This window comes from Symphalangus syndactylus, chromosome Y (assembly GCF_028878055.3).
Source record: "Symphalangus syndactylus isolate Jambi chromosome Y, NHGRI_mSymSyn1-v2.1_pri, whole genome shotgun sequence".
NCBI lineage: Eukaryota > Metazoa > Chordata > Mammalia > Primates > Hylobatidae > Symphalangus > Symphalangus syndactylus.
The window spans coordinates 9102795-9174546 of NC_072448.2; the positions used below are offsets into that span (position 1 = coordinate 9102795).

A 71752-nucleotide genomic window follows, 5' to 3' on the forward strand; every position below is an offset into this window, starting at 1 on the left:
CATTACACTTTTTACTTACTTAAAACAAAATATTTGATTTAAGCTCATTATTAAACCAATTAATTAAAGCTCTTTGTAGTAATTAAAACATTACAGAGGAGAGAAACAGTGACTTTGGTTTGCACGGAGAGAAAGAGGCCAGAACTGTCAGACTGACTGGTAAGAAATTCTTAACTTCAAATTCTATTTACAAAAGTACATTCAACATGCTTAAAGTATCAAGAAGCCTAAAACCCAAAAAATTAGTTTAAGGTTAAAAGGCTAGTGTGATCCATTAATTCCTGTAAGCCTGACCAAGATAGCTTAGGAATTCCAGATAAATGTTATAAAGGGTGACTTGATAGAAATGCATAGGAAACAAAAATAACTATTCACAGAACCAAATAAGAGCCTTCCATTAGAACCTAAAAGAAAATCATGGTTATATATATATATATGTATGCATAAGCAAAATCCAAAGGAAACAGCAAACAAATGAAAACTAGAAGCAAAAACAAATAAACAGAAAATCAACCTGAAGTTTTTTGTATTTAATCTTCCCTAGAGGCTACAGTGTTACCCACAGCCCCCACAAAAAGCTATGCATAATATTTTATTCTTGATACATAATTCGATGTCCTTAAGTTTATTAATATCATCATCCATCCTGTGCAATTCAGAAATTCACTTTAGACACATTATTCAGAGTTAAAAAAAAGAGGAAAGAAACACGAAATGCAGTTTAACAGTCAAAGACAGGTTTGTTTTGTTTTGTTTTAGATAAAACCTGAGAGGGGCTTCTGGCTGATTTCGGTCAGGAGCACTTTCTCTTACAGACTATATGACTATATATTGGTTTTAGGCTGAGGGAGTTTATTACAAGTTTGGAATGTTTCTGTATGGGGAAGAAGTTTATGGCAGGTTTGGAATATCTCTGGGAGGAGGGGAGGTTTTCTTGGGGCTGACATCTTTCCGGCAGTAGGGGGTTATCTCTGGGCTAGCATGTCTCTGGATGGGGAGGAGTTTGTAATGTTTCTTATTGGAGATGTTATTTGTGGTTTAGGGTCATGCTGACCTTTGCCATTAAGCTGCTGTCCTTTGGATTTAGGCTGTTTTTTGATTAATTTGAATTTTAAAATGAGATGCTTGTTCATGATGGCGATACTGCTGTTCTGTCAACATGACCAATAAGGACTCCAGTACTGGCACTATCCACATAAAATAGTAAACATAGTGTGAAGCAATGCAAGCATGTATGTTGAAACTTGGCTCCACACTAAATCCAGCTTCAGGCTTAACTGTATGTAAAAAAAAAAAAAAGAACCGTCAAACTGCCAATGCATTTTATACAATACTTCTTACTTTAATCAAGACTAAGAGCTTTACTATGAAAATGTTAATTAGCCAAATGTGTCCAATTCTTTATCAGATTTTAAAGAATATTTTATAATATAATTTTTCCACATTTTTCTCACCTACTGAATGGTTCATTACCACATTGTTTCAAGAATAACCTTTTCAAATCTGTAGTTTGAACTACCTTTTGGATAATTACTGAATTAGACAATTTTTTTTTGTCTCTTTGGAGTCTGGAGAGTTACTAATAACATAATCCTAATAACATAACCTTTCTGGCACATTTTGTATACAGAATTACATGTTAACTAGAATTCTTATCCTAACACTTAATGAAACCCTAAAATGTAACAAATTCTGAAATATCAGATATGAACACTTACAGATAAGAACAATTCCACAATTTTAGAACATATTTCTCTACATTACAACCCTTTCTTAATTGGAAATGACCCAGATATGAAATGAGCATCAAAAATAACTTTTAAGATTTTAATTTACACAAAGAGTTTACCTAAAACATTTATTCTGTTCATTGTACTCAGTTGTTACACTTTATTAATTATTATTATTATTATTTTTTGAGAGCCTCGCTCTGTCTCCCAGGCTGCAGCTCAGTGGTGCGATCTTGGCTCACTACAACTTCTGCTTCCCAGGTTCAAGTGATTCCACTGCCTCAGCCATCCAAGTAGCTGGGATTACAGGTGCGTGCCACCATGCCAGGCTAATTTTTTGTATTTTTAGTAGAGATGGGATTTCACCTTATTAGCCAAGATGGTCTCAATCTCCTGACCTTGTGATCTGCCCGCCTTGGCCTCCCAAATGTTACACTTTGAACAAGAGAGACATGAGACATCAATTAAGACATGTAAAATGAAATTGGTTCCATGTGGAAAGGTAGGACAACTCAAAGTGGGGAGGAGGGTTGGGAACTTCCAGGTCACAGATAGGTGGGAAACAAACGCTTGCATTTTGTCAAGTTTCTGATTAGCCTTTCTGAGGGAGGCAATCAGATATGCATTTATCTTAATGAGCAGAGGGGTGAGTTTGAATACAATAGAAGGCAGGTTGGCCCTAAACATTCGCAGCTTGAATTTTCTCTTCAGCTTAGTGATTTTGGGGAGCCCAAAATATTTTCCTTTCATAAGTTACTCTCATTCATCAACAGAAAGCATGCAAACCAAGATCATTTTGTTTTGGCTGAGTTTATAGTTTTATAACCTTCTGTGCCAAACACCGACATGTTACAATATCTAGCAAAGACAAACATAAAATTCAGACAAAATGTATGCTGACAATTCAGAAGGCATTTCTATTTTTATTCTACCAATAATTTTAAAGCCACCTTGTTCAGTAAAGTTATATTTGAGTCACATGAGCTTGAAAATTGCTTATACTTATTTACTTAATTTATGAGCACTCTTACTTAGGAGCCAGTTTGGTAGACACACCATATGACAATAAGAGTACATACAAATTAACACATTAGACCTGTATACACACACATAAACAAAGATCCAACAGCCTGGAACATCAGCTATGAGATAGCAACATAAGCTTGCTGATTTTACTCTGTTTGCCCAAACAGATAATTCAGTGAAGTCTGTGAACCAAAATTTCTGGTAAAGGAGTCTCCATGGCAGATTTTTAAAGGCCAAATCTTCCCAGACTCCAAAGAGTACTGGGGCCAAACAGCACTAAATGAGAGTGTCAGACATTAACCAGGTCCCTTGCTTAAGACAGCAGTACAAAAGCCTGGATACATGCAATGTCATCCCACTTTCCCATTCAACCACAAACTCCAGGTTCCAAACAATATTGGAGACGAGCAGTATTGCAACTCAGAGAAAATTCTAAGGAGGGTTTAGTGCTAGACCTCAGAACCTCTGCCAAGGGCTGCTCCTTTGGAGAGGGTGAGGTCTGAAGAATTCCCCTACCTGTGCATCCCCCAATCTTAGAGTCGGATGTCTCTGACCTTAGGAGTGTACCAGTGCCAGTTGCATGTTTTCCCTCCAGAGGGAGGGAGGAAGAGTTTTTATTTCTACAACCGGTTACAGGGAGAAGGCCTGGAAATTATTGCCAGGCCAACTCAAAATTACAAAGTTTTCTAGAGCTTCTATAGCTTCCAAGCTCCATATCTACATGTAAGTGTGCATTCATCTAAAGACATACGCATTTACTTCTTTTAATCTATAAGCAAGGTATGAATCCTGAAGACCTTCCTCTGGAGTCTCAGTAAATTTGCTTAATCTCAGTGGGTGCAGGTGCTGGGATGATTACCCTTGTCTCCTGCTAAATCATAAAGGTTTGAGAAGTTCCTTCAGATCCCCTAACAAACTTTTTTAATGGAGGCCTGAAGAGTTTCTTCAGACCCCCAATAAAACTTGTTTAATCATGCTTTTAAGGTTTAGCAAAGGCCTGGGAAAAACTCTTGGTGGACTTTTGTTGAATTCCAGCCTTTGTATAAGGACACTGGCTTTTTCAGCTTTTAATATTTAACTTAACCCCTCAGTCAGTGCTGAAACAGTTGTTATAGAGGCCTGTGTTAGTGAGACCTGGCCTGCCACATCACCACATCCCTTAGCCTGTTTGGCTAAGGCTCTTTCAACACAGAGGCCATGTGAAAAGTGAAAATGTATGCCTGGCACAGAATAAGTGCTCAGTAAACACATCAATTTGCTTACTGTTTGGAAGGAAGCTTTATCACCCAACCCTGATTTAAGGTAAGAGTGTATATTGCCAAGTAGTTTGTTATTTTTCTTACACCTTGATCATTTTGCAATTATGCATATGGCATTACTCAACTAAGAGAGTGTGAAAGGAAAAATAAATGTTGGAACCCCCAAATCACTAGGCCAAACAGAAAAGTCAAGCTGGGAACTGTGGCAGGCAAACCTGAGATGAGAGTTAGACAGTTACAAAGCTAAAAAAAAGCTACATAGGGCCGGGTGCAGTGGCTCACGCCTGTAATCCCAGCGCTTTCGGAGGCTGAGATGGGTGGATCACAAGGTCAGGAGATCGAGACCATCCTGGCTAACACGGTGAAACCCTGTCTCTACTAAAAATACAAAAAAAAAAAAAAAAAAAAAATTAGCTGGGCATGGTGGTGGGCACCTGTAGTAACAGCAACTTGGGAGGCAGAGGCAGGAGAATGGCGTGAACCCGGTAGGCAGAGCTTGCAGTGAGCCGAGATCGCGCCACTGCACTCCAGCCTGGGTGACAGAGAAAGACTCTGTCTCAAAAAAAAAAAAAAAAAAAAAAAAAAAAAAAATTAGCTACATAGATTCCTCACAATTGCTCCAAAAGAGAAGTTCATTGTGGACCTCAAGGTCTTTTTTTTTTTGAGACAGAGTCTGGCTCTGTTACCCAGGCTGGAGCGGAGTGTCGCGATCTCGGCTCACTGAAACTTCTGCCTCACATGTTCAAGCGATTCTCCTGCCTCAGCCTCCCGAGTAGCTGGGACTACTGGCACATGCCACCATGCCTGGCTACTTTTTTGTATTTTCAGTAGAGAGAGAGTTTCACCGTGTTAGCCAGGATCGTCTTGATCTCCTGAGCTCGTGATCTGCCCGCCTCTACTATGAGCTTTCATTTTTGTCACTGCATGAAGGCCTTGACTGCTGGCATCCTTATAATTTGATAAGGCCATGATTTCCCATGCTTCCCATTCCATGAACGTTAATGACAGGAACTGGAAGCTGGGTTGGTTTTTTGTTCTTAGCCAGTTGATTAGGATAACGGGAGAATAAGAAAAGAAGGTTTACGTCTCCTGCAACATTTGCAAGTCTGCTCTGAGCTGCATCACACATAGGAATCAGGGACCACACCTGGTACAGATTAAAAAAAAAAAGGTCCTTCCCCCTTCCGGGCAGGACAATTATTCCTATTCACTCCTTGGCATTCAGGTAACACCAGAGAGTGATCCTAGCCAATTGCCCTCAATTTCCAAGGAGCTACTGGGAAACAGCCACTGAAAGACCGAAAAAGAAAAGGAAAAAAAAAAATTAGAAAAGACCCAGATACCTTAAACGAACTGAGCAGTGGTGATTTGGTGCCTCCACATGGAAACTCCTAGATTCACTGCCCACAGCCAGAAACCTGCAGCTGCCTCTGTGTTTAGGCGCTGCCCACCAAGGGTCTCAAACTGGAAACGGCAGAGGTTCTACGCCCAGCCATGCACCTCAAGATCTTTACTCCAAAGCAGTTCTGTTTAATTTCACCCTGGCGATGTACATTGATAGCTCATCTTCACAGGTGAAAGACAGAAAGTCCTCCATCTGCACATCTGCAACAAATGCCTATCTCATTGTTTCCTCTGCTTTCCTCATTGTTTATGTAAAAATGCAGACTCACTGAGCCAGACTATGAAAGTAACTGACTATTTTTCTACCCTTCCTTTTTTTTTGACAGAGTTTCCCAAGCGATTCTCCTGCTTCAGCCTCCTGAGTAGCTGGGATTACAGGCATGTGCCACCACGCCCGGCTAATTTTTGCATTTTTAGTAGAAACAGGGTTTCTCCATGTTGGTCAGGCTGGTCTTGAACTCCCGACCTCAGGTGATCCATCTGCCTCAGCTTCCCAAAGTGCTGAGATTACAGGTGTGAGCCACCGCACCCGGCCTCTATCCCTCCTGTTACAGTTAAATTGTGTATTTAGTGAAAGGCTGATCAGAGACCCAAAATAATGCAACCATTTGTCTCTTATGACATCAAACTCTACATTTCCAGTGCCCCAGTCCCGCATCAAGCCACCCCAATGTCCTGCACCATGTACATCTTACATCTTGCCTTCCTAAAATGTATGAAACCAACTTGTGCATTGGCCACGAAAGAGAGAGAGAGAGAGAGAGAGAGAGAGAATGAACAACCAGAAAGGAACACAAGGAAACTTTTGGAGGTGATGGAGATGTTCATTACCTCGATTTGTGATGGTGGTATCGTGGGTTTACGCCTATGTCCAAACTCATCCAATTGTACACATTAAGGAAGTGCAGCTTCATTTGACTTGTTGTTTTTCTATGTTTATTTTATTTATTTTGAGATGGAGTCTCTCTCTGTCGCCCAGGCTGGAGTGCAGGGGCGCGATCTCTGCTCAGTGCAAGCTCCGCCTCCCGGGTTCACGCCATTCTCCTGCCTCAGCCTCCCGAGTAGCTGGGACTACAGGCGCCCGCCACCATGCCCGGCTAATTTTTTTATTTTTATTTTTTAGAGACGGGGTTTCACCGTGTTAGCCAGGATGGTCTCGATCTCCTGACCTCTTGATCTGCCCACTTTGGCCTCCCAAAGTGCTGGGATTGCAGGCGTGAGCCACCGCGCCCAGCCTGGTTGGTTGTTTTTTGTATATCAATTCTGTTAGGCGGACGCGCATGAAAAATTCCATCTCAATAGAAGCTGCGCGGTACAACTTCCATAGCCGACTTCACTCTCTTAAAAGTGAATTGTTTTGCAGGTTTTACGACATGCACAGAGCTGTGCAGCCATCATCATGAGCTAATCCAAAGCAAGGTATTCGACTTAAAATTCAAATGCCACAAAACCTATCCTTTCAATGTTTACAATACAGACGATTTTAGTACGTTCCCAAACCTATGAAATTGGCCCCAATCCTGAACAAGGAATGATTTGTCTCTGAAACAAATCATGATTTTGCAATCACAGCATGTCACAGTCACAAGGAATCATTTAGGTTATTTCTTACGATTGGCATTTTTTTAAAGGCTCCTAAATCGTGCTCTTTCAGGACTTTTGCTAAATATTTCGAAGGTCGGCGAAAGATAAGTTTAAGAGTGTAAACTGCATCCTCCCAGCTCAGCCGACCTGACGGGGGTAGGCACAACAAGAAGTCCTGCCGCATAACTTACACCTGTAAATCAGTATCAGAAACTGAAAATGCTAACAAATTCAGTGCCAGGCTGCGAACTCTACAGCGGAAGAATAAGAAACCGGAACTGAAATTCTCACTCATCTGACTTCCTGCGGTTTACGACCACAGAGTTTCGTTGCACCGGAAAAGAACAAGTTCTCTTCCGTCGCAGAGTTTCGCTATGGTAAGGCCGATACTTCCTAACTCCTAGTATATCTACCTCCATCATTTGAAAAAGGGCCGTTCCACCTTCGCGATGTTTAACTTTTCGGTCACCCCTACTTGGTGGGTGGGAATGCTGCTGGTGCTGCTTTAGGAAACCCGATTTGGAGAGCGAGGTCTGAGAAGAGTGCGTCTCGTTGTGCTCGGCCTGGGGGCCGTCGCATGAGTCCATCCTTGACGCAGTCCGGCAGTGGCTTTTTACCCGGATTAGCTTATTTTCACACATTGAAGCAGTCTCAGATTCGCTTTGAGAGTACTGTGGACGCTCTCTTGACGGATGCTAGGGAGACATGCGAAGTTTTAAAGGTCTGTGCTTTGCATGGTCTCTTCTGGGGTCTGGCAGGAAGTAATATTTGTTCAAAACGGGGCGTGAGTATGGGCTGGGCGACCTTTTCTCCTTGGATCAGGTATTACCCGTTAGCAGTTCCTACAGCTGAAGATGAGGACATTTCACTGTTAGCGGAGACGAATTTCTCTGAGTTTGGTGTCCTTTTCAGGCCCGGGGCCCCAAGAAGCACTTGAAGCGCGTTGCAGCGCCGAAGCATTGGATGCTTGACAAACTAACGGGTGTATTTGTGAGTATAACTTCAATTTTTTCTTCGTCAGTCAAGAGTATATGCTAAGTACCTGTGGCGTGGTATTTCTTGGGGACGGTGTTTGCTTGTTTGTTATGTGGGATTTTCGTTGGTAAAGACTTCCCGCACCCTGAGCTTGTCCTTGCACTCTTCTGTGCGACAGAGGGCCAGGATGTCACGTCCTGATGGTTTCCTTTGCTGTTTTAGCTCCCCACTTTAGAGGGCACTTCTGAGCCCAGAGCTGAGTGGGTTAATAAATGTGTCCAATTCCACATAAGAAAGGAGTTCAATGACAGTCCGCTGAGTCCCCATTAATAATCAAATGCGTTTAATTTAAAGTTACCCTTTGTTTTAGAGGGTGGAGTAGCTGCTTTTTACGTTGAGCCCGAGTTACTGGTTTAATAGTAAAGGCTACAGGAACCCATGAAACAAGGGCAAGGAGTTGTGTGAGAAACTCTGGAGACTCTTGAACCGAACCTTGAAGACCTGGCAGAATGAGGGCAGTATACTCAGAGGCACGGGAGGCAAGCATCTCACAAGGAGACTAGGCAATTTCCACATTGATAGTGTGGTCACACTGGGAGAGAGTGGTTGAAGCTGTAAAGTCTTGGTCTTCTGAGACAGAGGAGCCAGTGTGAAGAAGACAGAATCGAGGAGCTTAAGATGCCAAGGGTTTTTTTGAGAAGGAATAAATGTGGTAAGAGACTGTATCTAGCCCTGAGGGTCTCCATTTAGGAGGCACTTAGTAACTAACTGATTTGGCCTCTTCTTGGTACAGTTTGAACTCTGAATACTGAGTAGTAGAAACTTGTTTTCCTTGTCCTGATATTTTCAGAGAGAACATAGATGGTGTGTTGGCTGGGGACCTGGATTTGCAACCTGTCCCTGTCAGTTTCTGCTTCCAAGTGCTACCTCTGCTACTGCCCCCTATTATCTGACTTCCCTGGATGGGCCATTGTTTTCTCTATTGTTAAGTGGATGAGCAAGGTACTCTTTTCAAGAAGACTTGCTGGGAACTTGGTCCCTTAATCTTGTGGGCTCCTCTCCTTTTCCCTGTGGCATTGATGAAAGTGTGTGGTTAATGATTAATGATTGTGAGTCCGTTTTAAGAGGGACAAAGCTAAAGAGGGATCTTTAGAAGCAGCTTGAAGAACAGTCTCCATTAGAAGGGATTCTTCTGTGATCCAAACTTAAAAGGTAATTGGGGAGTGGTGTTCAAGACAGACCTTGAGACTTTTATAGGTACCAGTAGCAGATATCCAAAGGACAGTATAACACTGAAACTGCAAGAGTATAGGGTACAGGATTTGTTGCAATGTGAATTTGATGACACTTAAGCCGGCAAGCAGCCAAGAGAGGAAGAATGCACATTGAGTGTTATGGGGTGGTCCAGCAACATCGGCAGGGCTTGTATGGAACTTTGAAGCCTGGAATGGTGAGAGAGCAGTAGAATATGTCTTCATAGGGTTTTGGGTAAAGTGTAAGCTACACTTGAGATACATGGGATATAGTGTTGTGTTGAAGGGAAGTTTGAAGAAGCAGTACGAGTGGCAGTGGTGCTTGGGGCAGGGCAAAATGGGCAGATTGTTGTGAGGCTGGATTTGGGGAAGGAAGGGGCCCAAAATGGGATTTCCATGGTTGGGGATATGACCTTCCTAACAAGACAGACCTCTAAACTGATGAAATAATTGCCCCCTTGTGTTCCTCTTCCCCAAAAGAAGTTAAGTTCAGCTGAACTTATGCAGAACTAAGGTACATCATCTGCTCAATCTGGTTACATAAGGAGTGGATCTTCTCATAGATCAGGTTATCTGCCCTTGTATTCTACAGGCACCTCGTCCATCGACAGGTCCCCACAAGCTGAGGGAATGTCTTCCCCTGATCGTCTTCCTCAGGAATAGACTCAAGTATGCGTTGACTGGAGATGAAGTAAAGAAGATATGTATGCAGCGTTTCATCAAAATTGATGGCAGGGTTCGAGTGGACGTCACATACCCTGCTGGATTCATGGGTAAGGAAAGAGTTCTTTGTTTTGAAGAAGGAACGGGTTGAGAGAAGGACAAGCTATAGGGCTCTCATGTTTCCAGTGATAAAACCGGACACTGAACTTCTGATTTCTGCGGAAGTTACTGCTGGTCCTTTCAGAAGGAGAATGAGGGATAGGGAGAGGAGTGGCAAGGCTCAAGTGAAAAGCTGGAAAGGGGTTGGTAATGTAAATGGGATGAGGCCAGCAGTGGCTGCATGCTGGCGGGTTATCAAAGTTAGGCTCCTACCCTCCCATCAGAGACTGGGAGACAGAGGAGCTGTCCTTAGGTGTTGGCTGCAACAAACAGTAAATTCTTTTGGCAGCCTTGAGCTTTCTCAGGCAGGCACTTTGAGGGGACTGGGCTCATCTTGAGCTTTTTTTTTTTTTTTTTTTTTTTTTTTTTTTTTTTTTTTTTTTTTTTTTTGAGACGGAGTCTCGCTCTGTCGCCCAGGCTGGAGTGCAGTGGCGCGATCTCGGCTCACTGCAAGCTCCGCCTCCCGGGTTCACGCCATTCTCCTGCCTCAGCCTCTCCGAGTAGCTGAGACTACAGGCGCCCGCCACCACGCCCGGCTAATTTTTTGTATTTTTTAGTAGAGACGGGGTTTCACCGTGGTCTCGATCTCCTGACCTCGTGATCCGCCCGCCTCTCTCCTGACCTCGTGATCCGCCCGCCTCGGCCTCCCAAAGTGCTGGGATTACAAGCGTGAGCCACCGCGCCCGGCTCATCTTGAGCTTTTAGAAGCTTTGTTAGTGTTGAGGTCTTCATAGGTCAAGGTTGAAGCTTAGTCAAGAGGAGGGCTCAGAGGAAACTGACTAATGATTGGTCGAGGAGAGAATCTTTGTCAGTGAACAGGGTTTTGGCTCTGTCTTCCCACTTTATTGATGACTTAACTATTCTGGATCTCCAAGGATGGATTTACAGCTTGGTCGGGGCGGGGGAGGGTAGAGGAGGGGCAGAAGGGTCACACACCTCTAGGGAAAAAGTGTACTGAGAGGGGAGATAGGGAAAGGTAAGGAATTCTGACCTAGTGCTTTGTTCACCCTTTTCGTGGTGAAAGGCTCAATATAGCTTTTTGTCTAGTATTGTCCAGAAAGCTGGGGGATGATTACTTTATCAGGTGTGGATGCTACCGAGTGGCTGGGGTTCCAGGCCAGACATTCCTAGGATCCAGCCACTGAGTTAGAAAAGACAGACGTTCCTTTTCTTACTTTCCTTCCTCTTTTTTTTTTTTTTTTTTTTTTGCATTTTGCTTTCTTTCTCAAAACCCCAAATCCCAAGTGAGGCAGGACTCCTGATAAGTGAAGTCATGGAGGGCATAAAGGGGGCCAAGACATTGATTGGGCAGCCTGCTGAGCCTTGGGTCTTGCTTGCTTAAATGTGAGGTCTGCTTGTTCATTTGGTTTCCTGGTATGTGTGGGTGTGCTCATATGTGTTTTCTCCTGAGGATCCTGAGGGCATTAACAAGAACACAGTCCCAAGCAGCCATTGCCCAAGAATGTAGGAAGCGGTGGAGCAGCCATAAATGTATTCACTTTCTTTTGCTGGACGACATGTATTGGGACAGGAGTAGGGGTTGGTTGGTTTTATTCAAGCACCCCCCATCAAGTGCTGGGGACTCTTAGGCTGCTAAAACATTCTCAGGTTCAACCTGGCATAGAGTGTTCCTGCTGTGCAGGCAAAAGAAACTTTGTGTTAATGATGTTCCTTATACCCTTTTGTGATCAGATGTCATCAGCATCGAGAAGACAGGTGAACATTTCCGCCTGGTCTATGACGCCAAGGGCCGTTTTGCTGTTCACCGCATCACAGTGGAAGAGGCAAAGGTACGTTGCACGAGTCAAGTGAGCTTTGTAGTTTCCAGACAGATAGGTCTGTTGCTGAGGTTGTCAGAGGGTATTTTAGCCAGATTCCGGAAATATTTCCTGTCTCTGCTTGTTCATCTGGTTGTTTAATCCAGGTCTGTAGGTGCACACTGATAGAAAGTAATGGATTTTCCACATGAGACTGTTTTAGAAACAGGATATGAGTAAGCAGTTCTCTGAAGGACAAGATGTTTCTGTACAGGAAAGGTCTGTGATATTGGAACCAGGAAGACCTGGGTAGAAATCCAGATGTCTTGTCATTCATTAATTATGTAACTGCAGGCAACAGTACATAGAACCTTTTTTGAGTCTTTGTTTTCTTTGTAAATGGTGATAATAGGCTTTCCTGCCAGGTTTCTATGACTGTTAGTAGTAGTGCTGCCTTGCACTTTCTAGACATAGAAGATGATTGACTTCCTGATGTCTGCCTCAGCCCTTAAAGCTCCATCTTCCTTCCCCAGATTTAATGGCCGAAGTTTCAAGGAAACTTTCAAAGGAGTTCCTTTCTGTATGGACAGCAACTTCCATTTTTCTGTGTAGAGAAGACCTCTTTGGAAACCAGGATCACCCCTCAGTCATCCATTACTCTTTTCCCTGGATTTAGGGTCATGGGGTGACTTTGTTTTTCACTAACCCAATCACTGTTACAGTGACCAGATGCCATCTGAATATGAGATGCATTCTGTAAGTGAATCACAATGTGTTACATTGGATGTTGTTTCCACTTAGTTTAACCGGTTTGTCTTTTTCTCTGTTATTTCTCTGGGGGGAACACATTAGAGTCCCTGTAGGAATTGACAAGTGTTTTCATGTCTGGATAGTTACTTAATTGATTGGTTGTTTGGTTGTTTCTGACTTATTTGGTCGTGTCCCTTGATGCAGGGTCTATTCTGCTTTTGTGGATTGCTCCTACAGGAGGTGCTTTGTTTTAGATGGTAGGAACTAGGCCTTGAATCATGCAGCATGTTCAGTCACACAGGGTGTTGGGTGCTCTTGTACTTAAAAGGTAGAAAGCACAGGGGAAATCTTAAATCTGATGACTGGTTTCTGCTTTTGTATGGAATTTGGATCTCAAGAGACAACGCAGATTGGTAGTCCCTGTGAATTTTTAAGTTGGGGGAGATGGAGTGGGACAAGGAGATACTGGAGTGTTGTTAGTACCTAGTGCTGGCCCTACCAGATTGGCCAGGCAGGATGTGAAAAGCTTGTGTCCAGGAAAGTATCACATAGTAGCGAGAAGTGCCAAATGGTTACCCTGGGTTAGGGTATGGGCCTTATCCTTGTGTAACAGGTGAGAGACTTGGGGAAGTTTTGATTGAGCTGGTTTGCTGGTTGTTTCTTTGGGCAGCTGGAAGGGAGCATTCCCTGTCACAAACCCCACTGAGTTTAGCTTGGCTTGAGCCAAGGACACAGCGAGTTCACAGTGGAGAATCACAGGCTCCTGGGATGTCAGTTATGTCGGGGACACACCAGGGATTCTTTTCATAGTTTATTAGTCTACCAGGTAGCATAGGTTAGTGGAGAGACAGAACATCCAAACAGCCCTCCACCTTTGAAAATAAGACTAGAAAAGTGGTATTTTATGGGTCTTGGGAAAACAGCCTGATGGATTTCAAACATAATTTCTCCCCTGAACAACTTGGTATTAGTTGTTGAAGACCAAGGAAATGGAAGTCACTAGATTTAAGAATGGGAGATTAGGTCTATTTTTGTGGGTGATTGCCATTACAGTGGATGGGAGAAAAAGAAAGACTTTGGATGAGCCCATCATGAGCCTGCACACGAGTAATGGGAACTAAGGCAGTGCCTGTTCCCATTGTGAGTGGGGGTAGAGAGCACAAGTATCACCTGGAAGACTGCAAAGAAGACAGGGGTTTAGAATATACATCCCCTGCTGTGGTATGCAGGAAGCACATGTGGAACAGGGTGATTGAATATTTGGTGGTAGGATAAGGAGATGGGAGCTGCAGATCTTGGTGAAATACATGGATGCTTGAGAGAGTTGTGGATGGAAGGACAGTATCTTAATGCTTTCGGTTCAGCTTGCCTTGCAACTTGCAAGTAGATGATAAGACAGAAAGAAGTAAGTGCTGACTGAAATAGAGGACTGAAACACTGCTCAAAGGAGTTGCAGTAGATGCTGTCTGAATAGTTGGCACAGAAACCTCATTGATATTGGGCAGCTTGTGTTCAGTGATAGGTGTGCATGGGGAGAGGGAGATTTCATATTGCAGAAGGTTTATGAACAAGATCTTGGTGGTGCAGTTCTGTTTCCTGAAAAGTAGAAAACACTGGTTAAAGAAATCAAAAAGAGGAAATCAGAGAGTAACCAACCAACCAGAGACTTGGGTTTATGGATTCATTCTTGAAGGTTGAGAAGACTGAATCTCATAAAAGTGACAGTTATTCTCAAAGTAGAAGATACGGGACAGTGGCTAGAAAGAGGCAGAAAGAGGGAGTTTCTTTTAAGATAGTGGGTGATGTTTGCCATTTGTTTTAGAGAATTGGAGACTGGTGCAAAAGGAGATGATCAAGACCATGAGTGGGGAGACTAGTGCCTTTTTGGTGGGCAAGGAAGAAGACAGGTGGAGGGAATAGGCAGTTCAAGTTTAAGTTTCAGAAAAGATGGAACCTGAGCAGTTAGATTTGTTTCTGAGGGAGGCCAGCTGGGAAAGATTTCATATTAGTTTGTGTAGGTGTTGTACAAAGGGCAGTGGAAACTTGAAGCGAAGAGTTAATCTGTGGTTTGAGAGGGACAGCGTAGAATGCTCTCAGTGGAGCCTCACATTTGACATTCATTTTGGAGAATGATGGGAGGCCTCATCTTGCAGTCAAGATTGTATGGAAAGGGTGTCAGTGGGGCAGGCATGTTGTAGTAGGTGGTGATGTGATTACAAATTATGACTGGTCAAGACTGCTGAGCAGACAGATGGCAGAGTTGAGGTTTTCTTGAGGTAGAGTGCTATTCAATAGTTCTTCTATTAAACAAAATAAATTTGAAAAAATTCAGTAACTTTTTGGATACAAGTGTTTTTTGGGTTACATGGATGAATTATCCAGTGGTGAGTTCAGAGATTGTAGTGCACCCATCACCTTAGTAGCGTACGTTGAACCTAATGTGTAGTTATTTTTATCCCTGGCCCCCTCCCAACCTCCCTCGTCTGAGTCTCTGGCCTCCTCCTAACCTCCCTCATCAGACTCTCTGAAGCCCGTTATATCACTTTGTATGCCTTTGCATACTCATAGCCTAGTTTCCACTTATACGTGAGAACATAGGGGTTTTCGTTTTCCACTCCTGTGTTATTTCACTTTGAATAATGGCTTCCAGGTCCATCCATGTTGTTGCAAAAGGCATTATTTTGTTCCTTTCAATGGCTGTTTTTCTCCAAACTTCTGTCTCTGAGAGTGCTCAGAAACTGATACGTTCTGGAGGCTACCCTGTCTAAGCATTTTGCTTAGATATGCATGGCTTACATAATACCGAGGCTCAGCAACCTTTTATTTCCGTGGCTCCCAACCCTCTTCTTTTCTCTCAGACGTTTCCTTTTGTCTCAGACATTTTATTATAAGCAGTTGGTTTGGGGTCCTCCAGCTTATACTGTTTTGTTTTCATCCATTGTATCCTTGCCTTCATGGCTTTGAGCCTGCCTACTTGCAGGACTCAATCTGAACTCTGATTCCTCTACCACATAGAGGCTGAGCCCCATACTAGGAACTAAGGATTGAACTCAGAGCAGTCTCCTGTTTGCTGTCATTGTCGTGCCTTTCTCACTTGCCGTTGGTGACCCAGAGGGCCCTACAGTCTTTGGGAGTCTTGGGGCTGGAGGACAGAAGGTGATGGAGTGTCACATCTTTAAAATCTGAAGACAGTGTTTTCAGCTGTGGGACAAAGGAAAAATAATTGATTTTCTGCAGATGTTGAGGCTACCCTTGCGGTAAGAGGTTTAGCTCAACTGGAAGTTCCCCTCGTGATATGGCCAGCCTTACCTTTAGTGAACCTCTAGTTTCCTAGCAGGATGGGCCTCTACTAAGCGAGAGGACCTAAGATGTAAATCCTGAGCTGTTCTGGCTACATGAAGGTGCATAGGTAATAAAGTCATTTGAGGTGGGTGTGAGGAAAGCCTGCTAAGGTTGGCTGTTGTAGGAGCACTCCCGCTAATAAAAGTGTTCAAAAGTTTTTAGCCTGCCTTAGTCCTGGTCTTGAAGCACTGCAAACCTGGTCAGTCAGCTCTGTATAGAGATTAGACACAGAACTTTTACCTGTTAATGTGCTAGCATGCTTACAGGCATTTCACTCACTTGTAGATAGTTGCTAAGTGTAATCTGTATTTCACAGTCATCTGTGGATGCTTGAAGGACAGACATGCATCGTGATGCTTGGGTTAACAGTTCCAGAGGGAACCATCTCATAGGATGGAGGGGGGTCACTTGGAACTGGAGGCACCTTTAAAGAGAGAGGCCATCTTTTTTCAGAGGGTGTTTCACATGTGCAGTTAAAGGCAAAGGACCTTTGGGCCCAAGGCTTCAAGTTTCATGCTGTGATATAGCAGTGAACAGCATGGTGCTGTTGCTATACATGCAGAAACTGTTAGTTAGTGAAAGGGTCTGTGGAGGATATAGGAGAAGAAAATATTTTTACTTGTTTTGTTTTTGCTATCTCTCTCCTGACTGTCAGCAGTACCTGCTAACTATTGTGACTCCCTTAGCACTGTTCTCAGCTTAGCTGAGACAGTACACTGGACAGGATGTATGTGAAAAGTGGAGGGCAGCAGGTAGGCTTTGAGGTGTGAATAGGCCTTCTGTGAGTTCACAGTCATAGAAATTGCTTGGACCTGTCTTACCTGGGATATTTGGAGCTAATGAGCCAAGGTGGAAAAGGGACAGGATTAGCTTTCAATGGAAACGTTTTAGAATCACCCAAGTAGGTTCAGGATGTCACATACAAAAAAATGTGGAGGACAGTTGGGTGACAGGAATGCATTCAGCAGGCCGTGATGCAAAGACTTGCTTGATGAAGTTGGAGGGGCAGAGGTAGAGAGGGCCAGATTTTATTCTGAACACAGAGCAGTGATTGTAATAGGGATATCAGTAATAGTGACCTCAGTAACTGTGTGTAGAGCCATTTCAGAACTAGAGCTTGCCTTTCAGAGTTCTTTCTCTGGTTATCAGGGACAGAGGGTTTCTTAAATCTAGCATGGAGTAGAGCTGGAGAGATTGAAAATGCCCACTAGTAGCCCTAGCTTGGTTAAAGTAACACTGCATTAGTAAGTGGTCACTGGATTGGTACTGATGATTGGATACTACATTTTAAAGGTAAAGTGCAAGTTGCTCTTCTAAATGAGGATGGAAGAGTGAAGTTGACAGATTGTGTTTAAGTCTGGCTGCACTGGTTGCAGAATGTATACTGAGTAGTGTAATCTTTCTTATGGTTTGGTCCCAGGACTTTTGGAGGTATAAGGGGAAAATGTGTTTTCTCTGTCTGATTACTCAGCACCTTTAGCCTTACTTGCCCTAGACTCAAACAAACCTGGATTCTTAGCCCACTGCTTTGGTACTTATGGACTGTAGCTTGATAATTTTCCACTTGGAGTGGAGGGCAAAGAGAAGAATGGGCTTTGATAGTCGTAGCTCATCCACATGTATTCACCCTGAAGTTGGGCAGGTTAGTAACCCTCTGTGCCCTTGGTATACCATTTATTGTCTGAGGCAGTTCTGCTTGGCTGCTCAGTGAACCTCAAAGACCTCCTTTCAGTACCCTGGACACTCTGTGTCTGTGTCCATATTCTCCCTCTGCCTCATCACACGTAAGTATTTTGCTTACTGTAGCACCATAGCTTGATGATTTTTTGTTCTGGTACATAATCTTATCTGCTGAATTTGGTTGTATATTGGATCTGTCTTCTCTTATGGGGATATTTATACCTGGTTGAAATGAATATGCCAAGTTGTATTCAGTATCTTAATGACAGCAACCCCTCCCTGCCTCTGCACACATTCACATTACCTTCATTACATTTGTTTACGGATGGCCAAATACTTACCTCCCTGGGTGGTGGGACCATTCCTGTAGTCACCTTGGTTTGCACTGTGTTTGGTTTGCTCTCCTGCTGCCCACCATTCACTCCCTCCAAGTTCCATCCAAACTTTCAAAGGGCTTCTGTCTTGCTGTGCCTTACTATGACGGGCAGTAGAACAAAAGTTTTACACATTGTGGCCTTTTTGTATGCAAGCAGGTTTCTGATGTATTGTCCTTAGGGCCAAGTTCTGGACCCAAAGGCATTCCTAAGGTTAATTTGGGGGTGGTACACACAGTGGCAGGGCAGCCAGAAAGGAGGATGTGGTTTTCCTTTTCCTTTTGAAAGAAAAGGGCTCAGTCAGCCTAATTGTCCCTTGAAGTGCTTCCAACTTTTCTTTAAGAGCTTTAATTGGTATGTTTGCATGCAGCATCTGGGTGTTTCTTCAATTTCTACATTTATGTTTGACTTCTGAATTATAGTCTCTAAAGTTTTCAGTTGGTTGGTCCAGTAGGCAGTTCTGATCAGGGAAGCTAGGCACCTTTCAATTCTTTGCTTAACTCACTGGCCAGGAAAGCTGGAAATGATCTTGAGTTTCTATTTGTAGTGGTGGTAAATGTGAGGTGGTGTGGCAAACAAACTGAACACTCACTGGAGAATGCCTGGAGGGGTGTGTCAACTGTGAAGTTTCGATTTGAAGAGAGTGCTCTCATTAGATTGACTGCATAGGATCCAGGCCTTAACATGGATGAGTGGGCTTGGATATGCCAGGCTGATGAATTCCAGATTTACCTTAACTGGTAGAGTTAATGTGGCCTAAGTTCCACATGTGGAATAGAGTCTTTTGTCACCTTTTTGGACTGCTGGCTTACATTAAATGGCCTCACATCTCCATAGCACCTTGAGTGGTGTTGAATCTATAGTAGCAGCAGAAATAATATTAGCTGACATTTACTGCTTTGCCAGGTCCTTTATGTTCCATTATCTCATAAACTTATTAGATGTAGTAGTGTGCAATAATTATTCCCATCTTGCACCTCTGAAGCTTAAGGGGACAGTATTTCAACTTGGGCCTTTTTTATAGGAGAGTGAGCCCAAGCTCTGGTTACTTTACTTACCATGTCTGTTTCCACACCTCCTAGGCAGGTTAAAAGCAGTGATAAGAGAGAAGCTGGCAAACCTAGTTAGTCCTGAGAGCCCAAACATAGGGGAGAGAGTGAAATATCTATAGAGGAAATGCAGCAGTGGATTTAAAAAAAAAAGTGGCTCGTCGAGTTTATTTATTGTACAGTTTTTGGAGTACTTCTGTCATCTTTTCAGGGGGTTTTTCTGTCATCTGGCACTGTGTGTTTGTCCTTGTCGTTTTCACATTTACCCAGAATTTGTCCTGAGACTTCAGAGGACCGTACTCAGTTTAAATGTGGAGTTTTTAATATCTTTTAACTTTTATAAGCTTTTTCTCCCAACAAAGCTGAAAGAAAACCCACTTTGTCACTTCTGAGCAGTGACACTCCATGGGGAGCCTGTGCTATGTAGGATGGGCATTGGCAACCATAAATGGATAATGTTTGTTTGAGATTACATAGTGTACCACTGGGGCTTGGATAACTCTTGGACTGATACATGTACTTGGTATGAGACATTTTGAACTGCTCCTGCTGGTAGATGTCATGAGCAACACCAGAGTAGTAAGTGTTAAACAAGGAAATAAAGCAAGTAGATAATGGGTTGTGCCATTTAAAAATGAGATGAGGAACAGCAGCATTGTGTACAGAAAGCCTGTAGCTGGCCGAGACAGCTGTTTTTACCTAACCTGGTCATAAAATCCTCATGATTTTTTTTTTTTTTTTTTTTTTTTTGAGACAGAGTTTCACTCTTGTTGCCCAGGCTGGAGTGCAGGGGCGCAATCTCGGCCCACTGCAACCTGCAACTGCCGGGTTCAAGCAACTTTCCTGCCTCAGCCTCCCAAGTAGCTGGGATTACAGGCATGCACCACCCCCCTGGCTAATTTTGTATTTTTAGTAGAGATGGGGTTTCTCCATGTTGGTCAGGCTGGTCTTGAACTCCCGACCTCAGGTGATCTGCCTGTCTTGGCCTCCCAAAGTGTTGAGATTACAGGCGTGAGCCGCCGCGCCTGGCAAAAGCCACATGTGCTTAGCAGTTCTTAGTAGTGGTAGAGTTAAATTTGTCTCTGGGGCTCTTTGTTACCACTGCTCCAGAGTTGCCGGTTGAGGACTATCAATCAGAAATATGTCCCTGAAGAAAAAATGATATACCAGTTGATTGTATGTTACTTCTGAGATACACAGGCAACAAGCTTTTAGCCTGTGATAAAGGACCAGAGGTTAGTTCAGCTGAGCACTCTTCTAGCAGCCACCAGAGGGTTCTGAAACAGATTCCCCCTTGGCAAGGTTTCCCAGATGTCTAAATTACTAAATCAGTATGGGAGGTCATCAGCTCTGTGACTGATTAATGTAGTTTTTCCCAGGAGCACTCTTTCTCTGACTGAGGAAATGCTGGAAATCGATGGGATAAGTAATGTCTGGGTGAATGCTTTAGTCTGGCTTTATGTTTACATATTGAATTGGTTTTCCTTGCTGTGTTTATAGTATAAGTTGTGCAAAGTGAGGAAGATTACTGTGGGAGTGAAGGGAATCTCTCACCTGGTGACTCATGATGCTCGAACCATCCGCTACCCAGATCCTCTCATCAAGGTGAACGATACTGTGCAGATTGATTTAGGGACTGGCAAGATAATCAACTTTATAAAATTTGATACAGGTAAGTTTTTTTTTCCCTTGTGTTGTCTGCCACCTCCCTCTTTGTCTTCTCTTTTTCTGTCTTTCTATTCTTCTATTTTGTCTGTATACCCATTATGATTAGAGAGAACTAAAACACATTTGGTTTTCCCTAAGAGAGAGCATATCGCATCATGGTCTCTTGGGTTTGCAGTGGGTTCTTGATGTTGAGTAGAGGTGTGATGTCCCTTTGGGCTATCTCCAATAGCCCAGCCTCATTCAAGAATGTAAACCATAGCTATGTAAACTCTGTGTCCATTCTGTTTGTCACGAGAGGGGAACTTTGTTTTAAATGCGATAAACTTTAGCTGTGTTCCTTGAGGTGAAGGGCTGAAGTTGTCCAGATAACCTTAAGCTAGTGATGAGGAAAAGATGTGTCTACAGCTTTGTTTCTCCTCCCTAAACCTCAGGCTCTGACTCCTGACAGGTTTACACCCAAGTGCTTGCTAATACCTGGTCAGCTAAGGAAGTAAATTTTTTTGCCTGACTTGTTTTAAGAGAAATTTCTAGAAATGCAGAAACACTGAAAGAATAGGTCAGGGACAACAAACAATGGCAACTCCTTTTGTGCCATTCTTCAGTGACTTTTGTTCTGTTGCTTTTTGTTGATTTTGTTCTGTTGCTTATCTGCCCTCCCTGTTTACCTGCTTATGGCACCCCCACAGTCCTCAGTTGGACCCTGATTTAAGACCTAGCCAAAGTCCTCAGTTGCCTTGGTGTTTGAGCCCAGGCTGGCTGTCTTGAATTCAGTACTCCACAGGCTAGGGTTGTCTGATTGTTGTTTGACCACTATGACCTTGTACCTGTGCTGTCTGCACTTCTGTTATTTACTGTTGACCTGAAAATTTTAGCCAAGAATGTTTGTTTCTTGGCTGTGAAAGTTGAGAGGACTTCCCATTAGGGGAAAACATTGAGAGAGGGGATATTAAACAGGATGTGTCATGCTTGTGATACCTAAACCTGTTGTTTGATTTCAGTGTGACCACAGAGATAAACAGACATCATGCACCTCCTAGTAATAGCAGGAAGTAATAGCAAGAATACTTACATTCAGGAAGTATTCTTGTCAAAGAGTCAAGACAAACTTGGATAAAGGGACAAAGGAAAGCATGTATATGTTGGAACACACTTAAGAAACATTGCAGAGTTACTTAGATTTTCGAGTGGCTTGCCAGAATATTTCAGGTTCAAATGATTTGATACTGACCATTTCTTTCTAAGTGATCCAGCACAGGACTGCATGGGTAAAGATGAATCAAAACTGGCCAAGAGTTTAAAAATGTTACGAAGCTGGAGAGTGGGTAGGTAGGAGCATCTTATGCTTGTCTCTCAAACTTTTGCATAACTTTGAGAATAATTTTTTATTTTTATTTTTTGAGATAGAGTCTTGCTCTGTCGCCCAGGCTGGAGTGCAGTGGCACAATCTCAGCTCACTGTAAGCTCCACCTCCCAGGTTCATGCCGTTTTCCTGCCTCAGCCTCCTGAGTAGCTGGGACTACAGGTGCCTGCCACCATGCCCGGCTAATTTTTTATATTTTTAGTACAGATGGGGTTTCACCATGTTAGCCAGGATGGTCTCGATCTCCTGACCTCGTGATCCGCCCGCCTTGGCCTCCCAAAGTGCTGGGATTACAGGCATGAGCCACCGTGCCTGGGCAAGAATAATTTTTAAAATGAACATGGACTTCTTATCTCCAATTAAATGATATGTTGTTTCTCATTGGTTTATTAAATCAAATTCCCAGTTAAAATTCAACAGATTTTATTTTCTCCCCCACCTGTTTGTTTTTGTTTTGTTTTTTTTGGGGGGGGGATTTTGTTTCGTTTTGCTTTGAGATAGTCTTGCTCCGTTGACCAGGCTGGTGTGCAATGGTGCAGTCTCGGCTCACTGCAACCTCCGCTTCCTGGGTTCAAGTGATTCTCCTGCCTCAGCCTCCCAAGTAGAGACAGGGTTTCACCATGTTGGTCAGGCTGGTTTCAAACTTCTGACCTCAGGTGATCCACCTGCCTCGGCCTCCCACAGTGCTGGGATTATAGGCGTGAGCCACTGCCCCAGCCCTAACTTTATTTGAAATATATATCCCTTTGTCTTACACAAACATGCTTGGTATTAAATTTTTTGCTTATTTGCTTATTACTTATTTATTAGTTTACTTCATTTACTCCTGGGAGTTTACATAAAATAATCTCAGAATGACAAAGCCAACATTCCTAGTGACAAGAAACCCACTGAGTGCGGGCAAAGGTTTCTTTGTAGTTCTTGGTTTGTTTAGTTTCAAATGCTTAAATAATTTTTAACTGTGGTTTCAAAAAAGACATCAGAAATTTACCACCTTAACCATTTTTAAGTGTACAGTTCATTAGTGTTGTTAACTATATTCACATTCTTATGTGGCAGAGCTCCAGAACTCTTTCATCTTGTTAAACTGACACTATGTGCTTTAACCAACTCTGCCACTTTGTCCTTTCTACAGCCTCTGACAACCACCATGCCACTCTGCTTCTGTGAATTTGACTCTTTCGGGTGGTGTCTTAATAAGTGGAAATGATAGTGTTTGTCCTTTTCGACTAGTTAACTTTGCTTGGCATGATATCCTCAGGGTTCATCCATGTTGTGGCATGTGAAAGTATTTCTTTCCTCCTTTTTTGAGACAGTTTCACTCTTGTCGCCCAGGCTGGAGTGCAGTGACTCTATCTCTGTTCACTGCAACCTCCATCTCCTGGTTTCGAATGATTCTCCTACCTCAGCCTCCTGAGTAGCTGAGATTTCTCGCACCCATCACCACACCCAGCTAATTTTTGTATTTTTAGTAGAGATGGGGTTTTGGCCTCCCAAAGTGCTGGGATTACAGGCGTGAGCCACTGCACTTGGCCAGTATTTCCTTCCTCTTTCTAAGGCAGAATAATACTCAGTTGTGTGTGTATACCACATTTTGTTTATCCATTCCTCTGTGGATGGACATTTGGGTTGTCTCCACCTCTTGGCTATTGTGAGTAATGCTGCTGGGGACACAGCTGTGCAGACAGCTCTCCCAGATCCTGCTGGATGTTTTTGTATACATACTCAGAAGTGGCATTTCTGGATGATATGTGATAGTTTTGAAATTTTTAAGAAACCTTTGTGCTGTTTTTTGTAGCAGCCTTGCCATTTTACATTCTTACCAACAGTGTAGAAGAATTTCAGTTTCTTCACATTCCTTCCCACACTTTGCTGTTGTTTGCTTTTTATATATTTTCTTTTTTTCTTCTCCTGGCTATCCTGGTAGGTATGAGGTCATATCCCATTATTATTTTTTTAAATTTGGAGTTCTGTGATGAGTAGAGATGTTGAGCATCTTTTGAGTGTTTGTATGTCTTTGCAGAAAGGTCTTATTCATGTCCTTTGTCCAGTATTTAGCTAGGTTGTTTCTGCTATTGTGGAGTTGTAGGACATCTTTAGATAGTATCGCATGTAAGATTTGTGGATGTTTTTTCCCATTCCATAGGTTGCCTTTTTGCCCTTACCGATTGTTTCAGGCATCATTGTTACTTTGGTTGGCAGGCATTTTAAAATTTGTCAGGTTTTGCTTTTGGTGTCATGTCCAGGAAATTATATCTCTTATGTCATGAAGCTTGTGGTCTCTGTGTTTGTCTTTGGAGCTTTACAGTTTAAGGCCTTACGTTTAATCTGTTTAGAGCTGGTTTTTGTATATGGTGTAACGTGAGGTATTCTCCATGTTGTTTCTTTACATGGGGACCTAGTTTTACCAGCACCACTTGTTGAAGTGACTGTCTTTTCTCCGTTGAGAGATCCAGGCACCCTTGTTGAAGATCATTTGTCCATATACGCTTGGGTTTATTTCTGGGCTCTATTTTCTTCCTTCGGTCTGTTTGCCCATCTTTTATTCCAGTATCACACTGTTGGATTACTGTCATTTTGTATTTTGTTTTCAAATTAGGAAGTGTGTTATCCAAGTGAGTCAACCACGTTCAACTTCAGTTTTGTCAGTTTTTGTTATTCTGTTTTAAAAAATCAACCCTTAGCTTTTTTCTTTTATCTTACTGTTTTTTTCTTTTATGTCTGCTCCGGTCTTTAATTTCCTTCCTTCTGCCAACCTTGGGTTTATTCTGTTCTTTTTCTAGTTCCTTGTAATGTAGTTAGGCTATTCATTTGAGGTCTTTCTTCTTTTTTAACTAAGCATTTTTGAGCTGCCCTGTCTTGTGTGACAATTTTTGACTTATAGTCTATTTTTTCTGACCCAAGTTTGGTCAGCCCTGCTTTCTTTTGCTTACTATTTGCCTGGAACTTCAACTTCAGCACTTCACTTTCAGCCTGTGTGTGTCCTTAAATCTGAAACTGGTCTTTTGTTAACAGCGTATAGTTGTAACTTGATTGGTTGGTTGGCTGGTTTTATTCATTTAGCTAGTCTGTGTCCTTAGATTGGGGTGAGGAGTTAATCTATTTTACAGTCAAAATAGTTACTGTTAAGGAAGGCATTAATTAGTATAGCTCTTTTGTTAATTGTTTTCAATATGTTCTGTAGCTATTTTATACCTATTTTTTCTCACTTATTACCTGCCTTTTTGTGTTTTGCTGCTCTCTACTTTTTGTAGTGACAAAAAATGAAAGAATGCTTTGAATCCTTTCTGATTTTATTTTGTGTCTTCCATGGTTATTTTCTTTGTAGTTACCAAGGGGATTACATAAATTATCTTAAAGTGAAAACAGTCTGTTTTCAACTGTTACCTTCAGTAGCATCTCCATATCCCCTCAGACCAATTTTGTTATTGATGGCACACATGAATGTTTTTCTATTGTGTATCCTTTTACCATTGGTTTATGGTTGTTGATGTGCTTTTGTGTTTCAAGTTCTGTACCAGACTTAAAAGTGATTTATACACCTTTGTGATCTAGGATTCTCTATTTGTCTGTATATTTACCTTTATCAGAAAGCTTTATATTTTCTTTCTTTTTTTTTTTTTTTTTTGGAGAAGTCGTCTCGTGGTGTTGCCCAGGCTGGAGTACAGTGGTGCCATCTCAGCTCACTGCAACCTCCGCCTCCTGGGTTCCAGCAATTTTCCTGCCTCAGCCTCCCAAGTGGCTGGGACTACAGGCACATGCCGCCACACCTGGCTAATTTTTTTGTATTTTAATAGAGACAGGGGTTTCACCGTGTTGCCCAGGCTGGTCTCGAACTCCTGAGCTCAGGCAGTCCACTCACCTCAGCCTCTCAAAATGCTAGAATTATGGGCATAAGCCACCGCGTCCAGCCAAACTTTGTATTTTCATATGGTTTTGTGTCTGACATCCTTTTGTTGCATCCTGAAGGGCTTTTCTTCGGCATTTCTCGTAGGGCAAGCCTAGTGGCTTTTGCTTACCTCGGAAAGTCTTATTTTTTTCTTTCATTTTGAAAGTTATGGTATTCTTGTGAGGACTAAACCCCGATTATTATCTTGCCCGAATCCCTATCTAAGGGATCTGGAGAGTTATGCCCTACAAATGAGCATGACTCATCATCAGATGGGTTTTATTTAACCCTATTATTTCATGACTTACGTTCCAGTGTGACTCTGGGATAACATTATAAGACAGTGAAGAAAATAAAAATATTTTACCCCAAAACATGTTTCTTTGCCATATTTTGAAATGGCCCTGCAAAGCTGTTCTTTGTGGGAGTGGAGTAAAAATCTGCATCTGTAAAGAATCTCCATTAAAATAGATAAATCTTTTTCTTCCAGACCCTCCCAATCCTAAAGAGATAAACTAAAATCCGAATAAGAAACATTTGTCATCTATTGTCTCTAAGGGCAACCACTTTAAGACTTCAGAAGAACTTCAGTCTCCATCATCTTTTATCTTAACCTGAGCATTCCGTTTCCCTTCTTAACAATCCCAGGCAAACTCAACCGGCAACCAGAAAATGTTTAAATTCACCAATAGACTGGACCTGATAACCCCCCAACCCCGCCCTTTCTTGACCAAACCAGTGTATTTCTTAAATGTATTTGATTGATGCCTCATGCCTCTCTAAAATGTATAAAACCAAGCTGTGCCCTGACCACCTTGGTTACATGTTTTCAGGGCCTCCTCCTGAGGGTTGTGTCATGGGCCATGGTCACTCATATTTGGCTCTTTTATAGTTAGACTCTTTTCATTGTCACTTGATTGACAGTTTGTTCCTTTAAGCACTTTGAATATGTCATCCCACTGTCTTCTGGATTGCAGAGTTATAGCTTATCTAGCAGGAGCTACCTTGTAAATGATGAGTCACTTTTTACTTGCTGCTTCCAAGATTCTTTCTTTGTGACTCTTGACAGTTTGATTATATTGTCTCTTGATGCTTTGGGCTTATCCTAGTTGGAGTTCAGCTTCTTGAATTTGTATGTCCATCTTCTTTCTCACAATTGAGAGTTTATTCTTTTCTAGTAGGCTTTTTGCCCCTCCTTGTCTTTCCCCCAAATCCTGTTCTCATTTTCTCTGTTTCTGTCTTTTCTCCTTCTAGGACTCTTGTAGTTTGTATATTGTTCCTCTTGATGGTGTCTCCTACTCCCTCTCTTAGGCTTACCTTTTTTTTTTTTTTCCTTTTTGTGCCTCTGCCTTGTTAATTTCAGTGGCCTGTCTTCAAGTTTGCAGATTCTTTCTGGATCTGTGATTTTTAAATTCAGTTCAGTTGTATTCAGTTCCAGAGTTTGATCCTTTTTTGTGGGTTTCCTTTACATTGTTGATGATTCTCATGTTGTTTATGGATTGTTTTTCTGATTTTGTTTGTATCTGTTTCCTTAGTTTGATGTGCATCTTTAAGATGGCTAGTTTGAATTCTTTGTCAGTAACTCATACATCATCATTTCTTTAGGCTCATTTTTCTAAAAAAAAAAAAAAACAGCCACCTCTTCCAGTCTTCACCAAGTATCTTCATACAGAGAGTATGACCTTCACCAGTCAGCCAGGCTAGAGGTTTTGGGGATATCAACTCAGGGCTTGCGTGTGTACTTTCTTGGCTGTGCTTCTCTGAAGCCCCTAACCTCTTGCTTTGCCTGATGCCTGTCTTTGGTACTATGGCCTCTCTGCTGTTGTAATAACTGTCACGTATACCCTGTTCCACCCTTATCCCTGTATGTCTTTTTTTTTTTTTTTTTTGAGGTGGGGTTTCATTCTTGTTGCCTAGGCTGGACTGCAGTGGTGCCATCTCTGCTCACTGCAACCTCCGCCTTTTGGGTTGAAGCGATTCTCTTGCCTCAGCCTCCAAGTAGCTGGGATTACAGGCATGTGTCACCATGCCCGGCTAATTTTGTACTTTTAGTAGAGATGGGATTTCTCCATGTTGGTCAGGCTGGTCTTGAACTCCCAACCTCAGGTGATCCGCCCACCTCAGCCTCCCAAAGTGCTGGGATTACAGGCATGAGCCACAGTGCCCGGCAATTTTTGTAATTTGTAGTAGAGACAGGGTTTCTCATCATGTTAACCAGGCTAGTGTCGAACTCCTGACCTCAAGTGATCGGCCTGCCTTGGCCTCCCAAAATGCTAGGATTACAGGCATAAGCCACTGTGCCTGGCATTTTTTTTTTTTTTTCAAGACAAGAGTCTTGCTCTGTCACCCAGGCTGGAGTGCAGTGGCATGATTTCGGCCCACTGCAACCCCGGCCTCTGAGGTTCAAGCATTCTCCTGCTCCAGCCTCCCAAGTAGCTGGGATTACAGGTGTGTGCCACCATACCTAGCTGTGATCCACTGCAGTAGAAAATTTTGTTTTCACATACTGCTTTGTCCATAACCTTCCTCTGACTTCAGTTTTTGGGACTTGGATTTAACTTGTATTAGAGCTTTTCACAGTAGACTCACTCATTCAGTCTTCTCCATTTTTCATCCTTTTGTCTTTCCATGGTGCATCATGAGCAGTTGTTCTCAGCACCTTCTGTTTTTCTGATTCTCTCTTCAACCAACTGTAGACACGTTTCATTAAACCCATTCCTTTCCATTCTTTATTTTGGTAACCACATTTTTCATTATTTGTTTGATTTTCAAATCCACTAGGTTACTCTGCAAAGGTGGGCTTCTTGTTGATTTACGTTAGTTTTGTTATGTTTTGTTTTTGCTTTTATCCTTATATACCCTTTCAAGGCAGTTCCAAGTTCTGCATTTGGTTTGTGCTATGTTGAGGGTGATGTTCTTTATCACGGTGTCTTAGTTCCTTCCATGCTAGACACTACATGTACAGTACTGTTAGTAAGAATACTGTGCAATCAAGATGATTCTGCCTTCCTTATATCTGGCCTCTGGGCAGTCTTAGCAGCATGAGATCACCTTGATCAAGACTTTAGATTCCCTTGCTGGCTGTCCAGACAGGGTGAATTCCAGATTTTAAGTTATTGGGAAGACGGGATCGTTTTGGGCTCAGGTGTTTGTGAGGGTTTTGCCTTTGGGGTCCAGCTAATTATGGGAAGCGTCTGCTGTTTTCACCTGGAGACTGAACCCGGGGCTTTGATTTCTATTCTATTGTCCCTGTGAGACCATCAAAAAGAAAGGAGCATCTCACAACAAAAGTCAACATTAGTTTGCACTCAGTCTGTTTTCCTGGGAGTTGTCTGATGACATAAAGAATAGAGCTGACACATTCAAGGATTATAAAATAGTGATTCATGTGAAGGGTCTCAGCTCGCAACCTCCATTTACTAATGTGCCCTAGTAGGTATGATTCTAAATGTCAGGGGCTTTTTACGGGAACTTAACACACCTTGAAAGAATCAATGTTTTCATCAATTTGTAGCCTTTCTTCACTTTCAGAAGCAGTGACAAACAAACGAAGTGAAGGAACTATTATTAACAATTTGAATTTGACCATAATTACTTAACTCTGTTTTTTTCCCTATGCATACTAAATCCATAGTGTTCCTACATGAGGGCTGTGGAGAATGAACTAAAAAAAAACTTTGTGCACCTTTTAATTGACATAAGCATTGCAAGGCATTTCTGCTACTCTTCCCTAAGTACTGATTTTCTCTTAAAGAAGGCTCTGCGATTCAGTCTTGAGCAAAATAGTAAGTTTTAATTGACATTTCATCTGACCCCTTTTTTGGGATTATCTTCTGCTTACCAGCTAACTCAAACCCTGCATTTTGTTACTGGGCAAGTGCTTTTATCTAAATCTTCCTTAACTCTACACCAAAGCATAGTATAAAAAAGTTCTTTGTAACTGAGGTTGTTAGGTGCTACTTGTTTACCGTCTTCTCAGTAGTTGCCACAAGGACCCTAAGGACTGGCCAAGTACACTGACCTAAGAAACAAAATCTTGGGCCTTTTATGTGATTTTGTTATCTTTCAGATAGGGGTCTGTGGGTACTTTTCTGTGACTTTAGTGGGTATCCATACCATCTTACACAAAATTACTTTCAAATAATTTCTCTAACTCTTCAGTACACTTGCTAATGTTGAGGCAAAACCTTTGGTCCTTTTAATTCCTGTGGCTTCTCACCATGTCAAAACACATATATGCAGCTGGCCGTGGGTTTCTGTTAAAAATCTGCATGTTGGATCAACCAGTGTGTTTGTGGTAGAGAGGGTCAAACTGCAGAAATCTGTTGGATCATTGTCAGACTGAGCAATTTTTACCTTAGAGATAATTGTAATTTTCTTGCATCCTATAGTCTCATCTTTAAGATGCTCAGACTGAGTTGGGTTCTTCTGTTTCCCATCAGTTTTTGAGACATCAATAAGTGTAATATGTTTGTGCCCTTGATTCATAGATTATAATTTCAAATTTATCCTGGAGTTTTTTAGGCTAGGTTACTAGTTTGTGTTTTGTTTTGTTAGTATTAAGACAGGGCTTTATTCTCTGGCTTTGGTGGTGTGTCTTCTTTAAAAAAAGAGGATGTGTCCTTTTTTCTTTTTTTTTAAAGTGTTTTCACATAAAAAAAGAGGACTTGTGGCTGAGTCTTTATTAGCAGTGGTTTGAGGGAAAGTTTTTCTTAAAACATGCTTATTCTGTGATAGGTAAAACTTCCTTGACAAGGTAGCCTGTGTCCTAGATAGTATACTTATACTAGATGGTTATGTCCCGCAAAAATAACTCTAGATATCTGAAACAAATGTATTCCTCCCAGGGCCCCCTGAGAGCCCTCGGAACATTGGAAGATTCCCCATCGAAAGACTGGATTAGCTAGCTGTCCAGTTGAAGGCCTTTCATTATTGTCTAGTCTTTCTCATAGCCTGAATTTCTGCAGTTCTCTCTCCCTCTCAGTCATCCTCCTTATCTCTCTACCCATCCACCCTACCCAGTGCTGTTCCTTGCCATCTTTGTCAACCCCAAAATGATTATTTATTCAACCTTTGAAGAATTATTGTTGGACAAACAATGCAGGGAAAGCTTATGATTTGAAAAATCCTTAGAGGCCTGCCTTTAAATGCTGACTGCAATCTAATTCAGAAATAGCATTCGTTTACAGTGACAAGAGTTCTTGAAATTACAATTTTGGGATGATGCTCCTTGAGCCCGTGTGTGTTAATTGGTTTTAAAGGCAGCAGGCCCCTGTCTGGTTTTAAAATGACTCCTCTCCTGTTTGTTTTCCTTTCCCTCTAGGCAATTTGTGTATGGTGATTGGTGGAGCCAACCTCGGTCGTGTTGGTGTGATCACCAACAGGGAAAGACATCCTGGTTCTTTTGATGTGGTGCATGTGAAGGATGCCAATGGCAACAGCTTTGCCACGAGGCTTTCCAACATTTTTGTCATTGGCAATGTAAGTCTTACACTCTCTTTACTTCTTTCTAAGAAGACTCATCCTAAAAAGCATAAAGACCTGCATCCACTACTGGCGTTTGTCTGTTCTTCTTCCTGTGTTAAGGTTCACAGAGTGCAGCAAGCTCTGTATTTAGAACCTCTGAGAAGAAACAAGATTAGATCTAGAGCCTTGCACCTGCCTCTTCAGGTGGTCTGTGTGAGATGCCAGCAGTGTCATGCAGTAAATTAAGTTAAACTCAGCCTTGCAACTTTTGCAGGGCTACACCACTGGTATGGGCTGGATTAAGGTCACTGGCTCCAATCCTGGTAGTGCTATGCCCCCTTATTTTTTGTAAGTGAGTCTGCTAAAACCCTCTGAGACTCCGTCTTATAGTTCATCAGTGAACATGTAGTTGATGGAGATTGATGCAAGGGGGCTATGAGTGAGTTGCTAATCTGAGAATAAGGGCATTTACGAGGCCCGTAACACTTGTTAGTTTCCTTTACTTGTTCAAGATGATCTTGCTCTGGGCTCTTTTGAGACCTTTTCAATGAAGGAGCACCTCTGAAATCATGCAGTATCCTTACATGGGAGTCAGTTGCCCCAAGACTTAAGGAAAGGGCAAGGGACATAATTGAAAAGCCTTTTTTTTTTTTTTTTCCAAGACAGAGTCTCGCTCTGTCGCCCAGGCTGGAGTGTAGTGGCGCAATCTCAGCTCACTGCAAGCTCCACCTCCTGGGTTCACGCCATTCTGCTGCCTCAGCCTCCCAAGTAGCTGGGACTACAGGTGCCCGCCACCACACCTGGCTAATTTCTTTTTGTATTTTTAGTAGAGACGGGGTTTCACCATGTTAGCCAGGATGGTCTTGATCTCCTGACCTGGTGATCCACCCACCTTGGCCTCCCAAAGTGCAGGGATTACAGGCATGAGCCACCATGCCCGGCCAGTTGAAAAGCTTTTCATTAAGCTGTTCAGCCCTGGGAGCAGCATCTTTGACTTGTACCCTGGCAGTCCTTAGGATATTTGAGAGAAGTGGTACAGAGGCGAAGCCTGCTGTTGTTTTTTTGGCTGTGCCATTCAGAAGCTCTATAGTTGGGCCATTCCTCTTCTCAGTATTGAATTATGAAACCTCAGTTTATACCTTTGAAAGCAGAGGATCAGGGAAGTGAGTAAATGCATGTAAAAGTTCTGTAAAGCTGATGATAGGGTGCTGACAGGTCACAGCTTCAAAACTATGAGAACCTGAAGTCAGTGGCCTTGCCTTTAAAAATGCTTATGGAAAAGCTTGTTGGCTGGTTGCTTCACATAAAATAGAAGCAGGAAGGCCTTTATTTAGCAGCTAAGCAGTGAGGAGTGGGATGGACTGTGAGAGGCAGATAACTTCTCAGGAGACATGTATAAGGAAGTGTTTATTTTGTTTTAAATTTTGTTGGGTGGTGTTCTGTTAGCTGGCTATTAATGTAAAGGAAGGTATGAGGCGTGTGTGTTGGTGGAATGTTTTTCTCTCCTCCCTTTCTTTCTCTACTTATTTTTATCTCCTTCTCTATTGCAGGGCAGTAAACCTTGGATTTCCCTGCCCAGGGGAAAGGGCATTCGACTTGCTATTGCTGAAGAGAGAGACAAGAGGCTCGCCACCAAACAGAGCAGTGGCTAAATTGCAGTAGCAGCATATCTTTTTTTCTTTGCACAAATAAACAGTGAATTCTCGTTTCCTAATGTATTTTTCCCCCTTGTGGATAATAGTAGGGTTTGAATTTGCTCATGAGTTTGGCACTGTCTTAAGATGTCTAGGAATATCACCTATACTTCCTCTGACTCTCCAGTAAATAAACCTTTGCTTCCCTCATACATGTTACCCACACCATCTCTGTGGACAGAGTGATGGAGTAGCATTACAAAAGGAAGTACAAAAAGCATATGACATTTCGGAAAGGATGGCATTCTTTTGTGGAAGCTATCGGGGACGGTGTTAGTTTCCTTGCTTGTTTACATTATTGGCAGAAATTAAATCCTGTGGCTGTAGGACTGAGATCCCTTTCTCCTTGCTGACTGGCAATCTGAGATCTTTTCTTAGCTTCTGGAGGCCATGTGGCTTCTTTGCCTAAATGTCCCATTTCTCCATCTTGTTCAAAGCCAGCAGTGGCAGGTCAGGTCCCTCACATACAGAGTCTTTGGTCTTTCTTTGACCCAGTCAGGAATGGTTCTCCACTTAAGGGCCCATTAGAATAACCTCTTATTCTCATGGATTGTCACTTTAATGTCATATTTATAGGATCTTTGGATATTGCTTTTCTTACAGAAACTTCTATGGCTGGTGGTGCCTTTGCCTGAGTTTTGCTTGCCTGCTGGGCTCGTTCTGCCCACTTCGCATCACAGGCTGTGCTTGGTGTATAACACTAGCCCGGATCCCACGCCTGCCAAGGGCAAGCCAGGCATGGAGCAGTGAGGGGTGTGTGAACGAGCATGGGGTCTGGCCACTGTGCAGTCACACATGCTGGCTGCTGCAGCCGGACCAGGTGTACCACAACAGCTTCCACAGCTGGCTCTGGGGAACACGATAGCACTCAGAAGCTTGGAGATACCAGGAACTGCACGGTCTCAAATGGAGAGCCCACATCCCTGGCTCAGGGAGCTCCCAGGTCTTGGCTCCCCAGAGTACTGCAGGGCTTCTTTCCTCATTGCCTGGAATGTGGCAACCAAGGGGAATGTATCAGCTCTTTTGTGTTACAGGTATATTAGGATTGACATTTGGTGGGTCCTTAGTTCTTCTCCTGCGTCCAGGAAGAATGAGGTACGTGGAAGAGTGGAGGGTGAGCAAGACAAGGAGGAGCTTTATTGAGCTACAGCACAGCTCAGAGGAGACCCATGGGGCAGCTCCACTCCTCAGCCAGGATTGGAGCAGGCTCTGGGAGCCAGGAGTGCTCAGTGGGAGCAGACAGCCTGATCCTGGGGGACAAGGGGTGCCTTCCCAGGTCCCCAAGGTTGCAGAGTGCAGAGATGGTATTGGGAGCAGGGGTGACATCTGGCAAGTTGTTCTGTGGCCCCAGTGCCGGCCTCTGACAGGTTCCTGACCCTGGAGGGGAGTGGGGGTATGGGGGGGCCAGGGTGCCTCCAGGAGCGTATCACCATTGCTTGGTGGTCACCCCATGGGCCCCAGAGACATAGCCTTAGGAGGCTCTGGCAGAGCCAGGTGTATGTGTGCATGCACCTGTGATAATCAGATTTTTTTTTTTAATTGAGGCAGAGTCTCACTCTTGTCCAGATTAAGGTGCAGTAGTGTGATCTTGGCTGACTGCAACCTCTCCCTCTTGGGTTCAAGGAATTCTTGTGCTTCTCAACCTCCCAGGTAGCTGGGACTAGAGGCACATACCACCATGCCTGGCTGATTTTTGTATTTTTAGTATACAAAATTGGCCAGTCTGGTTTCAAACTCCTGACCTCAAGTGATCTACCCATTTTGGCCTGACCAAGTACTGGGATTACAGGCATGAGCCATTGTGCCTAGCTGATAATCAAAATTTTGACTCAAGTGCAGCAAAGATACTACACTGGAAAGAAATGGGATAAGAATTATCTTGAGTACTGTGTTTATTGTAGTCTCATAGACACCTCTATTTCAATGTCCCTTCATCTCCTTATCACTGACAAATCCAAAACTGAATATGTTGCTCAAAAATGTTTTCTCTTACCATCCCTTCCTCCCTGATGTAAGGACAGGATGTAAGGACATCCCTTTCCTCATAATGCTTGAGAACCTAGGGTTATTGTTACCTTATTCCTCACCTTCATGTCATCATCTCCCTCAAATCCTTTCTGTAAGTGGGTGAATTTTAAATCATATGTAAGTAAACTAATCAGCCACCAAACATTGCCAGCTGGGTAAATTTCTTCCTATCCATTGCCACTGTCACTCCTCTGTTGGAGGATTTTATCCCAGAAATACTTATCTGACCTATCCTCCTCCATCCAGTGCCTATTATTTGAGTTTGGTCTTCCTGTATTTTAACTAGCTGGTGAGCTCAAAGAGCTACACTGTGAATCCACGACTTTGTTTCCGAGTCTCTTTCAGGTTTGCCCTGGGGCTCAAAGGCAGCAAGTTTTGCCCTCACAAAATACCACTCCTTCATTGTTTGATATCTTAAACTCTTAAGTATGTGTCTGCACATTGGTCCTACTCTTTGCCCTACAGAGGCCCAGGACCTGACAGCCTTTTTCTGTCAGAGATCGAGCCCTCAGGCCTTTGTGCTCAGGCTTTGAAGGTCTAATTTTCCTCCCAGCTCCCTTTCCTACCGGGAGGGGTGGCAGAGCAGGACTAAGAACTCACCTTCTATCGGCTACTGAGAAACTGGTAACAAAAACACACTCATGCGAAGGCAAATAACTCAGGCCCATGACTTTTCATGGCAGCAAGTCCAAATACTTAATCCCAGCCCTAAGAGACAGATGGAAGAAGGGAGGGAAAGCGGAATAAGAAAGGAATGAGCACCATCAGTGTCAACAATACTTGACCATAGGAAAAAATCTATTCCTGAATTAAATATTACTTTCTCATCTCTATTCTTGAGACACATTTTTTGAGTACATACTGTTTGACATGCACTGAACAGAACAGATAGAAAACATTAAAGCTTGAGCTCAGGTATGGGAAATTGATTTAGAAAGCAAAAAACCTAAGCAAGGTTGTGTCAGTGACAACTCTGAATAAATAAAATGGAACTGGGATAGAGACCTCTTTAGGCAGTCCACAAGCCTCTCTGAGCATTGACATTTGTGAGTCAGAATAAAGAGTTGACCAAGAATGCAAGTTAATGGCATGTTGATAGATTTCCTCTATAAAAAAGGGGTAGATGCATGCTTCCCGTTTGTATTAGTTTGCTGAGCCACAAAATGGGTAAGACAAATGAAGTCCCGGCTCTGTGAACGCCTGTCATCCCAGCACTTTGGGAGGCCAAGGTGGGTGTGTCATGAGGTCAGGAGTTCGAGACCAGTCTGGTCAACATGGTGAAACTCCATCTCTATTAAAAATCAAAAAATGGAGCCAGGCATGGTGGCAGGCACCTGTAATCCCAGCTACTTGGGAGGCTGAGGCAGGAAAATCGCTTTAACCTGTGAGGGAAAGGTTGCAGTGAGCTGAGATCATGCCACTGTGTTCTAGCCTGAGCAACAGAGCAAGACAACATTTCAAAAATAAATACAGAAATTAGTTGTCTCCTAATACTGAGTGCCAAAAGTCCAATATCAAGGTCTTGACAGCACCAGGCTCCCTCAGTGGATAGGAGGCATCTGTTTTAGGCCTCTCATAGTTCTGGTAGTTCCTTGGCTTGTGGCAGCATAACTAGCCTTCACATGGCATTTTCCGAGTGAAACTTTGCAATTTACTTTTTTGTTTAATTTTTGTTTTTTGAGACAGAGTCTCACTCTGTTGCCCAGGCTGGAGTGCAGTGGCGCTCTCAGCTCACTGCAAGCTCTGCCTCCCGGGTTCACGCCATTCTCTTGCCTCAGCCTCTGAGTAGTTGGGACTACAGGCACCCGCCACCACGCCTGCTAATTTTTTGTATTTTTAGTAGAGATGGGGTTTCACCGTGTCAGCCAGGATTGTTTCAATCTACCGACCTCATGATCTGCCCACCTTGGCCTGCCAAAGTGCTAGGATTACAGGCGAGAGCTACCACGCCCGGCGCTATTTACTTTTGGGGTTACAGGTATGAGCCAGCATGCCTGGCACTATTGACTTTTAGGGGAGCTTGCATGATCTTGAAAATTCCAAATGACTTCTGTTTGGTGCTACTGCCTTGATCCTTTTGTGGTAGGAAGCCAGGAGTCTCAACCGCCAGTGCCTTTGCACCTTCAGTGCAAACATCAGCATGGTGAAAAGGGCACATAATGTTTGCATGTGAAAATAATTGTGACTTTTTATGTATTCCTGGACAGAGTCCCAGGACCTTGATTTTAGGGATGGCTGTGTTGAAACAGGCATTGGAAACTCCTAGAAATTGACCATCTTCAATAGTTCCTTTTCTAGTAAGAAAAGTCAACCAAATACCATACACCTACCAGTGCACAATGTCACTTGTGAAGAATTAGTGTGTATCCGTGTAGTTACATATATGGATATGTTCTGAATACAATCAGGCAGATCTAACAGTGTATGCAAGAAAATCAGGAGAGGTGGTTTAAAGGATATGATATGGCATAAACAAACCACACAAGCAATAAAAAGGAAAGCACTTCTAAAACATTGAGCAACATGAAAGAGTATCACTGAAGTGGTTTAGAGGAAAGAAAGCTAAACTCAAAACAGGTTCTAATTGATATGTTGCCCAAGAACATAACACTTACCTGTGGTACTCAGGTGTGAGCCACTGCACCCAGCCTTCCTCGTCTTTTGATGTACATGTTCATTGCTATGGAATTCTCTCTTAGGAATGTGTTTGCTGTAACTCTTGTTTTCTCAGAGATTATGTAGAATTATGTTCTTAAAGGCATATGGTAGATTATCTTATATTTTTCATAGGATTAGGTAGAATTGATGTTATTTCTTTAGATGGTATCTTTTGAGTTTTTTTTTTTAGGAGTCTCAGCATTTTATACATTTAATTCTGTGAGTAGTTATGGGATAATTTAAAGTATCTATATCGATGGGTGGAAGTGCTGTGTCTGTTGTTGGTTTTTGTTTTGTTTTGAGACACAGTCTCAGTCTGTCATTCAGTCTGGAGTGTGGTGGCACAATCATGGCTCTCAATAGCCTCAAACTCCTGAGCTCAGGTGAGCTTCCTGCCTCAGTCTCCCAAGTAGCTGGGACCACAGCCACACACCACCATGCTAGGGTGCCAAGACCAGCTCGGTCGGGGAGACCCAAACCCAGTGGGCGCTAGAGGAATTAAAGACACACACACAGAAATATAGAGGTGTGAAGTGGGAAATCAGGGGTCTTAGCCTTTCGAGCTGAGTGCCCGGAACAGAGATTTAGCCACATATTTATTAACAGCAAAGCAGGCATTAGCATTGTTTCCATATCTGTTAAGTTAACTAAAAGTGTCCCTTAAGGGAAACGAAGGGATGGGCCGAATTAAGGGAATAGGTTGTGTTAGTTAGCTGCAGCAGGAACACGCCCTTAAGACACAGATCGCTCATGCTGTTGTTTGTGGCTTAAGAATGCCTTTCAGCGGTTTTCCGCCTTGGGCGGGCCAGGTGTTCTTTGCCCTCATTCCTGTAAACCCACAACCTTCCAGCTTGGGCATTAAGGGCCATTATGAACATGTTACAGTGCTGCAGAAATTTTGTTTATGGCCAGTCTTGGGGCCAGTTTATGGCCAGATTTTGGGGGGCTTGCTCCCAACACCATGGTAATTTTTTTTTTAAAGTTATCTGTAGAGATGGTGTCTTACCATTTTGCCCAGGCTGGTTTTGAACTGGGCTCAAGCAGTCCTCCTGCTTCAGCCTCCCAAAGTGTTGAGGTTACAAGGGTGATCCACCATGCCTGGCATCTGTGTGTTTTCTGAGAAATTTGTCCATTTTGTCAAAGATTCAAATTTATGTGTGTATAATTATTTATAGTATTCCCACATTGTGTATGTATGTATGTGTGTGTAAGGTGTATAGGGTCTGTAAAACAGAATACCCTGTTTTATCCTGGTCATGATATTTATTTATTCTTTGTCAGTCTTACTAGAAAGAGGTTGGTCAATTTTATCAATCTTTACACAGAACCATTCTGTGTTTCACTGGCTTTTTTTTTTTTTTTTTTTAAGATGAAGTCTCACTGTGTTGCCCAGGCTGGAGTGCAGTGGCACATTCTTGGCTCACTGCAACCTCCGCATCCCAGGTTCAAGTGATTCTCCTGCCTCAGTCTCCCGAGTAGCTGGGATTACAGGCGCCTGCCTCAAACCTGGCTAATTTTTGTATTTATTTTTAGTAGAGATGGGGTTTCACCACGTTGACCAGGCTAGCCTTGAACTCCTGATCTCAAGTAATCTGCTTGCGTTGACCTCCCAAAGTGCTACGATTACAGGTGGTGACCCACCATGTCTGGCCTGTTTCATTGATTTTTATCTATTGTTTCTCTTTTCTATTTGATAGATTTGTATACTTTATTTTTTTTTCCTTTTGCTCACTTTGGATTATTTTTGCCCTTCTCTATACAAGTTATTAAAATGGAAGTGTACATTATTGAGATGTATTCTCTTTTCACATGTTTCAATTTAATGCCATAATTTTACCTGTCAGCACTCCTCCTTTTACCTTCATCTGATCTGAAATGTATTTTCAAATTTATCCAGCTCAATGTATTATTTTATTGTTTCTTCACACTTTTAATCGTCTGATTATTGAAGGATTCTTGCGTGACCCAAGGATGATCTTCCCAGTGTATGGAGATTTTCCTGTTATCATTTTCTTACTGATTTCTACTTTAGTTCTGTTGTGGTTTGGGAACACACTGGATTATTGTAATTGTCTTTTATTTGTTGAGTTTTGTTTGATGGCGCAGGAACCTTGAAAATAATGTGTATTTTGCATTTAGCAGAGTGTTCCATAAATGTTCATTAGATTGTTTTGGTTGATGGGTGTTACTGAGAGGTCTCTTTTTTGTTGATTTTCTTTCTAGTTGTCCTGTGAATTGATAAAGGATGTTGCCTTTCAAACTGTAAGAGATTTGTCTTTTTCTTCTATATTTTTTAGGTTTTGCTTGACATGTTTTCAGTTCTGTTTCTTGCTGCATGGACAGTTCAGATTGCTGTTTCTTCTAGGTTGTTTTATTTAGCATTATATAATATCCTTTACATCGCTGATAATTTTATCGTCTCTAGTCTACTTTATCTGGTAATATATCTATCCAATCCTGTTCTGCTTTTCACTTTTGAACTTTTCAGCCTGTCTGTACTTTTGTATGAAAATGAGTTTCTTGTAGATAGTAAATATGTGGGGCATGTTGTTAAATCTACACTGCTAATCTCCACGTTTTAGTTGGTGCATTTAAACGATTAAGTGTTAATTTTTGATATGTTCATAGTTTTCTTGGAACCAAGCCAGGTCTGGCTGCATTTTCTCATGGCCTAATAACTAGAAGCAGACAAACTACATAAGAAGGGAATTTATTGCTGTAACTAGATACAGGGAGAAGACGAGATAATTCCAGGAGACCAACTCAAAGTGTTACAATTTTTTGGTGGTTATATAGGTTGGGCTTATGTGCCTACATGCAGTATAGCTTTTGCCTAAGTCTATTGGCAACTAAATTTTGTTTCAACTAGGTCAGAAGCCAAAAAAAAAAAAAAAAGGCTTGCTAAGTCTGATTCAAAGGGCCCCAGTGCCTTCAAGGGCTGTCTACTGTGGTACATCAGTGATTATTTGTATCTTATGTCCTTTAGAGCTTGATCTGGAGAGCTGCCTTAGACACTCCAGTGAATCCATTCAAATAGCTGCCTGTGTTACCTTGACTCGTCTCAAGTTTTGTTGACCAGAAACAGATCCTGGCACTAGGAATGTAAGGCTGTCTCTGTTATCTTGCCATGCAAGCCTCCTAATGACCGTATGTTTCATTTATAGCTTTGATGTCTGGGCACTGATTTCTGTAGGTTTAACTCTGCTTAATGTTAAGGCATTGCCATGGAAATTTGTCTGTAAATAGGGTGTTGCACAGGCCTGTGTGTATGACTGTCGGGGAGAACTGTCATGCCACAATAGCTGTTCATTTTCTGTCTGCTGGTTTTGTTTTTTCTCCCAAGTTTTATTTTTTGTCCTTTGTGTGGGTTATTTGAAGAGATTTGAGACATTGATTTTGATGTATTTGTTATCTTTTTTAGTATACCTGAAGAGATATAAAGATATGCCTTTTTTGGTTGTCTTTCTGTGTATTACATTCTATAAACATAATTTGTCACAGTCTACTGACATCATTTTACCTTACCTCCCATTAGTCCCTTTATTATTTCCCTTTTTATGCTTGTCTTATGTATTTTCTCTACATACATTTATGATGATCTCAGACTGTGTTACTATAATTTTTGTTATAGTAGAGTTTTTAGTTTCCTTTGCTGAAACCCGTAATTTTTATGCTTTATACTTGTTCATTAGTTTTAAGCATGTTCATAATTCTTCATTTAATTATTTTTATGATGGCAGTTTAGGAATCTTTCTCAGATATTCCTGATAACACTGACATTTCTGTATTGACATTTATCATGTTTCATTGAGGTGGAGGCCTTCCTATTGCTTGATTTTTATGAGTGATTTTTATTTGAAACTTGAACATTTATGGGACTGTTAGAAGACTCTTGACCTTACCATGATGTTCATTTTTAGCTGGCTTTATCTAATACCACCCTAATAGAGGAAAGGGTGTGCTTGTCTAGTAGAGGCACAATTCCAAATTCCATTCCTCATTTCCTTTGACACCCAAGGTAGGGCTCCTCTTTACTGATAAATGAATATGCAGTTTCCAGCGTCACACAAGGCCTTACTCACACCTCCTAGGGAAGGATGTCTTGTTACCACATGAAAACTCTAGCTCTCTACTCTGTCTTCTCTGATTCCACTCCAGCAGAGGGTTGGGATGCTTCATTACTGCCTATACAATGGATGTTCGCACTGGGACTTTGTTGGCCTGGGTAGGTTTTTTGTTTTGCCTTGTTTTGTGTGTATTGTTTGGCTAAAGTAGGGTGGCTATTGTATAAAAGCTTTTTGTCTTAGTAAGATGTCTTTTTCCTAGCCCTGTGGCTAGAGAAGGTGGGCTTGTGAGAACATTTTTGTCTGTGCCTCTTTACATTTTTGGGTACCAGTTCCTTCAGGACCAAGTATGTGATAACATGAAGCCAAAACAAAATCCAGGGAACTCATCCTTCTTACCATTTGCTGGGTCTTAAGTTCCCTCAGCAGTTTACCTCTTTGTTCCAATTTTCAAAGTCTTATGCTTGTTTTAGATATAATACCCAGGGATATTAATTGTATTCATGGGATGATGGAAAAGTACATTTGCTGCACCTATTTTATTACTTAAGTGATGACTGAAGTTGCAGAACGTTTGTACTGTTCCTTTTGGGCAGAAAATTCAAACCAATTTTTGCTGTTAAAACACTTTCTGTGGGCGGCAAGCCACCCAGGTGCCGAGGCAAGAGACCAAGGGCGTGAGCTGTTCCAGTATAATAAGATATATAAAATAAGAATAGTTATACTAGATATAGATCATAGATATGATTATATATGAATATCATTAATCATTAGTTTGTAGCAATTATTCTTTATTCCAATATAATAATAATCCTCACTCTATAATCATAACCTAGGAAAAACCAGGCCATACAGAGATAGGAGCTGAGGGGACATAGCGAGAAGTGACCAGAAGACAAGAGTGTGAGCCTTCTGTTATGCCCGGACAGGGTCATCAGAGGGCTCCTTGGTCTGGTGGTAATGCCAGCGTCTGGGAAGACACCTGTTGCCAAGCAGACCATGGTCTAGTGGTAGTAGCATCAGTGTCAAGGAAAAACACCTGCTACTCAGCAGACTGGGAAAGGGAGTCTCCCTTTCCCTGGGGGAGTTTAGAGAAGACTCTGCTCCTCCACCTCTTGTGGAGTGCCTGACATCAGTCAGGCCTACCCGCAGTTATTCGGAGGCCTAACCGTCTCCCTGTGATGCTGTGCTTCAGTGGTCACGCTCCTAGTCCGCCTTCATGTTCCATCCTGTACACCTGGCCCTGTCTTTTAGATAGCAGTAGCAAATTAGTGAAAGTACTAAAAGTCTCTGATAAGCAGAAATAATAGCATAAGCTGTCTGTCTCTCCTCTCTCTCTCTGCCTCGGCTGCCAGAAAGGGAAGGGCCCCCTGTCCAGTGGACATGTGACCCACGTGACCTTACCTATCGTTGGAGATGGCTCACACTCCTTACCCTGCCCCTTTTTCTTGTATCCAATAAATATCAGCGCAGGCTGGCATTTGGGGCCACTACTGGTCTCTGCGTCTTGGCGGTAGTGGTCCCGCACGGTCTTTTCCTTTATCTCTTTGTCTTGTGTCTTTATTTCCACGCTCTCTCATCTCCACACATGGGGAGAAAACCCACCGACCCTGTGGGGCTGGTCCGTACAACTTTCAACGAATTTAACCTAGAGACAGAATACTTTACAAGGCACAGTGTCAGTTGGGCACAGTGGGTCACGGCTGTAATCCCAGCACTTTGGGAGGCCAAGGAGGTGGATCACTAAGGTCAGAAGTTTGAGACCAGCCTGGTTAACATGGTGAAACCCTATCTCTACTAAAAATACACACACAAAAAAATTAGCTGGCCATTTGGTCCAGGTCTATAATCCCCATGGTGGTGCAGGCCTGTAATCCTGGCTACTCGGGAAGCTGAGGCATGAGAATCACTCGAACCTGGGAGCTGGAGGTTGCAGTGAGCCAAGATCACACCACTGAACTCCAGCCTGGATGACAGGGCAAGACTCCATTTCAAAAAAGGCCAGGCATGGTGGCTCACGCCTGTAATCCTAGGACTTTGGGATGCCAAGGCGGGTGGATCACGAGGTCAGGATATCAAGACCATCCTCATTAGCACAGTGAAACCCTGTCTCTACTAAAAATACAAAAAATTAGCCGGGCGTGGTGCCAGGCACCTGTAGTCGCAGGTACTTGGGAGGCTGAGGCAGGAGAATGGCGTGGGAGGTGGAGCTTGCAGTGAGCAGAGATCATGCCACTGCACTCCAGCCTGGGCGACAGAGCAAGACTCTATCTCAAAAAAAAAAAAAAGGAGGTACAGTGTCTTTGAGTCTTAGAGGAAGCTAAGATACTTTCTAAGTTAAACTGCTCAGAACATAAACAGTTTGCAGAGGGTGGGGACACATGTTCTAATCATGTTGACCACTATTTTTTGCATTTGTTTACTCCTTCCTCCTTTCCCCTCATCTCTCCTTCCCTGCATTTGTTTTGTTGTTGTCGTCGTTGTTTGTGTGACACTTGCCTTAACCTTACAATATTGTATTCCACATTTAACCTGTCCTTTTCCATCCTCTCATTACTTTCTCCTGCTTCTTCTAAAATTTAATTTTCTTTTTTCTTTGTTCCCCTGGTATTTACCCAAGTTAGTCTGTTCACTTTTCATCCTTTTAGGCATCAGACTTTTTTTTGTAAAAAAAAAAAAAATCATCTTCAACATTTAGTCATGTTTACCACACTACCCTATGAAAATACAGTTTGAAAATAAAAAGTGGGCAGGGCATGGGATTACATCCCTGTAATCCCAGCATTTTGGGAGGCTGATATGGGTGGATCACCTAAGGTCCGGAGTTCAAGAACAGCCTGGCCAACATGGTGAAACCCTATCTCTAAAAATACAAAAATTAGCCGGGCTTTTTAGTTTGTATGTGTAGTTCCAGCTATTCAGGAGGCTGAGGCAGTAGAATCGCTTGAACCCGGGAGGCAGTGGTTTCAGTGAGCGGAGTTGTGCCACTATACTTCAGCCTGGGCAACAGAATGCGACTCCATCTCAAAGAAAAAAGAAAAGAAAAGGAAATTAAAAAGTGGTATTATATTTTAATAGCATGTGGACATAGGTGAAATGACCATTGTTTTGTGTCATGGTATTCCAGCATAAGGAATCAGGATTCCCTATATAGATCATGGATTATTCATTCCAAACTTTTCCTACTTAGGCACAATTTGAAAATATATGCATATGGTCAAATGGCAGCAGTAAGTTTCTAGCCTGAGAAATCTGGCTGTACAAATCAATACACCATCCCAACTTCAGCTTTTCCAGAAAGCTGAGTGATGAATCTTGTCAGGCTTTAGCTTGTGACACCAGCAGTTTTATAGTATACAAAATCCACTCTGCTGCTTCCAAAAAGTTACATAGCTGAAATCCCCAGTGTAATCCATTTCAGCACAACAACTGGGAATCTCTGCTGCAAATAAAGAAAGGCGTGGTAAGTATGCAGCTAGTTCTTTCAGGCAAGGACCTGCCAGTCAAAGCAGAAGATAGAAAATAAATTTTAGAAGAGGCAAAGGAAAATCAACACATTTCAATGAGATAAAAGGAATGAAGGCTTTATGGTGGTATTGCCGAAGGTGCGCAGATTTGCATAGTGGTCAGATAACTGGAAGCTAAAAAGAAAGCGTGATAGTTGAATTGATAACCAGTGACACTACTTTCATTAAGTCAAAATTGTTCCAACTCTAGTCAACACTGCTTTGGCCTACCCCTTAAAGAAAGGGTGTGGTGAAGAGCAAAGAGAAAAAGTAATGCCTGAACACCATGAATGTTTGTTTTTGACAATGAAAGTAGATTTTAATGGGATTGAGTCCATAGTCAATATTTACTGATTCACACACACGTATATGTATAAACATCTATCTATCTATCTATCTATCTATCTATCTATCTATCTATCTATCTACCTATCTATCTATCTGTCACTGTGTTAGGTCACTGCTGAGTGTCCAAGACAGATAGACAAGAAAATTAATGTGATAAGAAACATCTCTTGGAAGGAGTGATGTCTGTGCTGGAGGAGTCTTAAGTAGGCAAAGAGGGAGGGGAGGCCTTTTATCTCCAGGAAAGAAATGGGGCAAAAGGTACAAGATGGGAAAGGGCATGGCTGAAAGTGGTTTTTTGAATCTTGCTCTGGATAAACAGTAGTGAAACAGACATGAAGCTGAAAGGCAGACAAATGTCAGATCTTGAAGTGATTTACTCAGCCATCCTGAGGACCTGGGCTCAAAATCTAGAAGGTATTAAATGCCAACATAAGAAATTAAATCTCTCTTTCTTTCTTTCTCTTTTCTTTTCCTTTCCCCTCCCTCCCTCCCTCCCTCCCTCTCTCTCTCTTTCTTTCCTTTCTCTCTTTCTCTCTTTCTCTCTTTCTTTCTTTCTTCTTTCTCTCTCTGTGGCCCAGGCTGCAATCCACTCGGCTCCCTGCTGCCCGCGCCGCGGACTGCCTGGGACTGCCGGCCCACCGCTGCCTGCTTTTTCTACTTTGGCTGCAGGCACGCGTTCACCATCTTGGCCACGCTGGTCGCCAGCTCCTGACGCCGAGTGCTCTGCCCGCCTCAGCCTCCCGAGGTACTGGGACTGCAGACGGAGTCTCGCTCACCCGGTGCTCGGTGCTACCCGGGCTGGAGTGTGGTGGCGTGGTCTGGCCTCGCGGCAGCCTCCGCCTCCCAGCCGCCTGCCTTGGCCTACCAGGGTGCTGGGATTGCAGCCCCTGCCTGGCCGCCGCCCCGTCTGGGAAGTGAGGAGCGCCTCTGCCCGGCCGCCCCGTCTGGGAAGTGAGGAGCGCCTCTGCCCGACCACCCATCGTCTGGGAAGTGAGGAGCGCCTCTGCCCGGCCACCCATCGTCTGGGAAGTGAGGAGCGCCTCTGCCCGGCCGCCCCGTCTGGGAAGTGAGGAGCGCCTCTGCCCGGCCACCCATCGTCTGGGAAGTGAGGAGCACCTCTGCCTGGCCGCCCCGTCTGGGAAGTGAGGAGTGCCTCTGCCTGGCCACCCACCGTCTGGGAAGTGAGGAGTGCCTCTGCCCGACCACCCACCGTCTGGGAAGTGAGGAGCGCGTCTGCCCGGCCACCTATCGTCTGGGAAGAAGTGAGGAGCGTCTCTGCCTGGCCGCTCCGTCTGGGAGGTCTACCACGGAGGCCAGAAGCAATGTGGGGGCTGGACGTGGTGGCTCACGCCTGTGGTCCCGGCACTCTGGGGGGCGAGGCGGGTTGATCACTTCGGGCTAGGAGTTCGAGACCAGTCTGGCCAACTTGGCGAAATATGAAAAATACAACAGACAAACCAACCAACCAACTCAGTGACAACAAAACAGGTCTACCCTGGAGTCATACTCTAATTTTTTCGATTTTCCTCCCTTTCTGATCCTTTATCCCACTTTCTTTTTCTTCCTCTTCCTTCTCCCTCTTCTTTGTCAAATAGAGGATTGAGTTATTATCACTGATCCATATAAAGTCCCTCTCTCATTTATTTTAACTCCCACCCCCCATTTCTATTCCCCGACTTCCCATGTGCAACCTTCCTAATATGTTTGATACGCATCTTTTTGTTTGTATGTATTTTTAGAAAATGTTTATTGTTTTTGTGTGCAAAAAAAATTAATTAAAAAAATAAATAAAATTAAAAAAAGAAATTAAATCTGAGTTTGGATGGAGCATGAAAACAATGTGATGAAAGTGTGCATTAGAGTCTAGATGTGGTGGTTCATGGCTGTTATCCCAGCACATTGGAAGGCAAAGGCGAGTGGATCATCTAAGGCCAGGAGAGCCTGGCCAACATGGCGAAACCCCATCTTTAATAAAAATACAAAAATTAGCTCAGCATGGTGCTGCAAATCTGTAACCCTAGCTACTCGGGAGACTGAGGCATGAGAATCACTTGAACCCAGAGGTGGAGGATGCAGTGAGCTGAGATCACTCCAGTGCACTCTGATCTGATGACATTTTTAACAAATTACCCAGTCAATGGTATTCTGTTGCTGCAGCAGCAAATGGACTAAAGCACTCTATTATTTTTTCCTCTTTAGAGAACAAATAAACTTAAAAAGGGGCATGTCAAACTTCCTGTCGAATGATCAAAAAGTCCACATATGTTGTAAAAATGGTATAATAGCCCACCACTGAAATAAAGCACCATTTTCTGAAATCTTAACTTTGTTTTTAGAAATAATGGAAAAGCAACCGTAAAAGTAAACATGTAATTTTATTGTTTAATAAGAGAATTGCAGGAATTTTAAAATCTTTTATCAATGTAAATTTTAGTCCCTGTTTTCCTGCATAATCTGTTACCCCTTTGGTGGAAGATCAGTAGTAATTAGGGTGATGTTTGTCCAGTGAAGATGGTTGATGAGATGGCCTCGAAAGACAGGCAGCCAATGTATCAAATGTCATAGGCATTTGGAACCACTGGTTGCCTGATGGTGGCAGGTTAGGATAAGGAGCCTCATTGACTGATACCTCAAAATGTCTGGTTGGAAAAGTAGATTGTTCCACTGTCAGCCCCAAAAAGCTATTCTGTAAGGGAGGTATGATGTGGTATTGAGAAGCTGTGGTTGTAACAAAATTCACAATGTGTCCATTTGTTTGCATGTAGGTGCTATGAGAGTACATATGAATATTGGTCAACTGATTTAAAATAGCATGTTGATCTGTGGCAATTTGGTCTGATGATCCAACTGAAGTTGAAGATGGAGGAGGAAAACTGCTTCCGATTGGGTCGGTTGAACTAGCAATTCTCTGGCTGACACAATACTTCCTTGTTAGAGGCATATTTAAATTTGTAGAGGTTGGAAATGAACTTTCTTCAGTAGTTTCAGCAGCTAAGCCAGAATTATGATTATCCATGTTACCCCCTCCTCTAAAGTGCTTGTTGAAATCTTCAGCAAATAAAGTAGATATAGGAGAAGGATTTTTAATCCCAACTCTTCATTCTTACTGAAAGTTGGGGACAGTCACGTTTGAAATTTGGATTATGAGAACTGTAACTAAAACCAAAGGAGAAGTTGATTTAGTGCCGTTTTTAACCAAGAGACAAGCGACTATCACAAATCTAACATATAAAGTCTCAGATTTCTGTATTATTACACAAAGTTAATGTCATCAACGAATGCATGCACATCGTTGATTATTTTTAAGAATGCGCGGCCGAGAGTGGTGGCTCACGCCTGTAATCCCAGCACTTTGGGAGGCTGAGGCGGGTGGATCACGAGGTCAGGAGATCGAGCCCATCCTGGCTAACACGGTAGAGCCCCGTCTCTACTAAAAATACAAAAAAAAAAAAAAAAAAGGGCTGGGCGTGGTGGCTCACGCCTGTAATCCCAGCACTTTGGGAGGCCAAGGAGGGAGGATCACGAGGTCGGGAGATGGAGACCATCCTGGCTAACACAGTGAAACCCTGTCGCTACTAAAAATACACAAAAATTAGCCAGGCGCGGTGGCGGTTGCTTGTAGTCCCAGCTACTCCGGAAGCTGAGGCAGGAGAATGGAGTGAACCCGGGCGGCGGAGCTTGCAGTGAGCCAAGATCGCGGAGATCGCGCCACTGCACTCCAGTCTGGGCGACAGAGCAAGACTTCGTCTCAAAAAAAAAAAAGAAAAAAAAAAATTTTGCTGGGCGCGGTGGCGGGCGCCTGTAGTCCCAGCTACTCGGAGAGGCTGAGGCAGGAGAATGGCGTGAACCCAGGAGGCGGAGCTTGCAGTGAGCCGAGATCGCGCCACTGCACTCCAGCCTGGGATACAGAGCGAGACTCTGTCTCAAAAAAAAAAAAAGAATGCGCTTTTTGGGAAAAAAAGCATTCAATTAGTAAAGCCTCAAGTGAAAACATGTTATATATTGACAGTAACATTTCACTAGTGGCTTTGGTATCTTTATTTGGAGTTCAATGTAAGACACTGAAAGTTTAATGCTCAAGCTGCCCTCAATGTTTTCAAAAAATTAAATAATCTTAACCTTAATATTTGACATAATTTTTGAAATTTGGTCTTACTGCATATATTAGCATGTTTACTGATGTATAAAATATAATCATATATATACTCTACCTGTGGTAACTGAAATATTTTGAATACTTTGCTTAAAACAGAGACTTGTTTTTCATCTGCCAGAAAGTTGGCCAGAGAAGCAGATGTTTGAAAATTCTGTCAAATTTTACCAAATACATAGAGGTTGAGCTGTCGAACTAAGCTTTTCATACTGTCAGTTTCCAATATTCTGTAAATTTCTTTCTTGAAGAGTTCTTCATTAATCACTCTGCAAGTTCCATTCTCATCCCACAAAATAGACTTGAATTGGTCACTTTCAACTATTTTCCAAAGTTTCCTGAGAAAGGTCAGAGAAAGAAAATCATTATCTTTATCTGACTCAGAGACACAAACTGTGTAATGTGGCCTTTTTATCAAGGATCCTTGTGACAACACCGGAAAAGCATTTTCTTCAGTCGTTGACCTTAAGTCTGAGTCCCAGGGAATGTGTGTTCACAAAATGGAGACCTAGCGGAGGCTTCTGAACCAGTTAATTCATCTTTGGGAGAAACATCTTTAGTTTCTGAGGAAACGTGTCATCTCAGATAAACATTTCTTTAGCTACTCTTCCAGCCTGCATGGTTTTCAAGACTGCAGCTTCAAATGCTTCTTCAGAAGGCCTAGGCAGGTAAAGTAATCTAGACCATCATCACGATGTTTCCCAACCTGAGTAGCAATGATATCACAAGAGGACTTTGGTCTCCTAGCAACAAATGTAAAAAATTCAGCCAAGTATGAGAAATGAAAATTTCTTCATTTTCATTTTCATTCCTCATTTCTTTATGGGACAATTCTTCCCAGAAATGTATCCAGTAAAAATAAAATGTGGACTTATTACTTACATAGTGTGATCTCCAAAATCTCATTCCTGCAGAATCTTTTAAGTAAATAAGGAAATAAATAAATAATGTCCTCAATCCCTGAAATAAAAGTGATTTTCTCTGTTACACATACACTCTTACTATATTGGTGCCAGGAGTGTAGGGCCTGGTAATTGGACAATGCAAAAACAACAACAACAAAAAAAAGATTTTAAAAGCTCTGTCAGTTTGGCCTGTTGGATTGGAAACTGATGCAGTGCAGAACCTGTATGTTAAAAGTCCTGTCTCTACTAAGATACAAAAAATTAGCTGAGCATGATGGTGTGCACTGGTAGTCCTAGCTACTCAGGTGGCTGAGGCAGGGGAATTGCTTGAACCAGGGAGGTGGAGATTGTTGTGAGCCAAGACCATGCCACTGCACTCCAGCCTGGTGACAGAGCAAGACTCTATAAAAAAAAACAAAAAACAAAACATGGCCTTTGGGTGTAGTGGCTCATGCCTGTAATCCCAGCTCTTTGGGAGCCTGAGGCGGGCAGATCACGAGGTCAGGAGTTCCAGACCAGCCTGACCAACATAGTGAAACCCCGCCTCTACTAAAAATACAAAAATTAGCTGAGTGTGGGGGCACACACTTGAAGTCCCAGCTACTTGGGAGGCTGAGGCAGGAGAATCTTTGAACCCAGGAGGCAGAGGTTGCAGTGACCCGAAACTGCACCATTGCATTCCAGCCTGGGTGACACAGAGAGACTTAGTCTCAAAAAAAAAAAGTAGGTTACTGGTTGCTGGGGAGGGGATGGGGAATACAAAGAACTCTTTAGTAGATAAGAGATTTCCTGTTGGGTGATAGAAAGTGAGGTGATGATTGTACAACATCATAAGCATATTAAATTCCATTGAATTGTACACTTTAAAATAATTTTATATTATGTGAAACGTACTTTAACAAATTAAGGGCCAGGTGCAGTGGCTCACGCCTGTAATCCCAGCACTTTTGGAAGCCAAGGTGGGCGGATCTCGAGGTCAGGAGATCGAGACCATCCTGGCTAACACAGTGAAACCCCGTCTCTACTAAAAATTACAAAAAAATTAGCCAGGTTTGGTGGCGAGTGCCTGTAGTCTCAGCTACTTGGGAGGTTGAGGCAGGAGAATGGCATGAGCCTGGGAGGCAGAGGTTGCAGTGAGCCGAGATTGTGCCACTGCACTCCAGCCTGGGCAACAGAGCAAGACTCTGTCTCAAAAACAAACAAACAAAAAACAAACAAAAACTACTTGAATTTCTCCTTCTTCAGAATCAGTAACTCCTGGGACTACATTAATGCCCTGTAAGTTAAGATGGCTTTTGCCTAAAATTAGTCCCATGTATCCTGCTGGTAAAGGTCCCTAAAAACCAGTGGGAACTTTGATGGGTTTTTCTCCCACGACTAATGTGATTCTTTCTCTTGGGGGGTAGATCTAATCCTGCACTTCCTGGTGCTCCTGGGGTGAGGGAATCAATGTGCCTCTGGGAACCCATGCCTGAAAAGGGGTTGAGGTCTGAACTGGGAATGCCCTCCTTGTTTGAGGGCCCGGGGTCCCGGCTCCCCTCTCGTTTCCCAACAGCAGGGTGCCATTCTGATGAACACTTGAGTGGCACTGATTAGCCCGGTGATTTGTTTTGTTACAGTGAGGACAAAGTCCTGGCATTTTTTTTTCCCACTGGGTGGGACACTGCATTGGAAGGTCCTTTCTATCCTGAGATCTTGCAGCATTCCTTTTTAAAATATCCAGTTTTTCCACAATTATAACATTTTCCCATTTCAGGGTTTGACCCTTGGCTCCTTTTAGATTTGTCAACTGCTAAATTAGCCATTGCTTGCACTAACATTGCAGATCCATGAAGCTCAGTTCCTACATCCTGACAAGTTCTGAGAAAATTTCCAAAGTTTTGTGTACACCTTGCTGGTGCTAGTGCATGTTTACAATCCGTGTTTGCATTCTCAAAAGCTAGAGTTAAGGTTAGCACTTCTGCATCCACAGTATGAGGAATCTGATGCTTCACTGACTCTTGTAATCTTGCAAGAAATTGCAAATAGGGCTCCTGCGACCCTTGCATGATATGTAAAAAGGCTTGTACTGGGTCTCCCTCTTCAGGAATTGTGGCCCAGGCACGTTTAGCAGCATTTGCACACTGCTGATAAACAAAGTGTGGGAGTGCCATGTGTCACTCCAGGTCTGAATAAGGGCCATTACCTAACAGCATATCCTCTGTAATGTCTCCGTGTCCAGCAGGTTTATTTTGTCTATCCTGGTCTGCACACATTTCTTGCCAATTTAAATTCCATGGCAGATATGTGCTAGCAGACAAGTAAGTTTGTGCCAAGTGTTTTACATCAAAAGGTAAAAGATGCATAGCACGGAACACAGATTCTAGCAATCCTAAAGTAAATGGACTCAGTACGCCATTATTTACCACACTCGCTTTTTAATTCCTTCAACAACTTAAACTCTAGTGAAGTGTTCATGAATAACCTGCTGTGGATTGTTTGGATCAGGCCTTACAGAAATAGGAAAAGCACAAACTCCTAAGGACTCTCCAGCTATGGCAGCAGAGCATAAAATTCTTTATATTGGGGTTTCTATTTCTGCTATTGAAGGAGGCGGTATAGATGTTTCTGCAATTGGAGAAGGGGGTATAGGCCAATCCTCCCTGTGGTATAGGTATCCTTTCTGTCCTGTTTTTTATTTTCAATTGATGCTGTGGGTGGGACAACAGATTCTTTCGGATTTTTAGGCTCAGCATGCTGTCCTGCAGAATAATGAGATAATGTTAGACGTACAGTATGAATTAAACTCCAAGTGGAAAAAACAGAAGAATCAACTTTAAGACCTTTTTGATGGGCCCATTTTAATTCTTTTCCTGCTGGGTCCCAATTTTCCGTATCAAGAGTGCCTGCCTGTGGAAACCATGAATTACACCTAATAACCTCCTGCAGCATCTTATGTCTGAGAACTAACCTGAGCACCAGTTTATTTCAACAAAACTTTAAGCAACGGCCGGGCGCGGTGGCTCACGCTTGTAATCCCAGCACTTTGGGAGGCCGAGGCGGGCGGATCACGAGGTCAGGAGATCGAGACTACGGTGAAACTCCGTCTCTACTAAAAATACAAAAAAATTAGCCGGGCGTGGTGGCGGGCGCCTGTAGTCCCAGCTACTCAGAGAGGCTGAGGCAGGAGAATGGTGTGAACCCGGGAGGCGGAGCTTGCAGTGAGCCGAGATCGCGCCACTGCACTCCAACCTGGGTGACAGAGCGAGACTCCGTCTCAAAAAAAAAAAAAAAAAAACTTTAAGCAACTGCACATAATGTTTTTCTTCAACAGACAAATTCTGTCGCATGTTACCCTGATTCAGAAAACTTTCTGTTACCAGTATTTCTTTAAAGCACTGCTTCTAGTACCTCTTTAGGGCACCGACCTTATATCTGCTGCTGGCAGACTTGTCCTGGGGTCCCCCTTCACCTTGTCAATTTCAGTTCCTGTGCTCCAGCAGACCTTCTTCATTCACATCCTCCAAGTCCTGTGTCCGGACGGCACTTGTAACCTGCACAGACCTTGTGGGACTGAGCAAAGGAGGATGAACATGGGAATAAAAGACAAAGACAAAAGAGTATATTTGGAAGAAGGGTTTGGGGGCACTTTGCCTCTAGTGGACAAGGGCCCAGAGCTTTTTCAGCCCTCTGAATTTATTAGGTAAAAGATATAGTGAGAAAGCGGTGGGGGCCGGTGCGGGGTGGTAGTGGTGATTGTCAGGTAATTGTCAGTTAGCCATTTGGTTCATAGCTGGCTTGTGAGACTGCATCCTTGAAAGAATAGGTGCTAGATTTCCCAGTATATAACTTCAAGGAGCCTGGTGCCAGGGAGTGACTGCCCTCAGCAAACCTTTTGGCAGCAGGCACAGTGTGAGTTTGCCCACATCCTGCATTCATGATAAACAGTTTGCTGTTTGATCATATAGTCTCCAGTGGAATGCTGAGTTGGTCACGATTCCTTTGCTGGCTCACTACAGAAGCTACTTTAATGATTTTCTGCATAGGAACAACACTGTATTACACAAGAAAATTAGACATTTCTATTTGAGGGTTTGGGAGTCAAATTTATCACAATGCTTTAGAATATTGCCAAGAGGTAAGTCTGAAGGAAGAGACAGGCTTTGTCCCATTGTGGGACTGGAGAACACACTGCTTAGGATCTTTCACGAACCGCTCTTTCTCTTGGGTTTCCTGCCGAGGTGAAGAGTGTTTCACTTGTGTCTGCTGAGGGACTTGGGTACATTTTCTAAAGGGGCATTCCACCTATTAGAGAAGACCTCTTGGCTGCTCAGGAGCCTTATGCTGGGTAATTGCTGAGGAAAATCGGTACACGGAGTAGTCAATGAGGGAAGACTCATTGTTCGGAGGTTGTCTGAGATCACCTGATTTAGCAACATCTAGAGCAGGATGGCTGAATGACTCAAGAAGAGAATTCAGAATGAGAAAGAGTCTGAGTCACCTAAAACAACTCTGAATGAGCTTCTGCTGTCAGTCACGTCCCTTGTAGGGATTAGGGACTTTCACCTACAAAAGATAGAATAGAGTTTTCGTCCTTTTTAGGCAAGGCAGTCAGCTCTGTTCACACTTTGGCCTTCATGCAACAACAGAAAACCGGGCAGTTACCATAGTTGCCAGAGGGATATTGGAAGCCAGCTGTTGCAAGACTTAAAACAGAAAATAAACTTAGGTTCTTCACCTGCATGGTTATTGGTGGTCAGATGCTTCCACATGAAAATTTTTCAGTCCAACTGGAATGTAGTTTCAGCCAGAGATGTTCACTTGTCTCTGTGCTTAGGTGCTGTTCACTGAGGATCCTGAGTTGGGCAAGAGAAAGGCAACTGGGTTCCCCGTAAGGAGAGTTCTTGTATGGACCCCCAAAATGTCATTGCTTATCAGCTACTGTCTAGGGCTGGTATCTATCACACAGGTAGTAAGAAGAATTTACCAAAACAGTTATAAGAAAGTCAGATTTATTAGGAAAATTATGGAACTATGTTGCAAGGATGCAACAAGCAGGGCAGCAAAAAGGATCCTACTGCAAGGAAACTAAGGGTTCCTGAGAATTTTTTGGAACAGTGTTTATGTTGTGTACTGAAGAGGGCTTTGTGCAGTATTGATAACACCACAACCAAAGTTGCACTGAGCTAACTTGCATTTTTCTATCAGCTGAGGGTCTGGTCATAGCTGCAGAAAGCTGCAGAAAGACTGGATTATTTGTCCAGGAGGGCTGTGTATCCTGGAACAATGAAGAAAGGTAGACTTATAGCTTATCTGCCTTCTTTTTTGCCTTTCTTCTGTCCCACCAGCCAGACTCCTCCTTCCTTATTAGGACTTAGCAATTTCTTGATGCTATTCTCAATAATTTATAGTAGTTTCTCACCTCTCCCTAGTATTTCAGGCCCTTATAAAAAAGCCTGATTCAACCTAACCTTTTTTTTCCTGCTTTTTTTCCCAATATAAACCCCTCATTGAATTTTTGTATGTTTTCATTATTCCAGAATCAAGTCACACTTGGCTGTCTGCCTGTTCTTTCTTCCTTCCCTCCCCTCCCCTCCCCTCCTCTCCCATCTCCCTCCCTCCCTCTCTTCCTTCCTCCCTCCCAACTTCCTGTAACAAAAGTTATATTGTATTCTTTTTTTTTTTTTTGAGACAGAGTCTGGCTGTGTTGCCCAGGCTGGAGTGCAGTGGCACAATCTGGGCTTACTGCACTCCTGTCTATGAATTTTACTACATTCAGTACCTCTTACAAGTAGAGTTATACATTTGTCTTTTTGTTATTGGATTGTCACACTTAGCACAATATGCTCAAGGTTCATGTTGCAACATATAAAAAATTCCCTTCCTTTCTTCGGAGGGTGAGGCAGGAGAATTGCTTGAACCCAGGAGGCAGAGGTTGCAGTGAGCTGAAATCACACCACTGAACTCCAGCCTGGGAGACAGATTAAAACTCCATTTCAGAAAAACAAACAAAAAAATTTCCTTCCTTTTAAAAACTGAATAATATTAATATTCTATGTATATAACATATTTTGCTTATCCAGGTGTCTGTCAGTGGACATGTAGGTTGCTTCTACCTTCCAACTTTTGTGAATAAAGCTATTATGAATGTGGTATACAAGTATTTCTTGAAGACCCTGTTTTCAATGATTTTGATGTATACCCAGGAATTGAACTGATGGATTGTATGGTAATTGTATTAGCTGCTTTCAGTATTCTCTGCCCACACAGTTTGGTAGGTTGTGTTTTCATTTTCTTTTTGTCTCAAGATATTTTGTAATTTTTCATGATTTCTTCTATGATTTATTCATTGGCTAAGTGTATTGTTTAATTTCCATGTATTTGTAGATTTTCTAATAGTCGTCCTATTTTTTTTTTTGTTTTCATCCCATCGTGATCAGAAATAAAATCGGAAATTGTGCAATTTCCATCATTTTAAATTTATGAAAGTGTGATTTGTGGTCTGATTCATGGTGTGTACTGGAAAATGTTTCACTGACACTTGGAAAAATGCATATAATGCTGTTATATGTTGGGTGGAGACTTATATAAGTCTTTTAGATCCATTTGGTGTTCAGTGTTGTTCATGATCCTATTTCCTTATTGATCTTTTGTCTGAACGTTGTACCTGTTACTGAACATTAGTTACAGAAGTCTCTTATTATAGAGCTATTTATTGCTTTGATTCTGTCAATGTTTGCTTTGTGTATTTTAGAACTCGGATGTTTGGTGCATGTTTGTAATTCCTATATCTTTGTGGCAAATTGATCTCTTTATCATAATATAATATCTTTCTTTGTGTCTCACATTATAAGAGTTTTTATGCTAACATCCATTTTATGTGATATCAGAATAGTTGTCCTATTCTCTTTTGGTTAGTGTTTGAATGAAATGCCTTTTTCTGTTCTTTCATTTTCAACCTTTGTGTGTTTTTGCATCTAAAGTTAGTCTCTTTTAGAAAGTATATAGTTTTTTCTTGATTTTTAATCTCTTTAGTAATTCTTTTCATTAGAAAGTTTACACAATTAATTACTATTATGAAGAATGTATGATTGGTGTTTTATTATTTGAGTTGTGTAAAAGATTGAATATTCCATATTCAAAATGCTTGGGTCCAGAATGGTATTGGATTTCAAAAATTTTTTTGATATTAGAATATTTCTGTTATAGTTAATGCTTGACCATCCTAATTCAAAATTTGAAATACTCCAGTGAGCATATTTGAGCATCATGTCAGCACTCAAAAAGTTCTAGATTGTACAGATGTTGAGTTCTGGATTTTTTTATTAGGGATATTTCACCTGTATTGTACACATTTTTTGCTTCTCATTTTTCTCCCCTCTCTTACTCTCTGGTTTAGCTCATTTTTTGTAGTGACTTTCAATTTCTCTATCACTTCCTTTTATTATATTCTACAGATGCTTCTTTCTAGTTATGAGCTTTACATACATCTTAAAAGTTAATAAGAGCTTGTTTTATTTTTTCAAGTTTTACTTACTTTTAGTACAAGTTTACTTTTAGGGTTTAGTTTTTTTGTTTTTATTTATTTTATTTTTAATCTTTAAAAATGAGGTCTCACTTGATGAGGTCTTACTCAGTGCCCAGGCTGGAGTGCAGCTGTGCAATCATGACTTACTGTAATTTCTACTTTCCAGACTGAGGAGATCCTCCAACCTTGGCCTGCAAAGTACTGGGTTTATAAGATGTGTCATTGCACCCAGCCCTAACAACTTGTTTTAAACTAATACCTTTAATCATATACAAAATTTTTTTTTTTTTTTTTTTTTTTTGAGACGGAGTCTCGCTCTGTCACCCAGGCTGGAGTGCAGTGGCGCGATCTCGGCTCACTGCAAACTCCACCTCCCGGGTTCACGCCATTCTCCTGCCTCAGCCTCTCCGAGTAGCTGGGACTACAGGCGCCCGGCTTGCTGCTCCCCCTTATTAAAAAAAGTCTCAAATTTTATATCCTTATCTATTGTATACCTGTTAACATAGATTTATAATTCATACTCTATCTTTTAAATACTATAGAAAATGAAAATTGGACTGGGTGTGGTGGCTCACACCTGTAATACCAGTACTTTGGGAGGCCGAGGTGGGTGGATCATGAGATCAGGAGATCGAGACCATCCTGGCTAACACGGTGAAACCCTGTCTCTATTAAAAATACAAAAAAAATTAGCCGGGTGTGGTGGCAGGTGCCTGTAGTCCCAGCTACTCAGGAGGTTGAGGCAGGAGAATGGCGTGAACCTGGGAGGTGGAGCTTGCACTGACAGAGCACTCCAGTCTGGGCGACCGGAGCGAGAATCCATCTCAAAAAAAAATAAAAAAAGAAAATGAAAAGTGGAGTTATGAATCAAAATTCCAATAATACTGTTTCTGATGTTTGTGCACTTACTTTTACGAGACAACTTTTAATTTTCATATGACTCCAGGTTATTATCCAGCATCCTTTTGTTTTAACTTGAAGACTCTGTTTTAAGATTTCTTATAGGACAGCTGTAGTGGGAATGAACCTTCTTCAGTTTTTATCTCAGAAAGTCTTTATCTTTCATTTTTGAGAATATCTTTCATTTTTGAGAATAACTTTGCTACATACTAAACTCTCAGGTTTTTTTTTTCTTTCAGCACTTAAAATAGTTTAAGTGCTGGCTTGCAAGGTTTCTGCTGAGAAATCTGCCTTGCAAGGTTTCTTCTGAGAAATCTGCTGGTAATCCCTTTGTTTTGTTTTTGGTGTTAATAATCTTATTGAGAATTCTTTGAACATGATGAATCATTTTTTTTTGACGCTTTAAAGATTTTCTGTGTCTGTGATTTTCTTTCTTTTTTCTTTTCTTTCTTTCTTTGTTCATCTTTTTTTTTTAAGACAGAGTGTCTCTCTGTTGCCCAGCCTGAACTGGAACTCTTGGCTTAACTGATCCTCATGTCTCAGCCTATTGAGTAGCTGGGAATACAGGCATGTGTCATCACACTCAGTTCCTTGTTTATAACTTTAGATGTGATTATAATATGTCTCTGACTGGGTCTCTTTGGGTTTTCATACTTTCATTTCTTTGAGTGTTTGTATTTATATATCTTTGTCTTCATATTTGGGAAGTTTGTGGTATTATTTATTCAAAGAAGTTCTGTAATCCTTGTTTTGTATCTTCTCCTTTAGGGACTTTCATAATGTATATATTAGATTGCTTGATGCTATACATATATGTTATAGGCTTTGTTCACCTGTCTTCATTCTCTTCTCTTTTGGTTCCTCAGCTTGATAATTTCAAATAATCTTTCTTTAGGTTGGCTGAATGTTTTTCTTCAGGTTCGTTTAACCCTTCTAATAAATTTTTCAGTGCAGTCATTACATTTTCAGCTCCAGAATATCTTTCTAGTTCTTTTTAAACATTTGTCTCTTTTTGTTTTTTGGGTTTCACTTCTGTTTCTGTTCATATTCTCCCTTAGGTCTTTGAGAATGTTTAAGACAATGTCTTACCAAGTAAGTCTGAGGCCTCACTTTTTCTTTAGGGTTGATTTCTGGAGATTTATTTGCTTCATGTGAATAAGCCATGTTTTTCTGATTCTTTGTATCCTTTGAGATCTTTTGTTATCAATTGAGCATTTAAAAAAACAGCTGCCTGGGCTGGGCGTGGTGGCTCACGCCTGTAATCCCAGCACTTTGGGAGGCCGAGGCGGGCGGATCATGAGGTCAGGAGATCCAGACCATCCTGGCTAACACGGTGAAACCCCGTCTCTACTAAAAATACACAAAAATTAGCTGGGCATGGTGGCGGGCGCCTTGTAGTCCCATCTACTCGGGAAGCTGAGGCAGGAGAATGGCGTGAACCCAGGAGGCGGGGCTTGCAGTGAGCTGAGATCGCGCCACTGCACTCCAGCCTGGGCGACAGAGCGCGATGCTGTCTCAAAAACAAAAACAAAAAACAGCTGCCTCTCTATTCTTTATGCAGACTAGCACTATGCTGGGAATGACTTTCAGTAATCAGCCCAGAATGAAGGCTAATGGTTTTCTAAGGCTTTTTCTAGACCTGTGGCTGACCTGAGCTTGTATGTTTGCCTTATTCCCCAGTTTTCTCACAATTGTGGCTACTTTTAAATGTCTTTACTTCCCCCAGAGTCATACCTTTGCCGCTTCTTTAAAGCTTGCTGTTCTATTACGTTCCTGTTCGTGTGATTGGGGCCCCAAGATGCAGGATCTACTGCAGTTCTCAGGCTCTCAGTCCCAGGATTGTTGTGAGTAGCTTCCAACTGATATCCAAACTATGCTGCAGTTTTTCTCAAGGGCTTTAAATCAGGCAAGGCACAAACTATTAATAGTGCTTTGGGCAGCCTTCAGACAAGCCAACACTTTGAAAATGAGTTTCACTCCTTTTCTTACGTCTTGAGGAGAGGAACAGGGAAAAGGTGTCACTGCACCAGACTGCATGTTGTAGATGGTGGGCAAAAGCGAGCAAAAATGCCTTTCATGATTCAGTTTTTAGTATTTCCAGACTCAAAGAACTGTGGTACCAGTAGAAATTTCCTGCCATCATGAGTGTGCTTTTTCTTGAGTGAATACCTTGTTAGTTGTAGAAGATCCGTAACTACTTTCTAAATTTCCCACAGACTACTTTGGTCAGTATATTGTTGTTTACTTGGTATTTCTGTTGGGAGAACAAGGACTTACAGACTTCAGGTCGCCAACTCTTCTGATTTTTCTCCTTCTCTTATATTTTTATGATTGTAGCTTTTAAATGTTAAAGTGAGTTTTGTTTTTCCTAAATGATTGGCCTGGTTATTGGCCAGAACAAACTTGAAGGACACAGCATCGTTTGCTCTGCTATTAAGACTAATATGCTTATGAAAAATATGATTTTCCAAGGGCGGGCGCAGTGGCTCACGCTTGTAATCCCAGCACTTTGGGAGGCCGAGGCAGGCGGATCACGAGGTCAGGAGATCAAGACCACGGTGAAACCCCGTCTCTACTAAAAAAAAAATACAAAAAAATTAGCCGGGCGTGGTGGCAGGCGCCTGTAGTCCCAGCTACTCGGAGAGGCTGAGGCAGGAGAATTGCTTGAACCCGGGAGGCGGAGCTTAGAGTGAGCCGAGATTGCGCCACTGCACTCCAGCCTGGGCCACAGAGCGAGACTCCGTCTCAAAAAAAAAAAAAAAAGAAAAATATGATTTTCCAGTTCTTTACTTATTTTCATTTAAAGCTATTCTAATCTTTTCAGCTCCTGACAAGCTTAGGAAAGCATTTTTGCATTTTTAAAGGAGAAAAGAATGTGTAATGAAATTTTAAAAAAATTAGACTGAGTTGTTTTGTGTATCATCATGGCTTCTTAAAGGGACTTAGAGTGCTCTTTATTTGCTGGTTTCTAATATCATAGGAATATCATAATATTCCTAATGTGTAGGAATATTATGATAGAGGAAGATGAGCATATATATAGCAGCAACATTTTGCTGGCTTTCTTTCTTATATATGCTGACCAGAACTTATCTGAAGAGAGAATACAGACCTTTATGTATACAAGGGCATATAATGAGAACAAGTTTAAATTTAGAATTATGCAGGTTAGACTAGTTATGTCATGATTATGTGGCAATGCTGACCAAATGGATTTAAAATTTATGTCTTCATTTACTTTCATTTTGCAATTTAATTGGATGGAGTCAGAACAGAAGAGGAGTGACTATCAAGCCAAAAGTAGATGGTGACTGAAGAATCAAAATTAAATATATTTTGATGAAGTCAGAATTTCTCTTAGCAACTTCAGGTTATATATTTAAAGCAAAATTAGTTTTTTTTTTGGTGAGAAAAATTCAACTTTTACTACTTAAATAGTAGAATCTAAAATAAATGTCAAACTTGGCATATTGGTGAATTTAATCTACATTTTAGCATACTTTGATTATTGCTAAACATTTCCAGATTTGTAGATTAATGCAGTTTTGAAACAGAATTGCTTATTACAACTGGCCCTTGCCTTACCACAAATACCACTGGACCTAGTTGAAATGAAGTCTTTCTTTTTATTTTTTCATGATTCAGTTTTCAGTATGCCCAGGCTTGAAGGACTGTGGTACCAGAAGAAACTGGGAAGATAAAAACTGTCTCTCAGAACTGGCTCCTGTTTTGCCCTATATATGCTACCTTGCCTTATCTTTAAAATTTATGGTGAAAATGAAATTAATAGGGTCCAATTAATTTTTTTTAAATTTTGAGTTGGAGCATGAGCAGTAATATACATAAAGAGACTTCCAGAACTCCCTTGACTCTATTCTTAGATTGCAAGATTGGAAGGTCAAGACAGTTCTAGTCACCTTCTTCCTGATGCCCTGCACTTATACCTCATTGGTTACTCCTAAAATTCAACAGTCTTTTCTTATTGGAAAATATGGTTACAAACACCAAACGCTTCTACATAAGTAATGAGGATCTTTCCAGTTCTTTTATATTTTATCCTAACTAATTAACTGATAATCTTAGAAAACAGATTATAATCCTAGCAATTTTTTTCTGCTATTAAATAGCAAGTATTTATCTTTTTTCTTAAAATAATCATGTGAAGTTATTAATGCTTGAAAAAATCGGAGCTTGTAGACGGCCAGATCCTGATATTTTATTTTAAACAAAGAATACCCAAGTTAAGCAAATTATAGTTTTATTTAATGATTAATTTTTATTAGGCAACAAATAGTGAATGATTGTGAGTCTATTTATAATTGACTTTTTGATTAGCTAGTCAATAACTAGTGTTTAGAAAATTGATAATTTGGGATATTATAGACTGAGTGGCTCAAAAGGATCTTTTGAAGTGTTGATTATATTGTGGAAAGAAGCTTGAGGATGGCATTAACATTTAAGCTCTTGGAGGCACAGGGATCATAAATTTCTTTTAAGAGCAATTAGGTGTGGTTTTCCCCCTGGATGAATACATTAAGCCAAGCAGTTTTGCATATGATTTTACTGGATTCACAGAGCCTTAGGAGTCATTCCATAAATGTCACATTAATTAGGATTCATATAATTTAAGCATTTCACAATGTATATCTAGATCAGAACATGACATTTTACAATGCTTGTAAATTGTATCTTAATTAAATAATTAAATTAAATTTTTTGTTTGAGACAGAGTCTCATTCTGTCTCCATGGCTGGTGTGCAGTGGCATGATCTCAGCTCACTGCAACCTTTACCTACTGGGTTCAAGCAATTCTCCTGCCTTAGCCTTCTGAGTAGTTGGGATTACAGGTGCACACCACCACGCACAGCTAATTTTTGTGTTTTTAGTGGAGAGAAGGTTTTACCATGTTGGCCAGGCTGATCTCAAATCCTGGACCTCAGGTGATCTGCCCGCCTTGGCCTCCCAAAGTGCTGGGATTACAGGAGTGAGCCACCACACCCGGCCTCTTGTATCTTAATTTTTTAAAAATGAATTCCTATAATGCAACCTGACCCTGAAAATATGACTACTAAAGCATTTATGGAACACTTAATTTATGCTTGCCACAAGGTACAGCTACTCATTCTATGAATTCTTTTGAGAATGAAGTGAGTTGAGAGGTGATGATTTTGAAGTACATGCAAATCCTTTTTTCTTCAATATATTTTCTTGTTTGAAAAGATGCAAATGGTGCAAATAGTGCTTTGGAAGATATTTTCTTCATTTGACATTGGTAGTTCATTCTGGTACAGGTACAACCAACCTTTGGGCTCTTACAGGTGACATGCAGAAGTGAGCCAAAGGGCCCAAACCAAAACTGTTACTACAGTTTAAGTAAGAAGGCCAGGGGTGGTGACTCAAGCCCGTAATACCAGCAGTTTGAGAGGCTGAGGTATGAGGGCTGCCTGAGGCTGGGAGTTTAAGACTGCCATAGCCAACATATTGAGACTGCATTTCAATTAAAAAAAAAAAAATAAGCAGCTTTGTTTTTTGGTTTTTGTTTTCAAATGAGTCTCACTTTGTCACCCAGGCTGGAATGCAATATCACCATCTCAGCTTTCTGCATCCTTGACCTCTTGGTCATGTCGTTGGGATTATAGGCATGTGCCACCATACTCATTTCTGTATTTTTTGTAGAGAGGAGTTTTTCCATGTTGCCCTGGGTGGTCTTGAAATCCTAAGCTTGTGGATTTCAGGACCATGGTGGACAGGAGGCAGGACTAGATTGCAGATCCGGATAGAGCAGCATGCAGGGGCTTGCATTGTAAATTTTAGCTCCAGATTGACTGCAAGAACAAACCAGCAATCCTGAGAGGAATCACAGACCCTCTGAAGGAAGGAGACTGCCCCTGTAGGACCTAGGGGACACCCCAAATACTGTGAGTGTCGTAACAGTGGAAGTGGGAAAGAGAGACCCTCCTCTCCTGAACACACGCCCCCACTGGAGAAGCTGAAAGTCTGTTTGTGGGAGAGCAGTTTCTGACTTTACCTAGAGCTAAATCAAGTTAGAGAGCCAAGCCAAGCAAAATACAGGGATAGACGAAGCAGCAGAAAGTCCATGGGAGCTCACTGGGTCCCCGAGCAACAAGTAGAAGAAAGAAATTCAGAGCTTGAAGACAAGGACTTCAAATTAACCCAATCCAACAAAGACAAAGAAAAAAGAAGAAAATATGAGCAAAGCCTCCAAGAAGTCTGGGATTATGTTAAACGGCCTAAGAACAATCAGTATTCTTGAGGAAGAAGACAGTTCTAAAAGCTTGGAAAACACATTTCAGGGAATAATCAAGGAAAACTTCCCCAGCCTTGCTAGAGACCTACACATGCAAATACACGAAGCACAAAGAACACTTGGAAAATTCATCACAAAAAAGTCTTCACCTAAGCATGTTGTCATCAGGTTATCCAAAGTTAAAATGAAAGAAAGAATCTTAAAAGCTGTGAGACAGAAGCACCAACTAACCTACAAAGGAAAGTCTGTCAGATTAACGCAGAATTCTCCACAGAAACCCTACAAATTAGAAAGTCTTATAGGGTTTCTGCCTCCAATCTTCAGCCTCTTCAAACAAAACAATTATCTGCCAAGAACTTTGTATCCAGTGAAACTAAGCAATATATAGGAAAGAAAGATACAATATTTTTCAGACAAACAAATGCAGAGATAATTAGCCATTACCAAGCCATTTCAATAATAACATTGAATGTAAATGGCCGAAATGCACCACTTAAAAGATACAGATCTGCAGAATAGATATGAGCTCACCAATCATCTGCTGCCTTCGGGAGACTGATCTAACACGTAAGGACTCACATAAACTTAAAGAGGTGGAAAAAGTAATTTCATGCAAATGGACACCAAAAGTGATCAGGGGTGGCTATTCTTATATTAGACAAAACAAACTTCAAAGCAACAGTGTTTAAAAGAGACAAAGACGGGCGGGGCATGGTGGCTCATGCCTGTGATCCCAGAACTTTGGGAGGCTGAGGCAGGCGGATCATGAGGTCAGGAGTTTGAGACCCGCCTGGCCAACATAGTGAAACCACATCTGTACTAAAAATACAAAAAAAATTTAGCTGGACGTGATGGTGGGTGCCTGTAATTCCAGCTACTAGAGGCTGAGGCAGGAGACTCTCTTGAACCTAGGAGGTGGAAGCTGCAGTGAGCTGAGATCATCTCACTGCACTCCAGCCTGGTCAACAGCGCGGGACTCCATCTCAAAAAAAAAAAAAAAAAAAAGAAAGAAACAAAGAGGGACATTATGTAATGGTAAAAAGCCTTGTCCAACAAGAAAATGTCACAATCCTAAACATATACGCACCTAACACTGGAGCTCTCAAATTTATAAAACAATTACTAATAGACCTAAGAAATGAGATAGACAGCAACACAATAGTAGTGGGGAACTTCAATACTCCACTGACAGCACTAGACAGGTCATCAAGACAGAAAATCAATAAAGAAACAATGGATTAACTATGCCGTGGAATAAATGGACTTAATATATTTCATCCAACAGCTACAGAATATACATTCTATTCAAAAGCACATGGAACTTTCTCCAAGATTAGACCATATGATAGACCATAAAAAGAACCTTAATAAATTTAAGAAAATTGAAATTATATCAAGCACTCTTTCAACCTACAGTGGAATAAAACTGGAAATCAGCTCCAAAAGGATTTGGAAATACATGGAAAACCATGCAAATACATGGAAACTAAATAACCTGTTCCTGAATGAACACTGGGTCAAAAAAGAATGAAGGTGGAAATTAAAAAATTCTTCGAACTGAATGACAGGAATGACAAAATCTATCAAAACCTCTGGGATACAGCTAAGGTGGTGTTAACAGGAAAGTTCATAGCTCTAAATGCCGACATCAAAAAGTCTAAAAGAGCACAAATTGACATTCTAAGGTCACATCCCAAGGAACTAGAGAAACAAGAACAAACCAAACCCAAACCCAGCAGAAGAAAGGAAATAACCAAGATAAAAGCATAAATAAACTGAAACAAAGAAAAAAAGATACAAAAGATAAATAAAAAAGCGGGATCTTTGAAAAGATAAGTAAAATTGATAGACCATAAGCAAGATTAATCAAGAAAAGAATAGAGAAAATCCAAATAACCTCACTGTGAAACAAAACAGGAGATATTACAACTGACACAACTGAAATACAAAAGATCATTCAAGGCTATTATGAACACCTTTACACATATAAACTAGAAAACCTAAAAGAGATGCATAAATTACTGGAAAAATATAACCCTCCTAGCTTAAATCAGGATGAATTTGATACCCTGAACAGACAAACAACTAGCAAGGTTGAAACAGTAATTTAAAAATTGCCAGCCAAAAAAAGTCCAAGACCAGACAAATTCATAGCAGAATTCTACCAGACATTCAAAGAAGAATCAGTACCATTCCTTTTGACACTCTTCCACAAGATAGAAAAAGAAGAAACCCTCCCTAATTCATTATTTGAAGCCAGCATCATCCTAATACCAAAATCAGAAAAGGATACAACCAAAAAAGAAAACTACAGACTGATATCCTTGACGAATATAGATGCCAAAATCCTTAACAACATACTAGCTAACTGAAACCAACAACATATCAAAAAATAATCCACCATGATCAAGTGGGTTTCATACCAGGGATGCAGAGATGGTTTAACATATGCAAGTGAGTAAATGTGATACTGAGGCAAGAAATTAAAGAAAAATAAAATTAAAAAGAAAGAGAAATAAGTTTTCTTGCATTAGGCTGATTTGTCCCAGAGGCAGCAATAGGTACAGCCCAGACCCAGGAAAAGTCTTGATGATATTACCTAATGTGTTCTGGAGACTCTCCAGCACTCCCTTAACATAGGGAGAAGAAAAACAAATTTTCCTTTGTTTTATGAAATGAGTTTATAGATTCTTGTTCTCTGTAACTAGTGACTTCGAGTATTCTATTTTATCTGAAAAGTACAATGAAGGTCATGAGAAGTCTGAGTAGGCCTGAACTAAAGCTGCCTGGGCACCACAGTGAAGGTTATAAGATAAGCCCATGCCCAGACAAACCTAGATAACAGACATCTGGGTTGCTTGGCAACGGTCATGTGCAGTCCTGTCTTTGTCCTGCCTCTGTATCTCTGCTTTTATGCCACTGTAAGCTTGCTTCAAGCTAGCCCACCCCCTTTTGTGAAGTGTATATAAAAGTCAGATGCTGTCTTTGTGCTGGGCCCAGTCTTGGGACGTGAATCAGCTGGACCTGAGTGCACTCAGTAAAGATCCCCCTGTTTCAACCCGAGGTCTCTCTCATTCTCCTGAATCCTGCAACAATACACCACGTAAACAGAATTAAAAACAAAAATCACATGATCATTTCAATGGGTGCAGAAAAAAGATTTGACAAAATCCAGCATCACTTTATGATTAAAGCCCTCTGCAAAATTGACAAACAAGGGACATAGCTTAATATAATAAAAGCTATCTATGACAAACCCACAACCAATAAAATACTTAATGGGGAAAAGTTGAAAGTATTCCCTCTGAGAACAGAAACAAGACAAGGATGCCCACTCTCACCACTTCTCTTCAACGTAGTACTGTAAGTCCTAGCCAGAGCAATCAGACAAGAGAAAGAAATAAAGGGCATCCAAATTGGTAAAGAGGAACTCAAATTGTCCCTGTTTGCTGATGATATGATCATTTACCTTGAAAACATTAAGGACTCCTCCAGAAAGCTCCTACAACTGATAAAATAATTCAGCAAAGTTCTGGATACAAGATTAATGTATACAAATCAGTAGCTCTTCTATACACCAACAGTGAAGAAGCAGAGAATGAAATCAAGAACTCAACTCCTTTTACAATAGCTGCAAAAAAATTAAGATACTTAACGATATACCTAATCAAGTATTCAAAAAACCAAGGAAAACTACAAAACACTGCTAAAAGAAATCATAGACAATATAAATAAATGGAAATATATCCCATGCTCATGGATGGATAGAATTAATATTGTGAAAATGACCATACTGCCAAAAGCAATCTACAAATTCAGCAAAATCCCCATCAAAATAAGACCACCATTCTTCACAGAGTTAGAAAAAACAATTCTAAAACTCATATGGAATTGAAAAAGAACCTGCATAGCCAAAGCAAGACTAAGCAAAAACAAAAAATCTAGAGGCATCACACTACCTGATTTCAAACTATACTATAAGGTCATAGTCGCCGGGCACGGTGGCTCATGCCTGTAATCCCAGCACTTTGGGAGGCCAAGGCGGGTGGATCTTGAGGTCAGGAGATTGAGACCATCCTGACTAACATGGTGAAACCCCATCTCTACTAAAAATACAAAAAGTTAGCCAGGCGTTGTGGCGGGCGCCTGTAGTCCCAGCTACTTGGGAGGCTGAGGCAGGAGAGTGGCATGACCCTGGGAGGTGGAGTGTGCAGTGAGCTGAGACCACACCACTGCACTCCAGCCTGGGTAACAGAGTGAGGCCCCATCTCAAAAAAAAAAAAAAAAAAAAGGGACATAGTCACCAAAACAGTGTAACATTGGTATAAAAATAGGCACATAGACCAATGGAATAGAATAGAGAACTCAGAAATAAACTCAAATACTTACAGCCAACTGATTTTCAACAAAGCAAACAAAACACAAAGTGGGGAATGGACACTCTTTTCAACAAGTGGTTCTGGGATAATTGGCTAGCCACATGTGGGAGAATGAAACTGGATCCTCATCTCTCACCTTATATAAAAATCAACTGAAGATGGATTAAGAACTTACATCTAAGATCTAAAACTATAAAATTTCTACAAGATAACATTGGAAAAACCTTCTAGACATTGGCTTAGGCAATGATTTCATGACCAAGAACCCAAAAGGAAATGCAATAAAAACACAGATAAATAGCTAAGACCTAATTAAACTAAAGAGCTTTTGCACAGCAAAAGGAATAGTCAGAAGAGTAAACAGACAACTGATAGAGTGGGAGAAAATCATCACAATCTATACATCTGACAAAAAACTAATATCCAGAATCTACCACAAACTTAAACAAATTAGTAAGAAAAAAACAATTCCATCAAAAAGTGGGTTAAGGACATGGATAGACAATTCTCAAAAGAAGATATATAGATGGCCAAAAAACATATGAAAAAATTCTCACCATCACTAATGATCAAGGAAATGCAAATCAAAACCGTAATGCAATACCACCTTACTCCTGCAAGAATGGCCATAATCAAAAATGAAAAAAGCTGTAGTTGTCGTGGATGCAGTAATCAGGGAACACTTCTACCGTTCTGGTGGGAATGTAAACTAGTACAGCCACTATAGAAAACAGTGTGGACATTCATTAAAGGACTAAAAGGAGAACTACTATTTGATCCAGCAATCCCACTACTGAGTATCCACCCAGAGAAAAAGAAGTCATTATTTGTTTATTCGAAAAAGACAGTTACACATGCCTGTTTATAACGGCACGATTCACAATTGCAAAATCGTGGTACCAATCCAAATATGCCCATTACTTAATGAGTGTATAAAGAAACTATGGTATAGGCTGGGTGCAGTGGCTCACACCTGTAATCCTAGAGCTTTGGGTGGGCCGAGGCAGGCAGTTTGCCTGAGCTCAGTAGTTTGAGACCAGCATGCATAACATGGTCAAACCCCATCTCTACTAAAATACAAAAAAAAAAAAAAAAAATTGCAGGGCATGATGGTGGGCACCTGCTACTCGGGGGGCTGAGGCAGGAGAATTGCTTGAACCTGGGAGATGGAAGTTGCAGTGAGCAGAGATCAAGCCACTGCACTCCAGCCTGGGTGACAGAGCGAGACTCCATCTCCAAAAAAAAAAAAAAAAAAAAAGAAAAGAAAAGGAAACTGTGGTAGATACGTATACATATAAAAAGGAATGAATTAACAGCATTTGCAGTGACCTGGATGAGATTGGAGACTATTGCTCTAAGTGAAGTAACTCAGCAATGGAAAACCAAGTATTGTATGTTCTTACTGGTATGTGGTAGCTAAGCTACGAGGACACAAAGGCATAAGAATGATACAATGGACTTTGGAGGCTTACAGGGATGAGTGGGAGGGGAGTGAGGGATAAACACTACAAATAGGGTGGAGTCTGTACTGCTTGGGTGATGGGTGCACAAAATCTCATAAATCACCACTAAAGAACTCACTTATGTAACCAAATACCACCTATACCCCAATAAGTTATGGAAAAGTAAAACATTAAAACACAATCATCATAGCTCCTTTGTGCCACTGTGAATCAATGCAATCAATTATTACATTGATTCTAACTTGTCCTGGAAAGCCAGAGCAATGTGAGGATGTCCATTGGGTCCCTTATGGCTTATGGAGGGGGAAATTTATGAGCCATTTTACAGACTCACAGATGGATTTCCAGGTACTTCCTGGATGACCAATATAGTGCACAGGAATCTAGGCCAGCATTATGTGAGTTGGTGGAGTCACTGCTTGTTCTAAGCACTATGACAAATATTCACAGATGAACAAAGTTACTAGAAACAATAATGATACCACTTTGTAATA

General features: G+C 41.7%; 1 protein-coding gene and 1 pseudogene across 2 annotated transcripts; one reads left to right on the forward strand and one right to left on the reverse strand.

The window, feature by feature from the left end:
• The first annotated feature begins 7238 nt into the window (after positions 1–7238).
• Positions 7239–33093, forward strand: RPS4Y1 (ribosomal protein S4 Y-linked 1). Of its 2 annotated transcripts, none has more exons than XM_055269589.1 (7): positions 7239–7380; positions 7916–7993; positions 9824–10004; positions 11746–11843; positions 20506–20677; positions 31246–31403; positions 32939–33093. In XM_055269589.1, exons 1-7 carry the CDS (start codon positions 7378–7380, stop codon positions 33038–33040), a joined length of 792 nt encoding a protein of 263 aa, XP_055125564.1. In that variant the 5' UTR covers positions 7239–7377; the 3' UTR covers positions 33041–33093. The 2 variants fall into 2 exon arrangements, with proteins under 2 accessions (XP_055125564.1, XP_055125563.1); XM_055269588.2 differs by having other exon boundaries at positions 7362–7724.
• A 14986-nt stretch (positions 33094–48079) lies between these two features.
• LOC129476689 (heat shock transcription factor, Y-linked-like) lies at positions 48080–50793 on the reverse strand (annotated as a pseudogene).
• Positions 50794–71752: the final 20959 nt, after the last annotated feature.

What these genes read in the sequence shown, in the direction of transcription:
- RPS4Y1 (XM_055269588.2), top strand. Translation starts at nt 7,581, where the DNA reads ATGAGTCCATCCTTGACGCAGTCCGGCAGTGGCTTTTTACCCGGATTA. An exon ending in AGACATGCGAAGTTTTAAAG is followed by an intron (nt 7,725 to 7,915) that starts GTCTGTGCTTTG and finishes TGTCCTTTTCAG; the next exon opens with GCCCGGGGCCCCAAGAAGCA. An exon ending in ACATTTTTGTCATTGGCAAT is followed by an intron (nt 31,404 to 32,938) that starts GTAAGTCTTACA and finishes TCTCTATTGCAG; the next exon opens with GGCAGTAAACCTTGGATTTC.